Here is a 72,089-nt window from a genome sequence, read left to right on the forward strand (position 1 = left end):
ATTAGCTGACAATTCGCCCTCAAACTTTTTATGAAGAAGGATTATTCAAGCTTCCAAATCGATGGTAAAAACGTGTGTGCTCTACACACGTAATGGAGATGACTACATTGGAAAATGTTAAATGTTTAGTTTGCGTTTAGTCGATTCCCCCTCGTATAGTTGTAAGCTATTGTAAAGATAAATTGTAGGTTAGTCGGTCACGGCTAGTAAAAATGTAATAAATTCAAATCATTTTTTTTATATATTTTACTAGACTGGACCTACAGTTTAACGTGGGCTCCAAACCACGGTCCTCGGCATTAAACCTACCGACTGGCCAGTGACCAACAACAAATCATCCCAGAAGACATCCGGTTTTACCCAGACGGGTTATTGGCTTGACTCGGATGGTTATTCCTTGTTGGATTTTCCACTGTTGCCTATAAAGACATTTACAATTACAATCATGGAAATAAATTGGATTGATTTGTCACCTTGTGATTATTTTTGTTTACGCCCTTGAAAGAATGACTTGGAAGCAAAATATTTGAAGGCAATGAAGAAGTAGAGGAGTATATGCGCAATTAGCTGACAATTCGCCCTCAAACTTTTTATGAAGAAGGATTATTCAAGCTTCCAAATCGATGGTAAAAACGTGTGTGCTCTACACACGTAATTGAGATGACTACATTGGAAAATGTTAAATGTTTAGTTTGCGTTTAGTCGATCCCCCCTCGTATAGTTGTAAGCTATTGTAAAGATAAATTGTAGGTTAGTCGGTCACGGCTAGTAAAAATGTAATAAATTCAAATCATTTTTTTTATATATTTTACTAGACTGGACCTACAGTTTAACGTGGGCTCCAAACCACGGTCCTCGGCATTAAACCTACCGACTGGCCAGTGACCAACAACAAATCATCCCAGAAGACATCCGGTTTTACCCAGACGGGTTATTGGCATGACTCGGATGGTTATTCCTTGTTGGATTTTCCACTGTTGCCTATAAAGACATTTACAATTACAATCATGGAAATAAATTGGATTGATTTGTCACCTTGTGATTATTTTTGTTTACACCCTTGAAAGAATGACTTGGAAGCAAAATATTTGAAGGCATTGAAGAAGTAGAGGAGTATATGCGCAATTAGCTGACAATTCGCCCTCAAACTTTTTATGAAGAAGGATTATTCAAGCTTCCAAATCGATGGTAAAAACGTGTGTGCTCTACACACGTAATGGAGATGACTACATTGGAAAATGTTAAATGTTTAGTTTGCGTTTAGTCGATCCCCCCTCGTATAGTTGTAAGCTATTGTAAAGATAAATTGTAGGTTAGTCGGTCACGGCTAGTAAAAATGTAATAAATTGAAATCTTATTTTTTTTTTAATATATTTTACTAGACTGGACCTACAGTTTAACGTGGGCTCCGAACCACGGTCCTCGGCATTAAACCTACCGACTGGCCAGTGACCAACAACAAATCATCCCAGAAGACATCCGGTCTTACCCAGACGGGTTATTGGCATGACTCGGATGGTTATTCCTTGTTGGATTTTCCACTGTTGCCTATAAAGACATTTACAATTACAATCACAAGCATACATCCATTCCCCAGCAGGATTCGAACCTGCCACTATCGCAACAGTAGAAGGGCCGTCCTGTCGCTATGACCACTGCGCTAACGAAGCCGGCAAATCAATAATTTAATATTATTCTGTAATAAAATGATAATTTAATAATATTTTAACTATTATTTGTTGATACAATATTAAATGTTACATGTTAAAAATACAAATAAATCTTTGTCATACGACAAGAGAGCAGATCATCAGAAGTTCAGGCATCACGTAAAACTATGAGATTATAGATGAGATAGAAGATTATAGTAGAGGAGAAAACTTGGGTATAGAAAAAAGATATTTTAGAAGTTGTATAGAGATATATAAAAAGGAAGTTATTAGGCTCCGGTTATTATATGGCCAGGCTATCTAAATTTATGCATAACATATAAAAAACAAGGCATATAGGTTAGTAAGCCGATGTACAGTAAATGCAGCTGGGTTAAACCTCTAATTTGTAGAAGAATAGTCCCAGATGAGATAAAATTTATAAAAGTTCATGAAAGCGACGTAAATATCATAGAGTGCTACCTGACAGAAGTGCTAGAAGCTTGTGTATCTCTTCAATTATAAAGGTAAGAGAAAGAAGTTAAAAACGTTGTATCAAAGTCTAGTGTTGGGTTAGTCGCAAAACAATATGGGAAAAGGTTTATATCCACACAAGAGATTCAGCTCCGTCAAATTAGAGATTAAACAATTCATGGCCTATAGGAAAGCGTTAATATTAGATATGTCAATTTAATTAATAAACATTATCTCAAGAATGAACATGATCGAGTTTAAGGTTATTTTTTGACCTGACAAGACATAATTCGTTGTAATTTGTCGAAAATAAAATTTATTTGGAGTTTTTTTACTTTGTACCATAGCAGCACTTCCCTAGATTAAGAGTCTGCAATGCTTAACATGGAAAAAGCACATAGTTGATAAACTAAAACAACTTGGACTTAAACTATCACAAATATTTTGCTTTATCAACTCAAATCCAAGTTATCATTGGATAAAAAAGCTATACGAATCAATACTTAAGCTTATTTAGTCATATGGAATCCAACTATGGGGTACTGCTACGAACTCTAATGTAGCCATCATACAACGGTTCCAAGACAAAGTATCGACGCTCCTTACTATGTCTCTAATGGAGTGAGACAACGCGATATCGCTCTAGAGCTCATAACGAGTGTAATTCAAATTGTTTGCGTCAAGTACTTTAAAAGAGTGTTACTGCACACCAATATGCACGCTAATGTGCGACGTGATAGTGAAGTGCGTAGACTAAAACGTTTAACACCATCTGATCTGTTTATAGGACAGATATAGATTTTAGAAAACAATTTAGAATTGGACTAATTAAGTTAATATTTTATATAGGAGGTCACTTAATGAAGTGATTTTGTACCTATCGTGTACATAATATAATCACAAAAAATGCTTATTGTCCACTGGACAAATTGTTGGACCACAACGTTTAAGAGTAATAACAAAAAAAAAGAATCTGCAGAGCACTTTGCAGCCTGCAATTTTTTAATTTTTTTGACTTTTTTTCCTTCTACGTATTATGTAACATTAATAAATAAAAACTGGTAAAAAATCAAAAGAAATATGTTTTTTTTTATTTCACTTGAAAAATAACTAAAATTCTTACCGCTGTAATACCGATAGCGACAAATAAAGACCAATACTGGAATACCACTTAAAATTTTAGTATTACTGATTTTTGCGGGTATTGTTCTATGATTTCTTTAGTTTGTTTGGAAGAGAGTCGTGTAATCCATCGCATCAGCTATATAAAGTGAATAGCGATTTCATGTTATTGGACTAGTTTTTATTTAATGAATCACTATATATATATATATATATATATATATATATATATATATATATATATATATACTCATTAACATGTTTGCCAATGGGACGTGCAATGTTTGATAAAAGATTTTTATTTTCGAAACGAAGCAATCCCCCTGAAAAGCATTCATGTGACTTTGTTTGAATGGCGCGCTTGCCAGAGCATCAAAAGGTTTTGCCTTTCAATGCAAAGGCCCAACGAGCTCGTTTGATCTTATATTATGTGGCGCAACGGCACAAATGAAAGCCTTCTCTCCTCGCCGATTTGCCATCTAATAGACCACAAAACCAAACAACAAACATCTCATCTCTTATTCTTGTCTCCCAATAATGCCCGCTTAATTTCTTTCGAGTGCTTGTACTTTCCGTTCGGTTCACCCCCTTTTTTTAATTATAAAATGGCGATTTCAAACTTTATTGCCCACCTCTTTTTTTTTTTCATTCGACCTCGGTATTGTCAGGTGCGAGATAACAGTTTAACATATATATATTTTTTTATATTTATTTATCTCAGTTTTATTAAAAACCAAAAAATTGTATATATTATATATTAGTCCTCACTATTATATTGTGATTCATTGACTGTATGTAGAATTTTTATTTCGCGAAGGAAATCAACAATTTTTTGTTTCTTATTACATATGCTTAGTGAAATCATCATTTCAAAGTAATTTATTACTTATGGTTCTGTAGTACTTTAATCAATACCCAAGCAGGACAAGGGATTAACTACTTGAGCTAAAGTTAAGAGTAACATTTACTCGTATACACTAAACAAGTTCGTGTGGAGCCGGCTTGGTGACGTATTGGTAAAGGCGATAGGACGGTCCTCCTACTGTTGCGATAGCCGCAGATTCGATTCCTGAATGATTGTTCTAGGCAAGAGTGTAAAATCCGACAAGGAAAATGATCCCAGTCACACCAGTAACCAGGCTGGGTAAAACTGGATGTCTTCTGGGATGTCTTCTGGGATGATTTCTAAAGTTGGCCACTCGCCAGTCGGTAGGCTTAATGCTGAGAACCGTGGTTGGGAGTCCACGTTAAACTTTAGGTCCAGTCCAGATAAACTCATAGTTGGTAAAAGGAGATTTTAAAATATATTAAAAAAAAAGTTCGTGTGGTTTGGTACACTTCGATATTCTGATTTCCGGTGGTATTGAAATGTTAGAACGGCGCTGAAATAATTATGTGGCTCTTGATGGAGATTACGTTAATGCATAAAGATTGATAATTGATATTGACAATTTTGAACAAAAAAAAACGCGTTTTCTTTGTTACGCCCGGGACTTTTCAGCCCATATTCTGATGTTGATTTATTAAATCTTAATAGAAATGAGATTTAATTAAACGCCATTTAAAAAAGATTAGTGAGTGTGTTAGTTCTTGAGAGGGTCTCCACGTATTTCAATATACAGACATTTGTTACTGTAATTAATGTTATATGTCAAATATATTTTTGATCTTATATTGAAAATAAAGCCAAAACAAGTTCTAGTAATATTAACATATCATTTTAAAGTTATTCTCATTACTCTATTATGGGAGAAACATAATTCATTTAATAAATTGTGGTTGAATGTCGACCACAGAGTAGAGATGTAGAGGCAAGGAAAATATATATCGATTTTTTAATATATAATTAATTGCTTATATGCGATAAAATATTACTTTTTGAAGGGAAAAAATACAGTTGAAGCAAAAACTTGGTTTGATGCCGAATTTCTGGATGCTGCCCCAGGAAAATCAACCATCAAGGATTGGTATACTAAGTTTAGATGTGGTGAAATAAGCACCGACGACGGTTAACGCAGTGGACACCCAAAAAAGGTTGTTACCGTCCAAAACATTTTAAAAATCCACAAAATGATTTTGAATGACCGTAAATTGAAATTGAATGAAACATCAGACACTCTAAAGATATCAACTGAACGTGTACATCATATCATTCACGAATATTTGGATATGAGAAAGCTCTGTGCAAAGTTGGTGCCGCGCGAGCTCACTTTTGACCAAAAACAACGACGAGTTTATGATTCGGAGCAGTGTTTGAAGATGATCAAGCATAATAAATCCGAGTTTTTGTGTGGATATGTGATAATGGATGAAACATGGCTCCATCGTTTCACTCCGAAGTCCAATCGATAGTCATCCGAGTGAACTCTATACGATGAATCCGCTCCAAAGCGTGGGAAAACGCAACAGTTGGCTGGCAAGGTTATGGCGTCTGCATTTTGGGATGCGCATGGAATAATTTTTATTGACTACCTTGAAAAAGGAAGGACAATCAACAGCGACTATTACATAGCGTTATTGGACCATTTGAAGGACGAAATCGCCGAAAAACGGCCGCATTTGAAGAAAAAGAAAGTGCTGATTCACCAAGACAATGGACCGTGTATTCTCCAGATCTGGCCCCCAGCGACTATTTCGTGCTCTCAGATCACAAAAGAATGCTCGCTGGGAAGAAATGTTCGTCGAATGAAGAGGTGATCGTCGAAACTGAGGCCTATTTTGAAGGACAAATCGTACTACAAAAATGGTATCGAAAAGTTGTAGGGTTGCTACAATCAGTGTATCACCCTTGAAAGGAATTATGTTGAATAAAAAAAAAATTTGCCAAAAAAATGTGTTTTACTATGGTAGGCCAGGGACTTTTCAATTGACCTGTTACATATCGATATATTGTCGGAATCCCTACCACAGGGTAATTACTAGTTATTATCATAAATCAATATTTTCATGATTCGTTATTACAGTCATCTTTACAGCCTATTTAAAAAAATCTTGTCTCTATTGTATGAAAACCGTTAAATTTGTATGAGAAATAAGAAACGCCAATATAATAAATCAACGTAAAATGAACTAAGGAAGCAAAACTGTAATTAACCAAGGATCCGCCTACCCTAAAATTCGAAAGTGAAACGCGCGGAAATTTTTATTTGTCACCAGTTAACGAGCACTTTCATAATGAGCTCACCAAAGGTATATTACGTCTACTATAAATAATAATTATTAGAGGTTGAGAGAGAGGGCAGGGCTCAGATGAGCGCGAGCAGTGCAGATGCATATTCTAATTACTCGGGGTGTAATTGATTTGGGTTTCCATCTCACGAGACCAGGATGGATCGGTCTCGCGAGACCTGATGCCGTCGTTACGACGACAAAGACATCATATTTGTTTAGTGGCGGGATCGTCGGGGATAGATGACATAAGCGGACGCTTGGGCGTTATACAAGGCTTCTAGAGATATTATTCCACTTGATAATGCTAACAATTTTATTTAATTCGATTAATCTAATGTTATTTATTGTTAACGCCGTTTTGTTTTGTAGCTAATGTTTGAAAAAATTAATATTAATTTCTAAATACCGTTTACAATGTGCTTTCATAGTGGAAGTGGAATACCGGCCACAATAGATAGTGCGAACCAAGGTATTTTTTTAACAGGTCAATTGAAAAGTCCCCGGCCTACCATAGTAAAACACATTTTCTGGCAAAAAATTCTAGTGACCCTCCAACTTTTCGATACCATTTTTGTAGTACGATTTGTCCTTTGCTTCAAAATAGGCATCAGTTTCGGCAGTCATCTCTTCATTCGAAGAAAAATTTCTTCCCAGCGAGCATTCTCTTGAGATCTGAGAACAGGAAATAGTCGCTGGGGGCCAGATCTGGAGAATACGGTGGATGAGGAAGCAATCCGAAGCCCAATTCATGTATTTTTGCCATAGTTTTCACTGACTTGTGACACAGTACATTGTCTTGATGAAGCAGCACTTTCTTTTTCTTCAAATGCGGCCGTTTTCGGCGATTTAGTCCTTGAAACCGTCCAATAACGCTATGTAATAGTCGCTGTTGATGGTCCTTGCTTTTTCAAGGTAGTCAATGAAAATTATTCCATGCGCATCCCAAAATACAGATGCCATAACCTTGCCAGCTGACTATTACGTTTTCCCACACTTTGGAAGGGGTTCATCGTGTGCAGTCCACTCGGATGACTGTCGATTGAACTTCGAGTAAAATGATTGAGGCATGTTTACGCTTGGTCATCTTCAAACACTGGTCCGAATCATCAACTCGTGGCTGTTTTTAGTCAAAAGTGAGCTCGCGCGGCACCCACTTTGCATAAAGCTTTCTCATACCCAAATATTCGTGAATAATATGATGTACACGTTCAGTTGATATCTTTAGAGTTTCTGCAATTTAATTCAATTTTAATTCATGGTAATTCAAAATCATTTTGTCGATTTTTTAAATGTTTTCGTCGGTAACAACCTCTTTTGGGCGTCTACTGCGTTCACCGTTTGCGGTGCTCATTTCACCACCTCTAAACTTAGCATACCAATCCTTGATGGTTGATTTTCTTGGGACAATGTCCGGAAACTCTGCATCAAACCAAGTTTTTGCTTCAACTGTATTTTTTTTCCTTCAAAAAGCAATATTTTATCAATACGCAAAATGCCTTTTTATCCATTTTTTTCACAATAACAAAAGTTGCTTCACTCAAAATGCTATAATTCACAAACTAATGTTCATAGAGTATATATAGAGGTTTTACTTAAATAGGCGAGACCGAGGAAATGTTTTGCGTGGCCCCTTCAATGAGACCACCCTCTGAGACCACTTTTTTTATTGATTGATTTGAATTGGCCTACAAAGGCATTTAATTGGCTCATTTCGATAATGCGATTATTCGTTTCAGTTTGTTTACGACGCCATTTTTGTGTGTCTAGCATAAAATGCACTAAGCACTTTTGTGTCTTAAATATAATTACTATTATTTGATTATAATGTATCTTCATCCTCAAAAGTGTTGTGTATCCAGTGTATGCGCCGAAATAAAAAACCAGGCGTAGTTTTCCTTGGAGGAAACAACCCTAGTTAGCTAGATTAAGGATGTGAGTGTGACTTAGCATTGCTTTTACTTGGTACGTATACAATTATTTATATAAATTATTTATGTTTATATATATTATTATTTGCAGGAATACAACAGAGGAAATCATGAAAATATTACACACATTTTAAACACAAAATGTGTCCAAATGGAGTGATGGTAAAATGACATTGAAGGTAAATGTGATTATACTACATGAAAAGATTTTGTTACCCTTCAAAAAATTGTTTGTAAAGTGCCATCAATTAAAAACTTAATTATTTTGAAGCGGTTCATTTACTTGACACAAATGTATATTGGTTAAGATACTTTAAGGCTTCTTAATCTTTTCAACAAGGATGTTAATAAAATACTGTATTAATATAATACAATTTGTAGACCAACAAGATGAGCTTGAATTTATAGATAAAGGGTTATCATGCCTATTTTATTATATTGTTAATAATAGATGCTTAAGTGTCTTTTTAACTCCTCAATTTTACCATAATAAGAGCACAGAAATAATTTTGATTGCTAAGTATTGCTTTTTGGTATGTTTTCACCATTCTGACATATATTGACTGAACTGTTTTAATTATTTGTTCGATAATTTTCATCATAACATTGTAGTAATAATAATTATATCTTGTCTGAATACATATTTGTGTTGAACAAATAAATACAATATTAACAGTTACAGACTTTCAGCTCTGATACTATGCTTTCAGTATGAAGGAACAAGAAGATAGAAACTTTAATACATCTTATATGAATTGATAGCACTAAAGAAATATGAAATAGGGAAAAAGAGCTATAGACTTTTTCTATATATTTGCGACATTTAGATTGCAGCCATTTTTATATCCACATTTAATTATTATTTATTTATATATCTATATTTCATTATTTTTTATTTATATACATAATATATATTCATTATATACTTATATTTTAGTTTTTTTGATATTGTACAATATTTGTATTTATATGGAATTTTATATTAATAAATGGTTTTAAAAAGTTAGTTAGTATAAGTGACATGGAGATGTACATATTTACTGAATATTATTAACATGCAATGAATAATTTCATTTTAAAGAAAGTAGAATTACTTTTATATTTGAATGTTCTGTGGAGCTGTAAAAAGGAATGGAATAATAATCCCACAAATGTTTTATCGTATTTTAATATAAATACTAAATAAAAATTAAACATATACCTAATCATAGAAAAAAACTAATCCATGACATAATTAAAAATGATCGCACAATAACTACTAGAGCTTTTTTAAATAAAATAAATGCTTCATTTATTATTGAACGGAATTATATTTTAATCACTATTCAAATATATAATAATATGTTCAGCTCTTCTCCCGGGACGAGATTTCTTCGATTGTTAATAATTTTGCCAGATTTTCTATGTCTTCAGATTAAATACGTTCTTTGTTAGTATTTGTGTCTTGAATTTCCAGTTGTAGTGCTGTATTTGTATTTTTTGAAGTTAAAATATATCTCTTTCATTATCAGTATTCATCTCAGCATTTTTTTAAATGATATTTTAAAAGTCTCCTTTTACCAACTATGGGTTTATCTAGATTGGACCTACAGTTTAACGTGGGCTCCGAACCACGGTCCTCAGCATTAAGCCTACCGACTGGCGAGTGACCAACTTTAGAAATCATCCCAGAAGACATCCGGCCTGGTGGTTACTGGCGTTACTGCGATCATTTTCCTTGTCGGAGATTTTACACTCTTGCCTAGAACATTCACAAATTTTAAACAATCACAAACATAAATTTACGACCATGCCCCAGCAGGATTCGAACCCGCAGTTATCGCAACAGTAGGAGGACTGTCCTATCCCCTTTACCACTGCGCCACCAAGCCGGCTCTCAGCATTATTTGTAATAACAAATACTGATTCTTTAAATCGGGGATAGCAGATAGGATAAGTTGAGGATTCTCTTTCAAAATATTCTCCAAAATAAACATAGAATGTTTAGCTGAATGCATCATTCTACTGAAAGTGTATAAAATAATAAAAATAGATGGTAAAAAATATTTCTTACCTGCTGATAATATAAATCTTAACCAAAAAATGTCGCGACCATCATTATTTTCTGGTATTTTTTAACAGCCAAGAAAATAAATTGTTGAATATTAAAGAAGAGTTTTCCTATGAGAAAATGTATTTATTAGAAATATTTTGTATAAATGTTGAATATAATTTATCACCTCTTTACGGTTAATATTTTTTAAGAAATTTAACTGCTACTGTAAAAACTTTTTCAAATCTTTTGGAATCGATTCAATTTCTGGAACCTATCGAATCTAAATTTTGTTTTCAAGATATTTGGAAAGAAGTTTTGACAATCAAAAGACTTACAAAAATCGAGAAAGTTAAATCGAAACCAAAAAGTCAATCAAAAAAATATTACTTATTATTGCCATAAAAACAGTCAAAAGTATTTTACTATTTATCATTCTGAATTTTAATCTTTTTACCCTATTACATTAACAATCTTGAACAATATCGTTCCAAAATGCTGCTATATTAACATAACAATTTATTTATTCGAAATTATCATGATTTTAAATATATTATTCCATAAAATGTTTATAAACTGCAAATACATTTGTTCTATCCCTGAAGTGATAAACCATGAAAATTGCACAACCTGTTTGAGATGTGCAAACAATCAGAAGTCAAAGAGAGTTAAATCTGGCACATACGATCTATAATAAACGAGTTCGCACATTTAATTTCTTTTAAGCGATATGAGAAGCTTTATTGATCAAAGATTTTTTATTCTGTAAATTAGTTTTTTCATAGGAATTGTTATATTTCTATACTATTTTACTAATTTGAAAGTAATTCACGAATAAAACTACTCTTGCCCCTCAAAAAACTGTTAGAAATATAATTTTATTCGATTTCTGTGCCCTAAAAAGCTACGGAGTCGAAATACACCACTCTCTAGCTGCTTGCTTTGATTCAGAATAACAGGGATAACCCCAATCATTATGTACTCTAATATTATTTTATTCCGCTTATAAAGAACGCGATACCTATACGCACACAACATTCTGAAGTCCAAAGTATGTCTTATTCTAATTAATATCTCAGACGAGAGATATATAATTTAAGATAATTAAATCGATTTCCTAAAAAAATACTTGGCTTGTTTAGGATTTAAAGTTAAACTTACAGTGAATTAATTATAAGAAAAATTAATTAATATATATTTAATTTTCAATTCCATTATGGTAGCGCCATCTGTCGTTCGAGTAGCCACTCTCTGAAATCATTAATATCAGTAATATTAATTTTTGAACCAGGAATATAACTGATAATTCGATGTTTAAACAGTTAGTTCTACAATAGGACATGAATTGAAAGTTAGAAACAGGTAAAATAAAATCCAAGTTTTATATCTCTTCGGTGCGACTGAATCTTACTCCGGCTATTCGAAATATCTGATATGTAGATTTTTCCTTATCTCGTGGCCGCAAATAAATGAGATCGACCAAAATTGGGGTTATCCTATCAACTGAACAGCTCGATGTTCTAAGGATTCAGACTTATAGGAAGTATTAGATAGCATTAGAGGGGAAATATTATGCAGTTTTATAGGTTTAAAACGAATGCATAATTACATATTATACATCATATAGTAAACAAAACATAAATTTATTGAGAAATAATTGACAAGACAATTTCATTATGAAAAAATAAATAAATAATAGTATGAGCCCATGAGGTCTACAGACTGGTTATTGGACTGAGGTTTATGATTACATTTCAGTTTCTACACTCTTGTCTTAAAATAGTGACAAGCATCCATACATATAGTAGGAATTAAACCCACCGCATTTTGGTGACGGTAATTTTAAAGCGCCAGGAAAGAAAGCTCTGAAAGAGACATCTATTAATGGTGAATGACACTGAAATAACGCGCGATCTGCTAGTTTACAGTAAAGAATTTTGAAAATTAGGTTGGATGAAGAACTCCATAATAGATGGAGCCTACAGTATATTTAGGGAAACAATATGGAATTCATTTATATTTGTCACTTTTAGGACATCGACGCTGAAAATATATAAATTAGGAATAAGGAGAAAAAAATAAACAAATTGGCATAAAACTTTCATTGAAATAAGAATACTGAATGGAATGCAGCTTAATATGAGAACTACAGGCTAAAACTGAATATAGTTAAGGAAATAAACAATAACTCCTTCACAGAAAAAAATAATATGATAAAAATATAAGGACACCTTCTTTGTTGAAAAATTTATTGGCTTTATAAGAAAACTGACACTTGGATGTAAGGAACTTTACATTTTTAAAAATTATTTAACACAATATGAAAATACTAGTTTTTTTTTTCTTAAATTTTGATACAACTCTATTTACAAGGAGGTGTCTCTAAAAGCCCTAATAACAGTCATAGAAAAAATATTTTTCAAGTATACTTAGTAAAAAACGTTGGAAACGTGTGTATATTTTTGCACCAAAAAGAACTGGACCACATATTTGAAGCATTTACTGAAATATTAACAAATATACCTTTTCTATGAGCTGAAACTAATGCATGTTGAATGATTTATAACAAAATCGCATATTTTAAAACTACATACAAAACAAGTTTTGTTTATGTTAAATAATGAAATCAGTTTTTAAAAAAATGATTTCTAAAACTTTATAACATTCTTATATTAACTCTAAACAACAACACTTAAACGTTTTCTTTTTACTATGTAAAAAAACTGTACAACAGCTTTGCCCTATACATTATTTACAGATAAGTATAGTCTCACATCACTGACAAACATAAATTATTTAAATTTTTAGTGAGATCTCTTAAATACAAAAGCAAGTAATCAACACATGAATTGGTATCTATGGAATTAACATAAATATTGATGCTACTTGTTTTATGAAGAAATTTTCTTATATCTAACACTTTGTACTTAAATTCAGTTTTAGGTACTCAATAAGTACGATAATATAATATTGATTTTGTAATTGACAAAAATATATCATTTCTCAAAGATTACATATGAAAGATATTTCACTATGTTTTCATTTTATACCGAAATTAAAAACAATGATTACAACTTAATTATTTCATTTTCAATTTTTTATCAAGCACAAACAGTGTTAAACAATCTATATTCAAAATATACTGTTATATGTTATCATTAAGATGTTTTCCTAAAACATCCTATTTCCTATTTCCTCAATGTAATATTCTTCCCCCGTCAAATGCTTTTCAGAAATTGGTGTCAAGCAAAACACTGCTATAGGCCCATAATTTAAATGTTATTCCAATTAAAACAAAATAAACTAGTTAGTTTAAAGCATTAAAGTTCATAACAATTCATTAAATATCAAAAACAAAAACTGAAATTTTAACATTTTCTTTAAGTTTAATAAAATTTGAACGAATTTTTTTTTAATTAAATTATATTTAAAATATATTCTAAACCAAAATATTCTGAATAAAATAGTCTCTTAAATCAAAAATTATTGAAGTACAAAAAATAATAACGAAAAGGAAATAACATATACAGTGTATTGAAATAATGTTAAAAATGATGTATTTCCATCATTTGGGAACCTAGAATAAGATCATTTTCTTGCATAAGTAATCTTCATAAAATAGTAAACAAATAGCATCAGCAGGATCATAAGAAATAAAAGTATTATTGTGTAAACTGTAAAAATATATACACAAGAACTAAGAACATTCAGTAAAGGATATTCTAGTTTCTAATTTGACAAAAGACAAAATATACAAATTATATATTTAAAAAAGAAATGTCTTAAACATTTAAAATATAATTTAAAATGTTTACATTTCCTGGTTTTATAAAATGTACAATACAAATCTTAGAAAATTTACTTACACAATAAAAATCTTCACAGAGATTCTATAAATATAAATATATGTATATATATAAATATATGAATTATAAATATAAATCTATACAGTAATTTTATCAAAAACTTTACCACAAAGGAATAGAATTTAGAACACTTTTTTGGCAAAGTTTTGATTAAAAATCACTACATAATTTACTCTTATGTACAATAATAACATTTGTGTATTAAGTACAGACAGACTGATTAAAATATGCCAATTTTCATTCTCTGCGAATCAGCATGTTCTAACCAATCTGTAAATTAATATTAAATTTGTGGATCACATTTGGTCATTGATGTTAATATATCACCCAATATGTCATTGGAAGGCGGTGGTGGTGGTAATGGTTTTATTTTTAATTTAATAGGCTTTCTAGCTGACGAAACTTCTCCACTAGAACGTCGAACTTCTGATTTTTGCGGAGAATTGGCAATCGAGTTCGAATTACTAGATTTTAATGATAAAGACTCTGTATTAATTGATGTTAAAGAAGATGTAGACAGATCAGAAACAGAGGTTGATGACAAAATTTGCTTAACTTCTTTATTTGCATCTTCTTTGCAATCTACAGGTATAGCTGTCATAACCTTATTATGATTGTGCTTCTTATCATTTGAATGTTTAAGTTTGCTTGTTGATAAATTACTTTTGTGATGGTCGTGGTGTTTGTTCTTCTTCTCTTTATCTCTGTCTTTATTTTTATGAGAACTAGATGTATGTCTATGTCTATCTTTTGATCTGTACCTATCTTTATCCTTATCATGTTTATCTTTGTGCTTATGGTCTCTTATCTTGTCTTTATCTCGATCCTTGTATCTAACTTTGTCTTTATCTTTTATTTTAATTTCGTCTGAACTACCACTAGTTTTATGTTTTTCTCGCTCCTTTTCCTTTTCATTGTAATTTCTAACTTTCTCTCCAATTTTAATTTTAAATTTTTCAAAATCTATTTTTTGCTTGACTTTATCAATATTAGTATTCTTTTGAGGTGTTTGGGCAGCAGCTGATTTGGGCGTTTTTACTTTATTGTTATATGCTGGTATGTTATTTGAATTTTCTTTTGTCTCGGTTTCATCTAAATCATAATACATTCTTAACCGTACATGCCACGCTGAAAATAAATAACATCAAACATATAAATAATATACCTAAGATATATATAATTAAATGTACATAAATATGTTATAAATAAGTATATTAAAAATATATTTATAATTGTAATACCTTAATAATTGTTATAAAACTATGCAACATAAATAAAATATACCAAGGTAGGTAAAATGCAGAGATGCTGAGAAATTTGTATAGATTTTTGTCAATAAGGACAAATCCATTTTGAAATGGAATAAAACAATTGAAATAGTGTGATGTATTAACGAAATTCAGTTTATTATATATATTGTATGTCATTATTTATGGAATAAAACAATCGTTCAAATAGCCGCTGGAGAACTTTTCATTGCACAAATCCGAACGAATAATGGAATCAGTAGTGGATTCTGGGGGAATTGCCCACGAAAAGAATATGAATTTTATAGCAATTCTTAAACTTGCTATCAGCACATTTGAATAAAATGTAAGCAAATTGAAAATCAGTATATTCATATACTGTTATTTAAAAACTATGTTAAATCGCCATCTCTGTTCTTTCAGTTCTACAAAGAATACACTGTGTCATTCCATGTCAATCGTCAGGTATGTTCTAGGACTACCTCATGTTAAAAATAGTTATTACTGTACACAGATGATTCAATAACTGATTTTAAAGAATCTTCTAAAGATCTTAAATTTTGAAAAATTAGAGATTTAGATTACATTAGGAATAAATTTAAAATAACACTTGAACCATTTTTGTTCAGTACTTTGTTTTAAAGTACATAAAAATATTTAATGTAAAACTAACAAACCCAAAATATTTACCATTAACAGTGATATATTTATCCGAACAAAGTAAAGTACATAGAGTCACCTAAAATTATTAAGAACAAGCAAAAAGAAATGAAAAAGAAAAATGATATTGTTTTCCTTTAGCAAGGGGTGTACAGTAAGACCAGGAAATATGCGATAATTTTTTTAAAGTCACATGGATATATATAGTTGTAAATTAGGATGCTTTATTATCAGTCCAGTGCCTTCATTATTAATAATTGACTTGATACGTCGAATTTTTGATAAACTAATTGAGTAAATATTATTAATACACAAACATTTTCTAAGGGATTAATATACCAGTAAGTGTAGTGACCAATCTAGTATGTATATCAATATTACTATGATTTCCATACAGCTCCAAGATGTTTTACGATGTTTCGGGTCATTAATTTTTTGCGGTAGGCAATATATTCTATTTCTAATAAATCACTTTTAGTTAGACGGTAATAAAACCTTTTGATATATTTTGAGCATTTTAGCAGTACTTAGTTTATATCTATATACGTGCAAACTAAACCGTCATTTTGGAAAACATCTCCGAATGCACGCGTCTACCGGATGTTTAACGCTCCACTGGATGAATTTTCTGATGAATACATATGTAAATGAAAAAAGTCGCACGCGAAACAAGTTTAGTCCGAAAAAATTACGTTGTTTCAAAAAACGGTTTTATAACACGATGTGTACGTAACGTTCTATGATCGAATATCAAACTAAACAAAACATTTCAGGAGAAAGGGCAAGACATTTGCTCATTTCTCAACAGCCTCTAACCATCTCTAAAAACTTATGTTGTTTTGTCAGTTACTGTGGTTGCTATTGTCAGACAGACATCAAACAGAAATCTTAATATGAAAGATATAGACCTACAATTCTGCACAAAATTAAAGAAATAAAATAAGTTAAATAATACCCCTATGGTAATATCTCAAATACAGAATAATGTTAAATTATATCAATTACTTAATTATTTATTAACAGTAATATTAGATATATCAAAAATATTGAAATATTAAGAACATTAGTAATGTTATAAGAATTATTAAATTACAACTTAACTTACCTATACTAGTCACAGCTGTAACAGTTCGAAATTGGTGGATAATGTTCCGGGGCAAAAAATATATGTCATTATCATATAAATTTATCCTGGCATATTCAATACCTTCTCTTCTCAATTGATTTAATTTGGCGTCCTCGATCCACGTGACACACTGCAAGATGGTAAACCACGAATTAGTCATATAGATAGAATAAATGGTTCTAATTTTATATATATATATATATATATATATATATATATATATATATATATATATATATATATATATATATATATATTTATATTAAAACTATTATTCTAAAAAGTATGTTGAAATATGTTGGAATGCTCTTACCTGCGATATTGGAGGTTCATGCAAATCCAACTGCAGTTTTTCCGCTAAAATATCAAAATATTTTGCTGAAAAAGCTACCACATCTTTGGTAATCCTATTAATAGGCCCCTCGGATTTACTGCCGTGTATAGCTTTAAGAATACCAACAGCTGCTGTCGTTTTTCTATCTAAACCAGCACCAACATGGTCAGCATGAGCTCTGGTGCGATCCTCAAATAGGTGTTCTCTAGCTTCTGACATTCTTGGTAAATATTGTAAATTCCTTAGTTCATTTATACCAGTTCTAAAAATTACGATTACATAAACAGACAAATTTTATTAAAATATTCCATACCTTTTTCTTTTATTTGGTGTTCTATTATCGGCAGTTGGAACCAGCTGTTCTCCAGGCCTACACCAAATTATTGGTCCATCATTGCTTTCAGTGGGTCTCATTTGGTCCAATATTGATAATGGTCCCCAAGGCATTGTCTATTCAAATTATTGTTATTTATATAATAACAAAAAATAAGAAGTATCTTACCATTTTTAGGAAATAGTTATCTTCTAAAAGATCCAAAAGATCAGGAAAATAACCTCCTACTTCTTCATGAGCTGTACCAACAATACTAATTTGGTGAAGTGGTCCAAACCTGACAGTTCCTGACTCATAGTGCTGTACTACATTTCTGTTGTAAGCTGATAACGTTGTAGTTTCAATATCGGAGCTTTTACTCAAAAGACCATTTTTGACAGTCAAGCTTGGGTAATGTTCAGCCATATACTCTAGTATATCTGGTAAATAGGTTGCCGAACCATGAACAACTGCAATGACAAATCTCGCGTGCCCATTTGCATCTTCTTCAAAAACTAATTTAAACCACTCATTTGCCAATTCTTTTATCTCATTTGAACTAAGATGCTTAATTTCATCATGATACATTCTTAAAACTTGAGCTCCACCATTGGTGTGAGTTTCTATATGGAAATATTTTCGGTATCTTAGAGATGTCTAGAATAAAAATTATATATAATTCATAGTATTAAAGTCTGTAAAATTGAATAAATTTCTTTGAAAAAATGTCTTACATCTTCAGGAGGATAACTATAATTTCCATTTGTCAACAATCTTGGTTTTACATCCCTGTGTTTTGAGCTTGAACTGCTTGAATGTTTTCTACTTTTACTATATTTGCTGCTTTTTGAATCGTGCTTTTTACTACTGCTACTACTGCTATGCCTTCGATGTTGAATATCTGTTTTAGAATGTTTTTGTTCAATGCTGGTCTTGATTTTAAATTCTGAAAAATCTATTTTCCTTAGTTTAATGTGTAACGAATTTATATCTGCTGAATGTGATCTCTTCGTTCTTTTTAATGGGCTTGAAACTACATCTACAGAACGTGTTCTAAATTTTCTTGGGGAACACGAAAGTTCCGAAAAAGAACCAGACTCAATTGAACTTGACTTGTGTGTTGACCAATGTTTATTTGATTGTTCCTCAATTGCATACAAAAGTTCAACCCCTTTTTTTCCTTCTAGTAGAGTTTTATCCAACTGTTCAACAAACATTGAGCAATGTTTGTGTTTCAATTTGATAGATGGGTCTTCAAAATTAATAAGCTCCGATTTTACTTTAATGGTATTATTGTTGGTGCTAAAAAGGGGGGACTGCTCAGGATTATCTGTGCAATTTTTATCACAGCCTATGTTTAAGTCTGGTTTAGATAAGGCATGGGATTCTAGAATAACTTGTGAGTCGTTTAATTGATCATTTAACTCCTTCATCCTCTGATCAGGAGTTAAAAGAGCTTCTCCACCATTGTACTCTTTACTAATTTCTTCACACTCACTTTTAATATCACTACACTTTACAATTACATCACTATTGGTTTCTGGAAATAGTTTACTTTGACCGAATGTCACAGCCCTATTGCTTAACTTTTCACCTTCAGAACAATCAGGTAATTTTGTCTTTCCTTCAACAACAATGCCTTGTAAAAAATGATTTGATTCTGAATCTGCTGTAATGGAGGGAGTCTTTGGTGTTTCAAAAATAATGGGATTATGATTATAGGGATTATTTGCAATAATGTCCTTATTGTAACACTTCAACAAATTTTGACCATTACTTAATGACACAAATCCATCCGCTGGAGCTTCTCCTAAAAACAAATTATATGGTTAATTAATATCTAAGTAATATTTTTATATTATACATTACGAGAACGAAATGTAAACTATTATTTAGCAATGTTTAAAAAAATCGAACAGTATGTTTACAAATAAAAAGGACTTACTGCTAGCATTACTACCACTATTTGATAACTCCACTTCATCATTAAATGGTTCTTGTTGGTTATTACATTTACATTCAGAAACCATTAATTCACATAATGAACACTGCTTTTGAGTTTCAGAAACCGTGTCTTTTTTAAAAAACTTCTTGTTTTCGTCGTCTCCGTTTGTTTCGTCGTTGGACGCCATAATTCGATCTAGAAAGCCCGGGCACTTACTTCTTTTATTTTAGTAACCATAACAGATAGTTTACGCGTAACTTTTTTATAGACGTAAAATTATTTACATCATTACACGAACTACTTCGTAAAACTGCCAACTATATTTTTTTAACTTAAGGAAAAACACGACAAAACTACAGCAAATCGCAATCGCGGCGCCATGCTTAAACCGGCCAGTTTCTGTAGTGACCAGTAGCGTCCAGAATATTTACAATCCATTTCATAATATACTTGGTGTAATCATCTGGTTAATTACGGGGCTAATATTACATATTGTTTTTTTTCATACATTTACATACAAAGAAAAGCAATACTTGAAAATATTATTGTCTACAGAATTATTTCAAAAAAGTTAATAAGACAGTATATACGTACCAATAATACTAACGCCACTGTTGTGATATTTGTCAATTTAGAAAAATTTTTATTATTGGATTTTTTGATCTTTTATCGAAATTAACAGTTTATTTTTAATATAGACAATCGAAAAAATCCTTACATTAGTCGATTTGTCATTCTTTATATTACTTTCTCAGAATTGTTAAAGTTTATTTTTTTACTAAATCGTGCCGATCGTCACGTATACATATGAGCGGGAAGTTTAAATCTGAAATATTTTAAAATCAATGGTGTTTACTGTAATAATACAAATTAAATTATTTAGAGTATTATATATGAACATTATTAGCTGACTTTATAGAAAATAACTATTGAGAAGCATGACTGTAATTGTTCTTAGTAGTTTTGCTGATTTGTTTACCAATACATGTCAATAATTAGCATTTTATTAAAGATATTAAACTAAATGTATATTAAATAACATTATTATTTATCAGTCAATAAATTTTTTAAGGAATAGAATACTTATTATTATTTAATATGTTCACATGAGCTGATATAATGACCCTTTTGTAGTAATGTAATTATAGAAATAATGTTTAGTAATATTGAAAGTGGCGGGTAAAAAGCAGAGTAATCATTCCAGCTTGAACATCATCGCGCATGCTTGTTTGTCCAGTTTGTCGTGCGCGGGACGATGCCAAACCAAATTCCTCGTGTGCCGGCCATATTGTGTTTAATGAGTGCGTGAACTACAACAGGCCCAGGAAGCCAAAACGAAATCTTCCAACATCTATAAGTTGTGAAGACTTTTATATCTTTTAACCATCATGGAAAACTCCTACGGGATCGGTGTAACCAACAGGTACGAACTTTTTTTAGACGATGAATCCGATCCTTTGGAAACTTTGTTCCAAAAGGAACAAGAGAAGGAACAGAAGAAGAAAACTAAAGTAGCGGAGAAAGAAAATAAGACAAAATCGGAAGCGACGAAGGGAAAACCGGCAACCAGTATACAGAAAAAAACTATTAAGGAGAATACGACTCATAAAGCCCCAGATAATAAACGAGACGGTAAGTATGTCGAACCGACGGCCATTCCGCACGAAACAGTGCACATGTGATTGAACGCCGATTTCATGTAATTCGCGCAGTATTCAGTGTTTAGAAGTGCAGTTGTTTTTACAGATTTTAAGCCAAATCAAAGGGCAAGCGCTGAAGGTAAAACAGAACGGCCTTTTAACAAATTCAACAATGCTGAAAATCGCGAGGAAAGGAATAATAGGCGAAATCGTGAAGACAGACCGTTTAATGGACCTTCTGAAAACCGGTAAGCACAATTTGCATGCTTATTTTTATTTGCTTATAAAAGTGCATAGTGTACTTACATCTTATATTGGTGTTTCAATCAATTGCCTTAATACTTTTAATCAGTGGATTATATAAGATAAATGATATTTTCTATGTATTGGTTAAATAAATAAGTGAAATTATTTTTTATATCTATCTCTGATTATAGTTTTTATTTTATACTGGTATTTAATTTCTACAACAATAATTTGGATTATTATTTATAGTGACCAGTAATAGCTGGCTTTGTTTATATATTTGTTTATAGTTGTGATAATAAGCCCATATCTACCAAAGCTGCAATGATACTGTGTCGATCTTTTCCTATCCTATCTAAAAAATTTAAATGAAAGCTTAACATAAACACCTATTACAACTAGAAAAAAAAATCTGTAATGTGTAATGGAAATACCAATGGCGTATTCAATTTAGAAAATTTTTTATATATACAATTAGTGTACCACTGGTATTTATATACATACATATAAGTGTTTGTTTTGAAGTTAGAATGATTGTTTGCATGTTGTACATACTTACAGTGATCGTGAAAATCGTCCCAGGCGTGAGAATGCCGAATTCGACACTCGTACCCGTGAACGTGGGGAAAGAAGAGAGGGACGTCCAATTGGTAACCGACCTGGCGGACCAAGAGGACCAAGAAAAACTTTTGATGATCGACGCGGAAAACGAGAATTTGATAGACAGTCTGGATCGGACAAAACGTAAGTATTTCTAATATATGCTGACAGTTAAAAATAAGTAACCAATATTTTACCTTGATTGCCATAAAACTTTACAATTCTGCTTAAATATTTCTTAAGATAGTATGCATACTTGCATACATACATGCTAGTCTACAAAGAGAATTACAATTTTTATCTGTTAGCATATCTTTTTAATATAATCAATATTTGCTATAATAATAATGTTGGTGATGATACCTTAATTAATGCAGCCATGGTTACAGAGGAGTTAAGCCAGTAGAAAAAAGGGATGGTGCCGGAGCTCATAATTGGGGATCTACCAAAGATATTATTGAGTAAGATTATATAAAATGGTACCATAAATTGAATATTATATTTGTATACATTTTAGAGCTGTAGCTGATAGATCTAATGAAGCAGATCAGAGTTGGGGAGAAACTGAAAAATCTGTCAATGAAGTGAATGATACTGAGAAAAAGTTAGTATTCTTGTTTTTTTTTAATTTCATTTTTATACTGATTTTATGTGTTAGAGAGGAAATTGTTAGTGATGGAGCCCCATTGGAAGATGAACCTAAAGAACTGACCCTTGATGAATGGAAGGCTCAGCTCGCTGGACGTGCTAAACCTGTTTATAACATACGGAAAGCTGGTGAAGGAGAGGATCCAAGTCAATGGAAAAAAATGTTTGAACTGAAAAAAAAGGAAAAGGAAGAGGTTGGCGGTATGTCTTATTTTAAAAAATTCATGTCTAAAAGTATTTCATTTATAGGACTCTGAAGAAGAAGAATATGATGCATCGGAATATCCACAAAGAGTAGGCCGACAAAAGCACATACTGGATATCGACATACAATTTTATGACAATAAGCGCCCAGGAGGTGGCAGGGGAAGAGGGCAAGGTAGAGGGGGTCGCGGTGGGCGTGGCGGTCGAGGTCCGCCTCGTGAAGGAGAGAGGAGATCCCGTGATGACCAGGTTTGTTTATTTATTTATTATTTCTTTTAAATATTAAGGACGTCCACGATACGCCAATGTGATTAATATCAATTCTTTCAACATATAAATTTTCATTTGATGCAATATTGATTAGAAGCGCACCTGGAAACATTTATTAAATTTCATCTGCCTATAATGACGGTTTGTCGACAAATGTTTTGCTAGTTCTAACATATGTTGCATTAGTGTGGATGAGCTTTCATATCTCAGTTTTATATTTTTTACCAGGTAATAACTGTTAAAGTTTGATTTGGGTGTAAATGATATTAGGGAACACTCCTTATTCACGAGTATATTAATTAGTAGTAAGTGTAGAGTGTATTATCTATCTGGGGACACTTAGAAATTATATATATATATATTTTTTTTACTTAATTATAACAATATACTTTTTATTTTTAGGTTGAAGACAAAAACTCTCCTAAAGCTCCGAAGGTGTATGATGAAAGAGATTTCCCATCTCTTGGTTAAGCTACCAATAAAGTCAGTTACTGTTGATGGCACCACTCCATCACCTACCATTTTAGTAACAAAGAAGTATCAACTCATTAAAATTGATCTTTTTTGTTACTACTTTGGTAATAAATTTAGAATTATCTCGCAAGTTTTCTTTTCTTTTTTTTTGTTTTTCCAGAATTGATTTGAAGTACACTCTCGTATTTTATGTGTGTTCGAATAAAATTAAGCAAATTGCTTAAGTTTAGTGGTTAACTGTTATTAGGATATTTAATATAATGGAGTGTATATTTGAAAATGTATACAAGACATTTATCCAATCGAAAAGTCGAGGAAGGTTTTTGCATATTGTGCAAGAAACTGCACACATTTACCTTCTTCATTGTACATGACGCCTCTTAAAACATTTTAGTGGATTTCAGAATTTCGTGATTTTGTTTTCTTTTTTCCTCAATAACATATACAATTTGAACTTTTTTTACTGAAGTATATACATTTCAGTTTAATTGTGTGGTGTAGAATGTACAAGTGAATTTACTTTATTAAATGAATTTGTATGTAAATTTGTACTTCATGCAGAATATCAGAACCTTCCTCAGATATGTGGCGAAATTTTAAGATTTTTGTTTTTTAAAAAATCATAACTTTCGTTTACGATTTCAGTGTAGACAGTACACCGAATCCTACATGGTTACTAGTCAGTTACATTCTGTATTGTTGACAGTTTCTACCTGGCTGCTCATGTGTCACTTTTGGTTTTCGCATTTCACCATTCTGTTAATCATTGAATATCATGCAGTTTATACATGTATTTTTAATAAAAATATAAAATTTATATTAATTGCTTTTAATACAACTTTTAATATGTATTTATAATATTCTTATTTTGACATGGTAACTATTTGCAACATGTTTGCCATCTTTATTAGTTCTTTTTAGCGATATCTATACTGTCAACATTGCCTTAAATACAAAAAAGCGATAACTAAGTTTCACATTCTCGTCCTATTCGTTTAATTATATATTGAATAAATTGGTTCTGATAAATAATTTTCATTTTCATTATCCTATACTAGGTGAGGTATTTGTATTAAGGTGTTGCAAACCTTGGCCTTAAATATATGTTTTAATTAGGATTTTGTAGAAGATAAGTTTTGTCTGAAGACTGCTAAAGGTGGCGTTAGGTATAGTTCCTTATATTTAAACTATTTCAAAATAAGATTTGCAAATATCACTCTGTATAATTTTCATTACATAGAGTGTATTTATTTAAAAAATTAAATTAAAGTTCCATAATGTCTCCCTTGCATCCTGATTTATATAAATATTTGGGTTTTGAAAATTATAATCAAGTACAATAGTAGTGAAATGCACTGAAATATTTTGAACTCTAATAATCAATACAATCATTTTACTGAAATATTTTATAATTGAGTTGTAGCAAATATATATATATGTATTAAATGACTGAAGTATCGGGTGTGAAATAAATAACACCTTTAACTTTGTTTATCAACTTGATTGAGTACTACAACATCATCGATTATAATAGATAGCCAAACAAAATTTCTAATGCATAGTTGTATTGTATAAAAGCATCTCGGCACATTTCCAAGTAAATGAAACTTACATCATTGACATAATCACGATATATTAACTTGTTGCAGGTTTATGTAAAAGTTAAAAGATTTTAAAGTATCACTTTGCCATAAAATTTAATGTAATTTTTTACAACTAATTTTTTGGATGTCTTCCCAAGAAAATATAATCAGCACCTGTAATAGTGTTTAATTAGATGTAGTACGTGGTCTCGGATATGTATATAAAATATATTTTCTACATAGATGGAGTACATGCGTTTTTAGTAAATAATCTTCAGTTGTGAAAAATTTGACCCCAAATATATCCAATGATATTTTACGCATTAATATTTATGCTAATTTGCTTTAATGTTTATAGTTTTTTTATTATTTTTTTGTTGTTTTGTTTTGAAACCCAGCGACAGGATTTAACGCGACTTCATGCTTCGGTTTTGTAACTTTTTTTCAATAATATTTATAAGTGCCAAACACTTCAAAACAAAACTATACAATATCAAAAAGCATAAAGTCGCATTTGCATTTGTTTAGTGAAAATATAAACTTATATTAATAAACAAAACTTGCAATACGATCAAATTTGTAACAGTTATGAATAAAACTGGGTTTTATTAACATAGTTAATGGTATTATTTTCCTAATTTCAGAAAAGTTGGACAATTCGTTTAGTTCGTAGAACTTAAAATTTCATTTTTTCTAAAAATATTCCAGCTATGTACTAATATTCGAATTATATTACAAGACGGCCACATTTCTAAGTATCTATTTATATACAGCATATGAATTAGCTAATTAAGTATTTACACTTTTTTTATTTACATTATTGAATTAGTACAATGTTGATATGGCTAATAATTTATAACAATGCGGATAGTGTAAATTTCGAATCTTCTATGTAACCATATATGTATCCGTAATATGGGATAATATCTAATATAATTCAATAGTTATATTTCATCTATAATACTTAAGCAATATAGATAAAGAATATCTACTTCAATCAGTTATTGTGTCATAATAAGCCACTATTAATTTTTAAGGAAAAATATCTAACGATAACCCTAAATATTAATTAGTTTGATCACTTTTTTTGTTGCCTCATAGAATATGGGTATGCGTGATTTATATAAGATCAATTGAACTTTATCGAAATCAGAACCATCTGATATATTTTGTTTACACGATTAATTAACTTAGTGAATTTTTTAATTGTATTTATTAATATTCCCAATATAAGGAAAACGATACAATTCAACTTGAACTAATATATTGTTTTAAATATCTTTGGTTTGTTTTATTTAATACTGTCTTATTGTCATAAGTAAATTCGGACTGAATGTCTGTTGTAAATTCAAGTAATGATATGATGATTATCAATTTTTTTAAAGTAAACATTAGATAAATAATGTTTCAGGTTTTCTTGTTATGGGAATATAGTAAATATAAATTAATCAAATATAGATGACGGTTTACAAAACTGATATAAAATATACACATTTGAAATTATAAATCTTAATGTGGATATCAGGGGGCCTGCCTAACATCCCATATTTAGAAGTTGTCAGGAAGGTATTGATTTGTTTCATTTTACCTTAACATACTTAAGAGTCCAATGATCCCAGTTTTAATAGTAGTATTTTATTATTACAAATTATTAACTATATTAATACGATTATTAATTTAAGATAATATTAAACTATAGATTGGTAAAAGCTAATCCCTGAATAAAAGCGTCCACGAATGTAACACTTAAAAAAATCTCGAGTAGTACTTGTAGTAAATGAAACAAAAGCTATCGATAGTCAAAATCATTTATGATTTTATAAAATTTGATAAATGCTTATGTGTAATCATTTACCAAAGTCATAAAGAATAAATAAATAAATATATATATATATATATATATATATATCTTGTATTCGTCTGTTTACTATTATTGTTTGTTTATATAAAATCAGTGTAATACCTTAGTACAAAGCTGCAACTGCCGATTATGGAGTTTGGCTATTCATTAAACTTGCTTGACTGGCCATATCATGTAACATTCGGCGCGCTTCTATGTGTCATCAATACTATCAGTATATTTTCTAATTCTTCTATTAGATAAACTGTAGTAAATGTTAAAATTTTCGAGGTAGTTGCAGATGCAATTAATTAATTTTGAATGCGATTTAAAATTATTACAACGTTATCCAATGTCTTGCCACTTATAAGACATAAATGCGTGACTGGGTGAACATTTAATGAAAGTTCAATCAATAAATGTTATAAATTTGACTGCTATTTATGTTGTTAAGAATAATATTATATTGGAATATTTATTTATTACAGTATTTATTCTTGGAATTTCTTCTATTTTCGGTCTCGTCGTGTGGTAAACTTTAAACATATTTTAACCGACAATACTCTTCATATTCATTCCAGGGTCCAATTTTTCTTCTCTAACTATGTGAAATTCTTAGTTTTTGTTATTTTATTCACGAAAACTACCAATTAAGTACCACAAGTGCAAAAATAAATTAATGTATATATATATATATATATATATATATATATATATATATTTATTTATTTATTTATTTATTTATTTGGAGAGAAAGGCAAGTAAAACGTTGATCATTTATGGTAGCGATCTTGATTATTTTGCTCCTGTGCATTTATCGGACCTAACATGCAATACAAAATAGGTTGTTCAATAGAGTTTCTGTACTGTAGATACAATAATAACTAATTGTTTCCATTTCATTGCATAATTACAGTGAAACAATGCACAATTGAAGTAATCTTGCTTATTGTTTTTTTACTTTGATTGGTTTAATACATTTATTATATTATTATTTAAAGCATTCTCTGTTGCCTAAAGTCGCAACTATATTGATGGATTTTTATACTTACAGTTCTAGTAATGGTTCCACAATGAAATAAGAATTGTATGAATGAATCGGCTTCTTAGTTTATTAGTGTGTGAAGGAGAGAAGTGACTATTTCTATTGTTATTAGCAACAGTTAAATTACGAAACAATCCTAAACGCATTTAGCAAATAAAACCATTCAATTATCAGATTTATAAAGTTTTTTTGTTATGTTCTACTTTCCGTTTTACCAACTAAATGTTTATTTGGACCACGCTTACTATTCAACGTGGAGTCGCCCTCTGTATTAAGCCTACGGATTGGTGAGTGACCAACTTAAAGGTTATCCCAGAAAACATGCAGAATCTCAGTTGCTCAGCCGTAAACAACGAAAATTTAGATCCACTAAAACTTTGTGATACCATGAAAATTTGAGTAATCCGAACATCAAATCTAATTATCGGACGAAGTTGCAAGCAACATTCAGAAATAATTTAATTATAATAGTAAGCTGTGAAGGCGAGTTAACAACCGCGTACATCCGTTTGATTAATTCTGTTGGTAATTTCTTCAGGAGAAGAGTTATATAACGCGATTAATGCAGCACTAGATATTCTAAATAAAATTGTTTTAGTTAACTTAAGAGTTTTTATTTTTAAACCCTATACGTTTCGTACCAAATAGTATATAGCGATTTCCCGTAATAGTTTTTTTCAACAAGTAAAACTTCCTCGCCTGTGTATGTGTAAGCTGATACTACACAGCTGTGGATGGTCGGATAAGATATCCCAGAAATATCAAGTATACTCCATCAAGCTTGATTGGAATAGAATGTTAATGGAAACATCTGAGTCATAAGAAACTACATAGTCACAGCTTCAAGTTATCGCCCGATGTACCAATTCGATATTCCTTCACGGGAACAACAATGCAGGAATCAGCATACTTATCAAGAAAAGGAACATTTGGTGATTGCATTAACAATGGTTCCGTAATTACTTAATGCGTTCCATGATATGGTTTAGTATAATATCGCAGTTAAAGTTGTAAAAACATCGAAGGTGGATTGAAGTCCCCTAGCTATGAACTATGAGAATTAGGAAGTATCCATCTTTAGGACACATCTCTAGTTAGTGGATTCGTCAGTTTTCAAAAGCGAATTGTAGTAGCTCAGCAGTAAACTATTAAAATTTGGAAACCATTCTCTACAGGACTATGGAAATTTGACAGTACAGTACAATCCAGAAGATCTTCAAAGGCAATCTAACAGACGAAGGTAAGCTGTCCAGACGGAACAACGACCACGTAAATAACTTTCGTCGTTTCTTCAGATCGAAGGGGTTGTTGGATAAATAAAAATAAAAGTTTTCGTTTAAAACCCTATACGCTTCATAATTTCTGAACTAAAAATAATGTTCCAACATTTCTAGAGAGCAAATTTCCTTGAACTCCCCTAATTATCCAAAATTATAATTCTTCTAAAACTTTATGTGTAGTTAATATACATGTTCCTCTAAACGTGCCCTATTATATACACTTTCGGCGATCTCGAATAGTTCAGCAAACGAATCGTCGACCAGAACAATTTAGAATTGTCTATTTCAATTCAACAACTAATTAAACAATTTATCGTGTTTTTCTCATACTTTTTGAAAATATTCCTGAGGAGCTATACGATCAATTTTTCTTTAGTCTTAAAAATATGTTTGATGCTAAAAAATCACCAGAGAAAGCACACACGAAACACATCAAGTTTCGGTCGCAAATATAAAAAATACAGACTATTATATGAAAAGGCGGATAAAAAAATGATTTTGTAACATGGCGGTTTATATTATGTTGTGACTATACATAAATATCTTACCCAATACATTGTATTGATCAGACAGGTTGCGCCTTTCTATTATCGCTTAGTCTGATTGATCCCACGTAATTTAACTGAGCAACACTTCAATGAATAGTGTATGAGTATATTAATGTGCCATTTTCCTGACATGGAACAAGACGCTGCCAGGAAGATGAAAAAAGTATTTTTTAAATATATATTTCAAAGTCTCCTTTTACCAATTATGGGTTTATCTGGATTGGACCTACAGTTTAACGTGAGCTCCGAACCACGGTCCTCAACATTAAAGCCTACCGACTGGCGAGTGACCAACTTTAGAAGACATCCGGTCTTACCCAGCCTGGTTACTGGCGTGACTGGGATCATTTTCCTTGTCGGATTTTACTTTACACTCTTCCGTAGAACATTCACAAATTTTAAACAATCACAAACATAATTTTACGACCATGCCCCAGCAGGATTCGAACCCGCGGCTATCGCAACGGTAGGAGGACTGTCCCATCGCCTTTACCACTGCGCCATCAAGCCGGCGAAAGAAGTATTGACAATATATTTAAACACTGAAAATAGTTATAATAAAAATGTCAAATTAAACGACATAATAATATTCTTGTAACAATTTTATTACAAATAACCATTATTTAAAAAAGTACAGTAGCATAAATTATTTCAATAACTTACATACATCAACAATGACAAATTATTTTAACCAATTAATTTTTTTGAAATTTTTTAGAGACTGACTTCAGAGACAACTTTCTCCACTCTGCTTATCTCATTTTGTGTACATAGTGATGAACAAAATAATACAATTCTCAAATAAATGGGTATTATTAATTGTTAATTATTATATAATCCTCCATTATATAACATTTAACATATAACATATAACAAAATCGTTATACAAATTCTTATAATTAACGTTGATATGGGCATTAATTATAATTTGTTTTATTTTTATAAACAAGATCAATGTCATAAAAAATTGTTCGATTTACATTACCACAGTAATGTCAATTGTTTATATTAGTTCATTGGATCTTGCAATTACCATGTACAGTTAGGTGCCACTGATTACTATTAGATAATGTTGGTCACTTAAATTGATATTCATGATTTTACTATAATTATAAGAAATATATCTACATTGTTCCATGAAAAGATCATAATCCATTTTCCCTACAAGACATATTTAACTATATTTACATCATTTACACACATTATATTGTTGCGTTTGCAACCAATATGTCTACAAACGCTTACTTTGTTAGGGTCGGTTTTGTTCTATTTATAATTGTTGATTTGCAAATGCTATTTAAGAGTAGCAGTTATTAAAAAGGTCGAAAATAAAACAAAGTGTAACCCTAATTATCGACCGAATATATTAAAATGAGGCATATCAACATAAACGGTTACGAAAACGGTCTTTATTTAAATTAATACAGAATACGATAATAGGATGAAACTATGTAAAAGTTAAATAAACTCAATTTAACAATCATAACTTATATATATATATACAGATCATAACTAACATTAACAAATAAAATAGCGAACGTATAACGGAAAATTTTATTTTAATTATAACCTTAATACAATAAAAATCTGAAATAAGAATATAAAAATTAACACTAGGAAGCGAGAAAATGGTAATTAAAAAAAAATGTATAATATATATATATAAAAACCAGAAATCAAGTACCACAACAATATGTCCACTTTTTCTTAAAACAATGCAGACTGTCGAAAGAAAATCTTAAGCACCTTAAAATATATATATATATTTGTAATCTACAAATAATACAGAGTCCTAATAGCTTCAGAAATGTCAGTAAAAAAATAACATAAGACAGTCGTAGATCATTCGTACATTTTTAAAAGAGACCCTTCCTAAGGACATCACAATAAAAATTAATCTATCGAAAGATGCAACTCAAAATTTTCTTTAAAAAATAAGGTATTTAATAGTCACACAATTTAAACAGGTAATTATTTAATCTCTGACATAAAAGCCGAGAATCGTTAAAATTATAAATTAAGGGCTGAAGAGCTTTAAATAAGGTTTCAAATAAAAATAATTACAGCCCATTCTCCACATTTTTCATTATATATATTTATATATAATATTTATATTTATACTACTTTACATAACACATTCATTCATTGAATTTAATTTTTTACATTTCATCCTGCAACTTCATTTTTTTCATTGTAGATGATTGGGAGTCTGGTAATCTTTTTGTGGCTTTATTCTGTACACCTGTATCTAAAAATAAATTATAATTAAATCTTAGGTATATTTAATATAATATTAGATGTTAAGTATATGAAGATATGTTGAAACTTGTGGTAATGTTAATGAAATAACAAATGTTATGAAATCTAATTCAAGATTTACAAAGAAAAACACACACAGAACAGTTTCACTTATATATGCTTATAATAAAATTAAACAAAATATTATTAATTTATAGGAAAACAATCAAATCAATCAATAAGCAAGATGCTGAAAAAGTAAATATGTAAACATTTTAAATAATCATGAAATTGTGTATGAACCAACTTAATTCTTTAATGCGTATGCTGTTATTTAATTGCATATAATATGCAACACTACAAGGGTTTTAAAAATTAAAAATAAAAAATATAACACATACCTTGCAGCCACCTAACTTGCGTAGCTGGACCATATCCTTTATCATTCTTTGCTGCTATACGAAATATGATAGCAGCTTTAGTTGAAGTATCGATATGCGCAGCCTGTAGAGACAAGTTGCTCACTACGCACTGGTTATTTGGACCGCAATATACTCGAATGAATGCCAATTGAGGAGGTGCATTACTACCACTCTTTTCCTACAACAAATAAAATTTTATATAATGACATCTACATAATATGATATACTATGTTTATTACTAACTTTTCCTTTAACTGCAAGATAGACAGAATATTCTAGAATTTCATGTGGATTGGATCCTGGAGGTTCCCATGATAGATGGGCACCATCATTGGCTTTAGCTATTTTGATTGCTGAAGGTGCACCTGGATATCCTGGTACACAGGTTTTAAATGCGGAAACCTACATAGAATATGATGATAATTACATATCACAAAATGACCAAATGATTTTAATTTCGAAACATGACAAACCACTATTATAACTTACCTCACTCCAATCGCCCCTCCCAACTGAGTTTATTCCAGCTACTCTATATTTATATGCGGTGCCTGGTTCCAAACTTATTCTTCGGAAGTTTGACAACTCAGGAAGATTATCTACTGTTAGATCATCAGTGTCCGATAAAAGAAAATAACTTTGTACATCATAACTTGTCCCTTTAATGAATCCCACTGTATACCATGTTCCCTAAAAGCAATAAATCTTCATTTATATCAAGAATTACACAAAATTATTTTGTGTCATATTTAATGTTAAAAATCTAATTCAACTACCTTGACGGGTTCTTGAGGTATAGCAGAGCCATTAAAATCAGTCTTGTTCATATCTTTGGAGGCATCTAATGCTGCTGATGCCAATGCTGCAAGAGGATCTTCACTTCCGGTTGGTTTATCGCTTTCTTCTTCATCACCCGGTCCTTCATCTTCTTCAGCTTCTTCATCATCTGGTTTTTCTGAATCAACGGCCTGATTAGATGCAAAGGTTGACGAATTAAAACCACTATCAGGCTCTTCATTTTTTAAATCCAAATCAAGAGATGTTTCGCTACCAGCATTTAATGATTCTAAGTTCTCATCTTGCTCTTCTTTAAACTGTAGGGAAGTTGACTCTTCTGCACTGATTTCACTTTTAATTTCAGCGGGACTAAAATCAACATCCATTTCTTCATCTCCATCTGCCGTGTCAACACTCCCATCAGGAATTTCATCTTTTGTCTTAGTAAGACCATTCATACTTTGTGTGGAATCAGCTTCTGCGGTGGTTGTTGGGGATTTGACATTATCTTCATCTTTACTACCTCCTTTCAAACCAATTTTTCTATATCTATAACCTAAGAACATATATAAATAGCATCATAAATAAATAATGTGGAATAATTTCTAAGATTTTGAAAAACTAACCTTTAGGTGGATATACTGCACCACCTTTCAGTGTTAGCTTATAAGGCAGACTTCCGCCCATTAAACCACTGATCTCAGAATGTTCAGAACCTTCTGTAGTCATGACATCTGAATCCGTAGCACTCTCATCAGGTACAATCATCTGATCCACCATATCAACATCTTTTGATTCTAATTGTTTATCTGGTTCGGGATCTATAAGTCCAGCTTCAGCAGCCAATGCAGCTAATGCAGCATCAGTAGTAGCTGGTCCTTCAAAGGATGTTGTCGCTATAACGCAAATATTTCACAACATACTATACACCATATAACTATTTTGAAAATACCTAAAGTAGCTGATGGTTGAGAAATCGTTTGCTTTGGCCTTTGAACAACCATTAATTTAGGTTGGTCAACATTATTAGTAATACTTGAGGTAGTGGGAAGACGTACAATCTTTCCTATTTGAGATGGTTGTACTACTGTTAAAGTTTTATTTGTTCCTGATGCCATCTGTACTGTCAGTTGTTTGCCGCCTATCATAACTTGCTTCTATATATAGAAAAACAATTATATACCACAAGGTAACACACGATATTAATATAAACTTACAGTATTTTTGGACAAAGTTTTAGGTGACCCAATAACTTGCATGGGCATGGAGATGGTAATAGGTTTTGTAAGTTTTACTCCTTGAAGACCTTGAATTGATGATGCTGTGACTATCGGATTGGTGTTGACGGTATTCGTTTTTACTAAAGACATATTCACTGCCTGAGCATTTGTAACAGTTTGCATATTTTTTAGACCACCGGTGGAGCTAACCACTAGAACTTGTTGGTTACTTATTGTTGGTATTTGACCTGCACCTTTTGATAAAACTAACTTTCCAGTAGCTTTATTCATTTGAATCATATTGGGGGGTATAGTTTTCAAAGTTGTTAATACTTTATTAGAATTGCTAGGCATTATTTTGACAATAGTATTTTTAGACTGTGTGTTAATAACTTGTCCAGGAGTTTTAGTTTGTACAATATTACCACTCTTAGGCAAGGTCGCTAATGTCATTCCTGTACTAGTTTTTACAAGGGTAACTACTTGCTGTTGAACTCCTGGCTTCTGAATAATATTTGTACCTTGCTTAACTAACACTTGTTTGCCTGTTTGTTGAGGTGATGCATTTTTGATAATTGCAGTACCTGATCCTTGAACCCTTACGGGATTGGCAAGTTTAATCTGAGCAGGTTGTGTTTGAGCTACAGTCATTTTTTGAGTTGCAGCAGCTGCAGCGGCTAATGCCTGAATACCAAACATTTGACCAGTAGTAGCTGTCTGATTTTGCTGTACCCCTTTTACTCCATCAACAGATGTTTGGGATGTAATAATTGCGTTACCCGTTTGTTGTGTAGGGCTTTGTGGAGTACTTGCAACAATAGCTTTTACCGGATTTCGGCCTAAAAAACAAACGTTTTATAATCACACAATATAAATGGACTAGAGTACATTAACTCTTTCTTATAGTCTGCCATATAAACCAGAACGGCCACTTAAAATATTCGTCAGGTAATTTTTTTTTTACTTTTTTATTATATATTTAACAGTTGATATAATTAAGTGATTATTACCTTTAACCTGAACTTTAGCAGGACTTAAAGCAGGAGTTATTGCAGTCTTAGCTTGTATTGGTACTCCCGGCGGACTACTAGGCACTGATTGCGCCTGTTTAGGAGAGCTAAGAATCTGAGCGGCATTTGCTTGAGACGACGCCTTGGGTGTTTGTGCTACCATTGGGGGTAGGTCATATTTTTGAATCTATTAAACGCATGATTGTAAATATAGGTATATTCATCAATAAAACAAAATGAATTACTTGTAAAACGTATGTATTAACTGAAGGTGAGCCTGTCCAATTCACTTCTAATGAATGAGTTCCTGCTTTAACCAAAGATACTCGACTTGGAGCTGGTGGCCTGTCTACCTCAAGATACCACAAATCTTTACAACAAACCTGATTCTTCCAGGCTTTCCTAATAAATACAGCAATAATAATTACGAATTACTTTGAAAAATATTTATTACCTATATCCATCTCTGCCTGACCAGATGTATAATCTTATACTAATGCCAACAGCACAATGACCTGCTCTAGCACAGGGTAAAACATTTTCATGTTCATTCATAATATTTAAATCCTCCCAGTGCATCGTTTCTAGGTTTAGGCATGCCATCGTACTTGTACACTTCCACTCTTTTTCATTTATAGCTAATTTACCTTCATCAGCGACAACGGGAACCCAACCACCAAAAACAAACATACGATGACCAATAAGTGTTGACGTGTGCAGTGATCTAAAAATATATATGAATGAAAAACTAGAAATAATACTATATATAGAGTATTATAGATCTAATATTTCAATGACCTATAAATACTAACCTAGGTAGAGGTGTAACCCCAGATACTAATGGTTTACTCCAAGTCATAACGTCAGTATCTAGAAACCATAAATCTCCTAATCTACAACCACTCATTCCTCCATAAATAACCAAAAAAGATTTATGTTTCTTTTTATCTACATATGCAACACCAGTATGAGATTCTCTAGGAGGTGGTGATGGACCGTGTGTTACTGGAATATCCCATTGCATTGGAGTACTGCGGATATCCAAAGTATATAAATCATTTAAATATCTAAAAACTATGTATTAGATAATGTTAAAAATTATTCAAAATAGTTAAACCTTGGGACATTATTTTTGGGATCTTCACTATCATTAGCAAGACCACCAAATAAGTATACTTTGCTATTTACAATTGTAAAACTATGTCCTAATCGAGGACAAGGAGGCGTTCCAGACTTTGGATTTTTTGGAGTAATTTTTTTCCATTCCCATTTTGAAGCCTGTAGGTATGCATAATATTTATATAGAAAAAGTGTTATAGTGCAAATATACCTGTAGTTCATATAGCTCATTGCTGTATTTGCCATATTCTACCATTCCTCCAAAAACTAAAAGCCTAGTACCTTCCACGACAAATCCATAAGCTGCACATCCTGGAGGTACATCTCCTTTAGTTACTGGTACAAACCACTGATTTGTAGCTATAAAAATAAATTGTAATAACTAACGCGGTTAAATATTATAATTATGTACGAAAAGGCAACATAAGATATTTCTATATAAATTTTGAACTTGCCGCCATAGCATACAGAAAAGTGATTGGTTATAGGTTAACTGTTATCTAGAAAGTTATTTTAAAGGAATATAATAGTTTAATCACAAATATAGATATTCTAGATACTGGCAATGTTAAACAACAGAAATAATAATTCAAAATTGGTGTATGTATTCAGTAATTTACAAAGCTAAGCGATTTGTGCCCCTATAATGTCGCTGTGTACTCCGCCATATTTGTTTCTCAATTAAACAAATCAAAGAAAAATGACATTTGAATGTCGTCAAATAAAGTGTTAGATCTATTGCAGCAATAATAACAGAAATGTGTGGTACAAAGAACCGTTCGGGAATAGTTGAGCTTTTTATTTTTACATTATTCAAAACAAAACAAATTCGCGCGCCATATTTACCAATGCACTACTCAGTATTAAGCATTACCTGTATTGTAAACATGGAGTTCATCCACGATTCCTTCATTACCGCCACCAAAAACAACCATTAAATCCTTAATTGCAACAGCACGATGCCCATGGCGAGGTCTGGGTTGAGGCCCAGTGGGATTAGCCACCAATTTCCACTGTAACGCCTTACCCGCCATTACGTATCACATTGCAGTCCACTTGGACATATAAGAAACCAATTGGGTATTCACTTTAGGAATCAAACTTCAAACAAAACACTCAAATTTCATACTCTATCAATTAAACGAATACACTTTATTTTCTTTAAAAAACATTGACTTTGAACACTACGATACTTCAAATGTTGAATTACTTCTTTTGCCGACATAAGCCGCAAACGTTAGAAAGATGCTTTCCATCTACCGATAATAGCAATTCCAAATTTACCTATATGCTCTACAGCGCCATCTTACGGCGAAATCGGTAATATTAAAAAAATATTTTTATTTCAGTTATACTATATAGAGGTCAGTCTACCGATAAAATAAATTTGGTTTAGAAAACAGAAAATATATATATATCTCTTTAATATATGATGTTATTAAATCAGATATTTATAAATTTGCTTCGATTTCCAATATTTGTATGCAAAATTTATTATATATTTGCTATATGTTATATATAAATCAAGTAACATGTATCATATATAAAATTTGTTTGGTTTGTAATTCACTAATTTAGTACAACGACAGTATTTTTACTTTTACTACAATTTTTTAACTGAATGATTGTTTTAGAGTTTTAAAACTGACCAGAATGTTCAAATTATATTCAAACAGCGTTACTTGTAATAAGGTATATTCATTATATAAGCACCTTTTAAACTCATATGTGTCCGATTTTTATTTGGAAGATCATTGGCACACAAAACTACCCGCTAGTTGGAGATTATTTTTGGAAAAATTGGATGTACATCATATAGCTAGATTACTGGAATGCCAAAAGTTAAACAGTATAGTGTCACCATTAAGTATATTATGTTTACAAGAAATATTACAAAATCATTCTGTTTTACGTCATCCAACTATAAAAACTGAATTGCTTTTACATAATCCATGCTTTATGAAATTGATGTGGAAAAATGTTAAATTGAAGAAGCGACATGAGATCGAAATTATTTCAAATATGTGTTATCAAATTGCAAAGAAAACAAATTGTTTTAATATTATAGATGTAGGCTCTGGAGTAGGCCATTTAAGTCGAATGTTAGCATATGGTTATGGTTTCACTCTAGTTACGTTTGAAGCTAATAAGGAACTAAGCGAAATGGCAAAAAACTTAGATATAGAATTTGAAAAAAAATTAGAACAAAAGAAAATTACACATTTATGTCAAAAAAGAGTTATTCACGTTAATCATAAGGTTGAAAGTAACATTACTGCGGACATACTCATATCATTAATTTTAAGTTTTTCTAATAATCAAATATCTAATTTTAGATTTGGTATTGTTGGACTACACCCTTGTGGTAATTTAGGTTCAATATTATTGAAATTATTCAAAGAATGTCCAAATGCAGTGTTTATCAATATTGCTAGTTGCTGCTACATGAAACTCTCATTAAATTCCAGTGAATTCAAAGGCTATCCTCTCAGTAATTTTCATATAAAAAATAATTTTCATCTTGATTACATGTCATGTGAAACCGCTTGTCATGCAATTGAAAATTTTATAAATAAACTGAAGACAGAAAATCATTGTTATTTAAAAATACATGCTTTTAGAGCAGCCTTGGAAAGTCTCCTGGTAGAAAAGGATACAGCAATGAAGCATTGTGCAGTTGCCAACGTAAAATATGATGATAAATTAAATTTTGTAGATTATTGTAACAAAGCATTACGAAAAATTAATGTGCAATTGAGCGAATTTGATATAAAATATTTTCAAAGTATTGTAGAGCAAACATGGGATAAAGTTGTGAAGTTTTATTCGGTTAGATTGTTCTTTGCTCCAATAATCGAATCTATCATTCTATATGATAGATTATTGTATTTAAAGCAATCTTTTGATGACAGTGAGATATTACCCGTTTTTAATTGTGAAATATCACCCAGAAATCATGTACTCTCTGCCTTAAAACATATGTAAATTGTTATATATGAATTAAAATTTACTGTATTTTTTAAAAGTGTTTTATTTATAACAAACAATACAAAAATAATGGATCTATAATCGATCCATGAGATCAGTCTTTAACTAAATCTAAGTTTAATAGAGGTACAATTAGACGTAAGTATATACCTATTAAAGTCAAACATATTATTTACATTACATTCTTTAATGTAAAGTTATAACATAAAACAAATTATACTTTATAACGAATGCAAATATGTAATTTCATAAACTGTAAGATCTCATTCTAGAATATTTTGATCTAGATTTAAATATTCTTGAATATATTAAGATATATTTGGGATTATATGTTTTAATTTATTGCTTTTCAGACTTCCTATTAGTTTGAATTGGTGATCTTAATTTGACCTAATTATTTTTATATGATATATAGTAAAATATTAAACGAAATTAAATGTTGAATGATAGTTGTAAATGTAATATTTACTGATATTAATGATGTTATATTAGATCAAATTAGACACTCTGTATTAAAATGTATATTATATTATAGAACACTTTATGAACTATGTGAATGGCACTTCTTGAATTTTATATATTTTTTAAATATCTCTTCAAACTGTAAAATATTTCAAAAATCTTATCAACATTTTTAAACAAACTGTAGGGTAGTGCGATGCAAAATTATTTAGTTTTAGTATACAGACAACAGATAATGACTATTAAACATATAAACATAAATTAAAGGTTATAATTAAAATAATTAAGGCTAAATAACAATTATGAAGCACAGCCTTCAAGTATTTTTCTACGAAAAGCTTAAATTTGGTGAAAAATAGTAAAACAGCATATCATACTATTATATACTATATGTTTAAATAAAACACCAAACTTATGCTTTTATTTTAGATCATTCCATGTGTTCTGTCGTATTTATATCTGGGAGAACACAACCTAAATTTCTTAGCTTATAGTATTCACTTAAAGTTAAGAATTTCCTAATAATACTGAAGTACATATCATTAACAGTATTTAAGAAAGTTACAATATGATTAATAATATTGATATTAAATGGATGATTACGGTACAGAAACTGGTCATCTTCAATGTGTCTTATATTGATATCTTCGCCATAATCTTCCAATGTTTTTTGGGGGAGTTGATTTTCATTCTGTTGATATGAAAACTAGTTTAGACTATATATAATTACTCTTTGAGCAAAACTGTATTGTATGTTAAAAATTGTCTTAAAAAATTAATATTAGGACCTTGAATAAGTTCTTCTGTTTCTTATGGAAGTACCGCTCATATCTAGTTATAACCTTTTCCAACCATTCTGGCACCGTGGGGATTCTACGCGTGGAAAGTCTTTTACAATTATCTGAGAATCAATCAATTTTAAAATAACTTAAATAGAAAATATTCAAACCAAGAATAGAAAAGTGAATATGACTTGTGCGGTAGAACTGTCCATTTAAAAATTTCCATGTATGTTTTACGGGTTTTCCAACATGTGGCCGAGTGTTATGTTGAAAAGATACTTGGTTTTGATCGTATAGCGACGAATCTTTGAATCGATTGTGATCGGTAGCAACAGTTTCGTTTGGTTTAAGTAACTCAGCTGCTCCAGACATGACCGGACTTATCACATCACTTTTTACGTTTACGGTTATCATTGTGTATTTATTTTTCATCAACCTACACAATTATCATTATAGCCAATCCTAAATTGGGCAGTGTTTAGTTCTTAATCTATATGCTATTGTAGGTGCCACATTCTGAAATAGTGGCATTTTTTTTGGGGTAGATTGATGTGTCCTTCAATTAAAAGGTTGCCAGATAAATCTATGGAGAACACATCCAAACTACAATTCGTCACATCTTTATTATCTACATTCAGAATACCTACACTGATCTTTTCTAAAATTATTCTGAAGTCATATGCCTTCGTAATGAATAGTTCGCATTATGAAATGTGTTTAAAGCGTCAACTGTTATATTAGTGCTACAATCAGAGAACTAAAATAGATCTAAAATTATTCTTAAGTCATATGACTTCGTAATGAATAGTTCGCATTATGAAATGTGTTTAAAGCGTCAACTGTTTGTGAATTATTTATTACTACTGTTTGTGAATATTAGTGCTACAATCAGAGAACATCAGCCCCGTTAAGAAGTTTGTATGATCACATTGGATGCCATCTATATTGTTTAATAATTTAGCATATTTATATCCACTATTATACTGAAAAAAAAAAACATTGAAGGTGAAAATTGGTTCAGATGACAAGTTAATTCGACACATTGTTTCATTCTCGTACATAGCAGGTAGAGCTATAATAAAAATCACCGAAGAAGATTAATTTTTATATTCTACTATGAGTGAGAGACAGTATTTAGGTCTGCGATGAAGTCAATAAAATTAATAAGTATCATTTGTGTTTTGTTCACATGTTATACATCCGACACATCCCGACTTTAAACCTGGTACGGCAGTACAGTTCAGCGCCTACAGTACGATGACAGGACGGTCCTCGTACTGCTGCGATAGTTGAGGGTTCAATCATTTAGAATTATGATTTTCCATAGACATGAGTGTAAAATTCGACAACTAAAAACCGCCCTGGTTTTGCCAGGTTGAACATGATTTGGGAATTAATAGTACTTACTGGTGGATTGTTTGCAAATTTCAAGGCAATCCAGTTAGAGCAAGTACAGGAATTTAAGTAATTGGGATCAGTAATAGAGAAGTTGCAGGAGCTTCTGCTTCTCTAAGATGGTGCGCGTAGAATAGAGGAAGCATTACAGTCAATACTTCTATCGACCGCTTGTTTTGCCAAATCTTCTATATGGTTCCAAGACTTGTATAGGGTTATAGCCAGACATCTGCAAACTTGAGGTCTTTCAAAGGTGATCCTTAAGCCAAATTTTAAATGTTTCTATCAAATATCAAATACAATGATTTAGACACATCTGCCGAACAAAAGGCAGCGAAATCGACCTTTTCTATAGGAAATACAGCGAGCAGCGATCTGAACCAATAGGAGAGTTATTTACACGCAAGAATATTTGAATTTTAACGGCATCAGTGTAGGTTTAAAAGTCTCTCAGAATCTTGAATTAGGTTGGGTAAGACCAGATGTATTTTGGCTATAGTAGTCTTATTATACCCACTGGAGAGCTGATAAAAAAGCTTTATCATCGAAGCTTTTACATACCAAACCAGGCTCTGTATCAATAAAAATTCCATGTGCTTTAACTGCAAATCATGTCCAAATCATATAGTGATGTGAATATTTTTAGCGTAAAAATTAACATATTAAAATGTAACCATCGTTAACTACACGCACGCGACTACATTCAAAGTCCAAAATTTTTGAATGTACTTTTTACATACCTCTTTTTCTTCATACAGCAAACATATAATAGTTAAATAATATATATACTCCATTCCATTAAGATTTTCCCATGTTGTTTCTGGTTGTTCTATAGAAGGATCACAGGGAATTTGTAGTTCTTGCATGATCTTATAATCAGTTTCATTTTCAAGACAATGTTGAAGTATCCGAGTGATTGACAATACCCTATAACAATACAAAATTATTCATATGCACTGATCACAACAAAAACACTTACATTATTTTTCTTTCCATTTGATCCAAATACTGAATATAAAAACATTTCCAAGATTTCATTATATAATTTAAGGCACTTCCTCCACTTGGTCCAGGAATCATTGATAAGTAACTCAATGTCGCCGATGTTCGAATCATGCATATGAAAGCAAACATTATCCATGTAGGCACGATATTTTCAGCATGTTTGCAGTTACTGGTAATTACATTACGTAATATATTTTCAAAATGAGGCTCCAATAAATTAGTAAATTCAAATATACTTGATATAACTAACTTAGCACAAACATGGGGAAGTAATATAACATCTGGTTGTAACATTGCTTCAAGCAATTTTGGAAAAGCTCCAAGTGATTGCGGTCCTTTCGACGAATGTTGAAGAAATTTCAATGTATCTGTATGTTTGATTATTAAAGTTGTTAACAGTGTTGCTGCTGACTACAATAAAAATGACATTAAAATAATAAAGCCAAAACCCAATACTAAACAAACCTCCTCAACTTCAAATTCTGGCTCATCAGCTTTATTTAAAAGACGCATTCCTCCCATAAATAAGTAAAAACTTAGATAGTGATCTATTACTGGATTATAAAGAGCATATGTATTTAGTATATCCAAAGCTTTATCTATATAGTTTCTCAAGTGATTAGGCACAAAACGATTAATTACGTTATCCATATGTGTTAAAAACTTATCATGAATAACAATTCTGAAGCTGTCATTTTGTGCTAATTTAGCTACTACAAAATTAACTTCCTTCAGAATGTGCTGCTCAGATAGATGATTATTAACTGATTTTATTAATATATCTTCGATTACATCTAAGTTATTAGCTGCTATTTCTCGAAAAGCCTGAAATCATTAAATATATATAAAAAATAGAAATCACCGAGAATGATCTATAATACTTTGATGAAGTATCCTAAGGCATTGAGAGAATGATGTAATGGAAATTCATCTTCTTTTCGAGTAATTTCCACAAGGCAAGTAATGATCTCACTGGCATTATTTGAAATGACACACTGCTGTTCAGGAGTCATCTTCCCATAATATTTCAAAAAATTGCACAAAGCGCTGTATCATTAAAAAAATAAGACATTAAAATTATGTAAAAACATAGAATAGATTTTAGAATATAAATACTATCAACGCTTCTGTAGGGAATGCAATCTGGAGTCGAGATAAGTTTTCGTTAGATCTCGGCAATTTGGAGAACTCATTTTTTGAAAAATTCTACTGTTTGTACCCGGTGGATTAAAACGCGATGAAAAGTGCTTAATAGTGTTATGTGATCATATAAGATACAATATTAAAGATTTTTTATAATTATTTCCTTATTGTTTCTGCTGAACCCAATAATTACCCGTTTTTTGGAAACAAGCATAAAACAACATCTATTATCAAAATCCTTTTAAAAGTCTAGCTATGGGGGTGATTTTGTAAAGTTCCTTAAAAGGGTACTTGTGTGTGGTTGCGGTGTTCGACAAATGATACCTTATTTCAGTTTCTATGTACTTCAAGTGATCACCTTCTCAGAATGAACGCAGATTGGAAGTACGCTATTATAAGTAAACTGTAAATATTGACCCCTTGTTTCTCCACACTTATAGAGATCTATCTCTTTATGAGTGTCTTTAGCCTATTTGTGACTCACCATCCATGCAAACTTGGATGTCCATAGAATCTGTTCTAATTTCTCTTGAAGTCGTGTTGGTTTTGGCAATAAGTAAATTCAAATGGCTTGCAGCTAGTGAAGGAGGCTTTCCATTCAGTGTATAATATCTGCTTTAACCATGTTACTTCAATTTGAGGCACGCGGAAGAACTGGTTAATCAGGACTGATATATTATCGTTACTTTTCAATAATTTTGATAATTATATTGACAGTATTCTGACATACGAGTTATTTATCCCAGTATATTCTCTGAACTTGCCAAACTAGTATTTAATTGCTGCAGCCCAATTTCGCCTAATTTATATACTTTGGGAACGACTTCTTAGCATAAAATCAATATTTCATGATCAGGATTATATTCCCTACACTCCAGTATGTTAAAGTAACAATTTATGAAAAAACGTTTGGGTTTCTATTAAACAATATATGAAGTAATAAATCAATTTGAATTGAACAACTTACTCTGCTAGTGGATTAAAAAATTGCTTTGGCTCGTTAACTAGTTTTTCAAATACAGTTTGTAGCTGGTATTCTAACACACTTGGGGAACACTCTAAGCAAAATATACCACACATCCAAATAATTCTGGCAGTTAATATCATATTTAAAGATTTTGATGATTGAATCTAAAATAATATTAGTTTAGTGACAATTCATAATTATATATGCGTTATACCTTGGTCCAGTAATTAATATAGTTATGAGTAGGAAATACATATTCTTGATCTCTCAATGGAATTTTTTCCTTGATAAGAGATAAACCAAAAATCAACGCTTCAGATATTCTGGTCGTATAATATGATTTGTAATTCAAATCCTGCACTACAGTAGCGGCTTCCAATTCTGTTGTAAATCTTTGAAATACTTGATGTAACGTTCGAAAAAACATAGTATTTCCACTAGAACTTACTTCTTCTAATTTTTGTAGTGATGTCTAAAACAAATTCCATTTCAGACATAAAACATATTTATTTTAAAATATACTATAACTAGGAAATAAAAAACTTACAGTTAAAATTTGACAGCTAGCATGCCGCATCGAAAAATGGTGATCTTTTTCACTTTCTTCACTATACAAAGAAGGCTCCATTTCCCTATGACATGCCATGAAGACAAATATGCAATACAATAAATTATCAAAATCATCAAGTAAAACATTAAAATAAACCATATCAATCATTGAATGAATATAATGTAAAATAGAAGCTACCAGTTCTATAAAATTTGTTGGATCATCTGATTCAGACTCAGAAATATCCCTGGGGGGTTTTTCAGAGTTCTTTAGAACTCTCTTATAAACCTCACGGCAATGTGTTAAAATATTTGCAATAACAGGCAAACTTGGTGATATAAAAATGCTGGAATAATCATGGAATTCATCTATTCCACCATTTAAGAATCTCACTATTTCTCCTTTAAATTGAAAATCACATTGTGGAGAAAATGGCTCATTCAAAGCTGTTTTAAACTCATCAGATAGTTTAGTCCAACATTCTGATATAAAGTTCTCAGATGGTCTGATGTACTTCATCATCATAAACATTGGACGAATTACACTGCCTCTTGTGTCAGCTCTAATGTTGGTCTAAAATTATTGATGCAATGAATATTAAAAATATATAAAACGATAATAATTACCCTTTTAAAAACATCAAGCAATACATTAAACCAATGATGTTCAACTCTAAAATTAGTATCGCTTTCAAAAAAATGTCTATCAATTACTTGAGCCAGAACTAAAACAGCATTATTAACTGTTTCTGGGTTTTTACTTTGAGTCATTTCATTTAGTTGTAAAGTTAACACATCCCAAAATCCTATAGCTAATAAAATTGCTAAGTTATAGGAAACCATGATTTTTAAATTTGTATGAGGAATTTCAAGGTGATTTAGCAACATTAATGCTATCTTTTTTCCATGACCTTTTTCGAAGAAAAAGGAACACTCTCTTTTATGTAAAAAAATTTGCTCTAAATAATTTTTTAAAAAAACTGAAGCAAGATGCCTCTCTGCTAAAGCTTCATCATTACATCCAATAATTTCACATAGCGTAAGTGGGTACTCTAAAATATGAAATTAATAATATTACATTGAAATTGTCTTACCATTTCACAAGTACCTTCGATGACTTCTAATTTTCTTAACCTGTCATTGTTAGCTTTTTGTAGTTCACTATCAGGCTGTAAGGCACAACTTAAACAACAAGTAATGGCCTCAAATATAGGACTTTTGTTCATCTTATCTGATCCTTCAATCATCTGAAAACAATAAAGCCGGTATGTATGTTAACAATTCTAACCTAAAACTACAATGTACTTCTATTACTATTCACATATTTACTTAATAATTTTTATAATTATGATGAATACAATGCTAATATACCTTTAATACACAAAACACTTTACACAAATGAATTGATATTAAATTTTCAGGAAAACATTCAATTTCTCAAATTTTAAATTATAAACATCAACATTTAAAATGGCGCACATGCGTAATAAATACAGTGTTCGATTAATGAAAAAAGATATAGCCACCATGACATTTCGATTTGAGATGATGACGTCAAATGAAGTGTGAAATAAGGTTATGACAAAAACTGAAAATATGGAATTTTAAGAAGTCGTATAATATAAATAGATATAATTTTCTACAAATACTAATATTTTTAGTAACAGACCATAGCGTAAAGCGTAAATATCGACATGTGTGATATGTATATTAATTTATTCATATTATGGTCATTACAGAGCTGAACGAAGCGCATGTTCGACTCTGCGCGAAGATTCGGCAGAAATTTCTCCGTTGGCGATGATTAAAATCAGTTCGTGGGGCGTTCGGTTCTTCTCGGAAAGTTTCGGTCTCCAAGAATAATTTCAGGGTTTTTATCGTTTGGTTGGCAATCTTATATTCTTGTGTTCATAACCATACTTTTCACAATGGCACGCCAAAATAAAATGTCTTTATAAATCGTCAAAATAAATCATTGTTCGACGGTACATGTAGTGTTCTTTTCCTAAAAAGCAATGTTTATTGCTAAAATAATATGTATCGTCTAATCGTTCTTAAAAGGGTATCAAGTTACCGTAAGTGTGACCGGTAACGTAATAAACAAAGTTGTGATAAGGAAGAAAATACGAATAATATTGAAATTTAAGTCGTTTGAATGGTACAAATATAACATAAAACTCTTATATTTATACGGCTTTAGTATTCTATTTATAGATTCGTGAAGAGATTTCAAATATTTACAATTCTGTAACAATTACAAAATGATCCAAAATCAGTAGAAGATATATTCAGTCCTAAGAGAAAGGAATGTATATGTGTAAATTTCACTATGAGGTAGACATAATAAACCCTTAAATTAAGAATATTACCTTTATTTGGTGGGACAAAATGTATAAATGGAGGCAATTCATCCGTCAATGATAGGGACAGCAATTATATAAACAGATATGAATTTGAATTTATTGCATGATGTATTTTGTATACATTTTATTACTATTTTGAAGGTGAAATATTTGTTAACTGGGTTTAAATTATTTCAGATACAATGGCTAAGTAGTATGAAAAAATAAAAGCTGACAAGTGCAAGATGATTTGGATCGAAGAGTCACAGTCAGTCCTTATAAGAGGATATTATGCTAGTATCTTTTCACATTACAAAGTAAAAAATAAACTTGCTAACAAGCATATTTGAGACATATCTTGGAAGAAATGAAGGAGTAATACCTTGAAACTGCAGTGATAGATCTGCTGTCTAAAAATAATATAGGTAAGTGACTATTTTCTAAAATTACTGTGTTTAATGAGTTTTACTTTATATTATAGGTCGAACATATGGTAGTCTTTTTGGAATGAAGTTAAAAAGCAATTGTTGAGTATAGTGTGATTAATGGGTGCTTATTTTTACATGTTGATGTGTTGGCCACATTTTAAAATGTTCGCATTGTTCTATGAATTAAATTAAATTAGTATTAATGTGACATTATTGTATTTTTTGAATTGCTATATCTAGTATTTACACAACTTTCATATGTGCTCTGAACAATAATATATTGAAAAATAATATTTCAACAAGCCTTGGGAAACTTAATATTTTTATGTTGTTAATAATTATTTTATATGAGATTATTATTAAACATCTTTTCTCTCACCAGTTTTGAAATACTTTTTCCATATTATTTGACAAATTTTGTACTATGGAAAGTATCAGTAAATGTAATTCGTATCAATGAAAAATAAGAAAAGCAAATCATAATTTTGACACGTTATTTTTAATTACCATTTGCAAAATAAAAATATTTTGATTTTTCGTGTTTTAGATAAGGTTTTATATAATTGTATGTATTATTATTAACCATTAATAGATATTGAACACATATTTATCATTCAAAAACATATTTATAGTAATAATTAAATTACAAGGAAAAACAGGGTTATTTTATCGAAACCAAAACATATGCAATTTATAATCCCGCTAATTTTTCCCACGTTCACTCAAATTTCTTAGCCAATTCCTCGGCTCTCAGAACTGCATTGTTTTCGTCACCAAGCACGGAAAGTCGTTGCGCTGAACACTGGAACTAAGCAAAGTGCATGCGCATTACGACTTTGAAATTCGCCCCGAATTTTCAGGTATTCACCATAAAATAGCTTACAGAAGCAACTCGATGATACAATCCAGTGGTCACATTTCTGGAAGTTGCAAGTCAACTCACTGAAAAGCCAGGCAATCTTCTTCCTTAAGAGGCGTTTTATAATATATATATTATTTATATTATTTATATATATATTTTATGGTGGGTACAGACATTCGGGAAAATTTAGACAGAAAATTGAAAATGCGTATAAGAAGAAAAAATTTCGGCTAACATTTATGCCGAACAGGTTTCAAATTTGGCTCAATGTCGTAGTGCGCATGTACTTTGCTTAGTTTATTATGTTAACTCTATTTATATGAAAGGATTGCCCGTGAATGCGCTTTATTTGGGGTATGATAATCTTAGACGGCTTGGAGAACCGCTTTTGGGGGGATAGTTTTCGGGGTTACCGGATTGGAAACGTCTCTGACAAGGATCTGATGTGGGAATTTTTGAAGAGAGCTGAGATTGCCTATAATTTCTTGTATAAGGAGAAAATGAACCGTCTTTTTTCTGGTGTGTCAGTTTCCCAATGAATTTGGGTAAACCATAGCGCGTTCAGAATTTGCCTGAGAAGTTTACTTTGAATTACCTAAAGCTTTTCCAATAGTTCCGGCCTGACAAACGGATACCAAGTGTTATGCACATATATGCATATAACAGTGCATATCCATATAACATGACGGATCTGGTAAGCAACTTGTAAAGAAAAACTTTAATCATCGGAGACAATTTACTTTTTCTGCAGATGAGAGGGTTAGGCACTGTAGCGACACCGTAGCCTTTGGAGATTGCCTTATTTATCTGTGTTGACCATAGGAATCTACGGTCAAAGATGAGGCCGAGATATGTGGCTTTTCATCGCCACGGGATTGAGACCTTTTCCACTTTCATGTGGTAGGCGCGAACTGTGAAAGTTTGGGCGTTGATTTACAACTTCCAGAAATTTAATCATTAGACCGCGGCATTTAACTTTACGCTCAACTAGGTGTAACATCTCCAAATTTTTCAGAATAAGCTACTCAGAAGTATCATGAATGCCTTCTGGCTCGTTAGGATTCTAATTTCAAGATTTTATCTCCGAGATTTACTCAAGGTATGTATTCACTCTCCGTTTCTCGGATAATAATGTATTAATGACCTTGTCGATATTCTAGGTCATTTACCCATTCGACTCTTCGTGTGCTTTCTTCCATCGCAGTCGATATTATTCCGTCGAACTCTTATCTTCAATCGCTCTTAACGTTCTTAACAGTGTCCCGGTCATAGGCACCTTCCTTACTAACAGTAAGTAGCATCTCTGAGGATTTTAGGATCTGCTGATAAGGTGGAGTTTAATGGGTAGATTAGAGTCCTACATAACTTACTCAAATTCGCTATTTCCTGCAGGTCTCCCCGACTAGGTAACACGTAAGAGGATTCTCCAACCCGGTTTTTACTATTTTATTCCTTTTCCACTTCCGCACAACTTTGACCTAACCTAATATATTGTCTATCCTCCAGTCGACTATAAGAACAAACAAACAGTCAAAATCAACACACATTCAACAAACGAACATTACAGCATAGATATTTATCTGGAGATATTACTAGATGTTTGTGTGCCTCTTTTGTTGAATTTCTTTCCAATCCAATTATTTATTTCGTTGGATTTGATGGATTATTTCAGAGTTTGTTACCAGTTTTCAATGACCTCCGCAACATAAAGGACGATGTGGGCATGATCGAAGTCACGACCAGAAAAGGTAAGGGGGGAGAACCGACCAAGACAAAGGTAATTAAGCTAGACACCGGCAATAGTCCAAAAAGCTCTGGGAGTCCCTGGAGATTCTAAAGGGAGAGACGGGGGAGGAAGGGGGGATATCGATCCATCAATTAAGGATGATTCACTTGGACACTCCGAAAAATGGCGGAGTGCGTCTTTGCCCATGTCAAGATAAGGGTGGTGATATATACCCCAAGGCCACAAACAGCGGCAACAAAGAAGACCGAATGTAAGGGAGGGAGGAAATCAAACGTCCTCATCATTTCGGCTAAGGGCGTACAGTACAGAGATGCCCTTAAAACGATTAAAACTACTCTAGCGTCGTTAGATAAACGAGAGATGTTAATGAACATCAGGTGCACGAGAGAGGGCGATCTCCTCATTGCTACTGACAGAGACCCGGACGGAGTAAAGGAGTTATAAAAAGTACTCCAGGGCAGAAATCATGAGATGGAGGTAAAAACAGTTGGCCAAGGGGGAGAGAGAAGGGCGATCCTACATATGAGAGGACTAGACGAACTCAATACCGTATAGGAAGTCAGGAACGCCCGGGACGGTCTTCTGGGCGCAAACGACAGGCGAACCATCGGCACGCTGAGGCTAGTCAGGGCAAACACTCAAGCGGTGACGGTGGTCACCGATGAGACTCAGGCCCAGCAGCTCCTGGAGAGGAGGTTCATCAGCGTGGGGCTGGTGAGATGCCGGGTTGAAAGGAGAATCGACCTGGCGAGATGCGCGAGATGCTGGGGGTATGACCAATCCCAGAGAGAATGCAAGGGCAATGAGATGTGACAAGGAGGGGCACAGTGCCACTGTATGTATGGAGAGCGCTTTCTGTTTAGTCTGTGATGGGTCCGGGCATGGTGCTGGAAGTGGCAAATGCATGAAGTTTAGAGCGGCTCTGAGCAGAGCCAGGAGGGATAGGTGGACGCCGGAGGAGAGCGAAGTCCACAAAAAGAACGCTGGTTCACCAGTTAACTTTGGTTTAGGAGGAGGGCGGAGGCGATGCAATGACCCTCAAGGCAGTCCAAAACATGAAAATACTACAAATTAACATCGACAGAAGAAGGGCCGCTATAGATATAGACATAATCATGGGACAGTAACCTAACATCAAGCTACATAAATGAGGATTCATCGGAATGAGCAGCGGAACAAGTAAAACTTTAATAAAGTACAACAAAGGAGGAGGCTCTGTGTGCGCGAAATTTTTAGACTTGTGCGTTTGCTCGTTCTATATGTCTCCGTCTATGTCCACCGTAGATCTGAACGGGGTAAAAGAGGCGACAACGGCATATATAAGCGAAAAGAAGAAGGAACCTATTGGAATTAGGAGTAGAGTTTATCGAAATAGTGTGTCTTATTCAAAAATAATACACAATAAACCAAATTCAAATCACAAGTCAAAGGAAAGTCAGAAATTGAAGCAAGCTCCGAGAGTGAAGGAGACTGAAGAACGCCGACAGATGAAGAATTCCCGATCATGAAAAACAACAAGCCAAAAGACTAGCTGTAGATCAAAATAGGGGTGAGTCTGCTCATAACTCTTTGTATAATAGTAATATCGCAATAACTACTGCATCTTCTTCCACTTCTTCGCGAACTAACGCGACACAAATCGATGAACCGAAGGATCACACTACAACAAATACGAACGACAATATCAATTCGATTCAAAATAATGATATCCCCGTTCCAACCCCAGCTAGCTCCAAAAAAACAGAATTCCGCTAATTATACTTCGCGATATATACGCGTACTCGGAGGTGATTCACATCCTTACATTCCAGGGTATCCAATTCGGATCCACACAAACTAAATCCGAAGAGGTAGCATTCTTTCCCCGTACGCCTGATGACTACCGAATGATCATCAACATCCTAAATAACCGCTAATACGACTACCATACTTTTTGCCCGCCGGAGAAGCGACATTTCCGGACCATTATCAAGGGCGTTTTAGAGAACATATCCATTGACGAAGTTCGATCCGCGATTATGAAGCTCGGATTTAATCCCATCCACGTCGGACGGTGGAAAACGAAGGGGGAAAACCAATTGCCATCGAGCAAGTGGTCGTACCGCGAGAAGAGCGCCGTATCTTCGCGGTCGACCGTCTCGTGCATCAAGTGGTGCAAATACAAGCCCAACGCAGCAAGGACAGGCGCGTCCAATGCTTCAACTGCCAAGTCTTCGGTCACTCATCGGAAAATTGCAAAGCTACCCTGGCCTGCGCAGGTAAGCATGACTCAAGCACATGTTCTAAAGACAAAAATGCCCGCCAAAATGCGCCAATTGTGGCCAACCACACACTGCCAACTACTCGAGATGCAGATGCCGACCAACCCCTGAAGCATCTAAACCAAAAGGACCAATCCCTACTCCCACCTATGTGTGGGGAACTCAGGATAATAGTCGTCTGGCTGCTTCTTGTGCATCTTCACAGACTCGATCCATTTTCAACGCCATCAGTACCCAGCTTCTGGAAGAACTATTATCGGTCTGGAATGGAATGCATTTTCCGTGCGTGGTAAGAAGGAGGAACTTATCATCGCACTGTCGACGCACAATGTCGACATATTGCTTCTCCAGGAAACCTTTCTAAAACCCACCATCCGATTCAAGATTCCGAATTATTCGATTTATCGAAACGCATCGCAGATTCTGAGGGTCCATTCCTCCACGGACATCGCCTTTACAAATCCGGAAAAAGCCGAGCTCCTCGCTAATTCATTTGAGAACCAAATGAAATGCAATCCATCACTTGGCCCACCTCAATAGATATTGTCCATCATAAATGACACTATCCCCTCTCTAAAGAGGAAAGACTTCCAGTCAGTTCATCTTCTGAAGAGCATAGTCTCTCCCAGAGACCTTCAGCTCTCCATTAAACGTCTGTCTTCTAAAAAAGCTCCAGGCCCAGATGATATAACAGCAAACCATCTGAAAAACCTACTAGCAAGCAGCTATTAGAACTTGCTAACATTATTAATATCCATCCTGAGGTTAAAGCATTTCCCAAAGAACTGGAAACATGCGCTTGTCGCTGTCATTTCCAAAGAAGATGCCAAGTCAAATCCATCTGACTACAGGCCCATCCACAGTACCAACACAGATGTGGTACAGGTATGTCTATGAGAGAAAAAAAAACTGCAAAAGACTATTTGGTTCTAGCTGGTTATCTTGGAGTAAAAAAAGAACCTATCGCCGATTGAACGCGAAATCTCAGATGTTCGGGGAAGAATCTTCGAAGAATGGATCGCAGCTAATAACCTAGTCATACTCATCATGGAAAATACCCCCACATTCAAGAACGCAAACGGGTAATCCATCATTGATATTACAGTGGCAGCACGCAAGATAAGCCAGAGTATCGAAGACTGAAGAGTCAGAATGGATAGAGGGAGACCTGCGGCCTCCACCGCCCAATTACATATGAGATTGGTAAATCCACATGGAAAAATCAGACTTCCATGACAAAAGGGAAATGGATGGTAAGCCCGGAGAGGATACGGAGATTGAGAGAGACATGCGAGAGAGAGGGGATAGGGATGACAGAAGCAAATCCAAAAGGATTTACGAAGGCTCTAAAGGGAATATGCAACAGATTCCTTAAGAGTCACGGGCCTGTAAAAAAAACCTCAGCTATACTGGTGGATTAGTGAAGTTTGCTGAGAATATGCAACCATCTGAGGAGAGTACTGACTAGAGGAAATAGAAAAAACGGACAGAAAGAAAATAATACATATATGAAGACCTATAAGAACGCCAGGAAAGAACTAAAAAAGTCAAGCAGCATTACCGGTAGGTGACAAGGCTGGCTGCCAATGACTACTGGCACAAATTCTGGTCTTAAAAGACCCAGAAATGATAAAACAGATTGGAATAGAATGGAGTTTGATCGATATTATTTGGTATCATCTGTGGACGAGTATCTAGCGACTCCGTCGCCATTCATCATACACAGAAGTATCTTGTCGACCATCGGAGAGGTGAGAGAAGTGAAAAAGTTGAATTATGGGACGTTATTGGTTATAGTTGAGAATCGAGTTCAGGCTGAGAGAATTATGAGGCTGAAGAAACTCTTCAATGGTGATGTATCTGTCTCCCCGCATAAAACGTTAAATTTCTATAGGGGGTTATTACATCCAGGAACCTTATAGTATGTTCTTATGATGAAATTTTGGAGAACCTTTCCTTACAGGGGGTCACTTCGGTGAAGCGGCTGTCAGGAGAGATGTTGTGGTAAGGCAGACCAATAGCTACATAGTCACCTTTAGAAGAGAGTGCATTCCTGGTAGTATAAGAGCGAGATATTTGAATCTAAGCGTTAGACAGTATATACCCAGTCCACTCAGATGTTTTAACTGTCAGAGATTTGGCCACATGTCCAATAACTGTACATACCAAGCTACGTGTCCATCCTGTGGAAGAACAGCACATGCAGAAGACGCCTACTATCTGCGTTTGAGCTTTGGAATGCCGAGATCCCTTGGTCTTCTGTTGCAGCCTAAGTACATATACACTATTATTAATTTTCTGATTATGTCTCGCCTAATTGACCGGCTATGATCTCTGGAACTGTTTATTTTCTTTTTTATTTTATTGGTTTAGAATGTTAATTAAAATTTTATCATATCTTATATTAAAATTGTTAATTTAAGACTATATCTTAAGTTGTACGCCCTAAATAGCCCCTGAGGCTTGGGATAAATAAATAAATAAATAAATAAATAAAAAAGTCAATAGAAAAGAACAAAAGAGAGACGTGGGAGACTCTCTGCTATGATTTGGAAAACGATATTTGGAGCAAGCCATACCGGTTAGCTATACTTAGTAATGGGAAAGGGGCATACCGAGAGAGACGATAAAAGAACAATTACGTATATTATTTCCAAGAAGGGATGGGACCAAGTGGCGAGGAGTCGTCTTCGCATATTGGTTTGTGATACGTGGATAAATAGCGCGTAGACTAACTCGTAATATGAGTACTCTTAATGTTAATTATCCACCACATTCCTAAGTCTGAAATGATGAATGAAATACAAACAAAATCAAAACCTAACTTAGACAACTTGCACAAAATCTTCTTCTCAAGACAAAGAACTATGTCAACATTATCAATTTCTGCAGAAATGCGTAACGAACAAAATACCACTAGTAGGTCAAATGAAAAAAATAAACTGTAAAAGATACAATGATGGATATAATTTATTAGAAGAATAAAAAGAGAGAAAACTGGCAAAATGTCAAAATTCCCTTTAGGAGAATTAAGCAAGTGTCAAGAGGAAACTGTATCTGCAGTAACATATCACACCACACATATCATATATTAAAAAGTGAAAGAGCGTACAGAGTCGTAATATGCCACTTTTCCACTTTTCAAAAGACACCAAATGAATTGCAAAAGAGTTTATTGAAACGGAACAAGTGTTCAGGAAAGTAGACAATGTACTACACAGGATTACAAAGGGCCCTCTACTACCGTTTTATGTGGATTTAGAGCCAAAAAATAACAAGAATATATTTCACGTTAAATATGTAAACAATCTAATAGTTATAATAGAAGTTCCATACAAATAAAAGAGTAAGCAAATTCTGCAATGTAAAAGCTATGTGTCCACATTAAAATCCAATATTATAGACCTTTTAGGTGCGTCAAGTGCGTGGAAGAATATACTACAATAACTTGCTTAAAAAGGCCGGATACTTGCGATAACTGTTAAGAGAAACCATATGGCAGATATAAAGGCTGTAATATTTATAAGCAGTATAGAGAGGAAATATAAAAAATTTCACCTAAGGTTAAAGAATAACCAATAGACAACAGATAATAAACAGGCGCCAAACTCAAAAGTATGTTAGAAAAAGTAATAGAAAAGATGAGGGATAAGATACTAAATAGCATCCTTTTTTTTTGTTCTGGCCTAAAAATCAGGCGGTGGAATGCATGACGCATACCTGGTCGCGGAGACGTGCCCTGGAGTGACAAGTTGGACCGGGTTATGTGGGACTGCCTCTGGGCTTACCAATACACTAAACCGAAACCGCCTCACAGTTGACCCCTGTGGATCACTACTGCTACTGCATTAAATTTGGGGATATGGCACCCGCTGATGGGGCAGCCGTTATTGGGCACGAGGGCCCGACGATTCTATTGATTCGCGAACCTGAGTTAACACAACTGGGTACTGTTGTATGGGGCAAAAGATATGACTGTAGCGACGGATGAGGTCGTTTCAGCCTGGAAAAGGGGGGAGCTTGGCGGTGACGCGGTGCTAAGCTCCCAGCATGTCGACCAGCTCGCGAATAAGCGCGTTTTCAGAAGAACTTAAGCTGAGTTGTTGTTTGTGGAATGATTGAGATATGAAGTGCTTGATTTCTGGAGTGTCAGTTTCCTTATGAATTTGATTATTTCTGACAAACCATGGAGCGTTTAATATTCTCCTGAGGAGCTTATTTTGGAAAACTTGAAGCCGTTTGACCTGGTTGGGCGTAACAAACTTGAAGTAGACATTAGATCCGAAGCCTTGATCAAAGAGAAATTCACGTACCTCGTCAATGCAGAGTGATTCTGGGGTGTTTCTTATTATTACCCGGAATGCTCTCTCCTCCGGATGACAGAAGGAATGGTAAGGGTAATTCCTTTCCTCGAGCAGGGTAGTGAGTTTACGGTAATCGTCGCTTGTGGCGACGAATAAGAAAATACCCTCCTTTTTGTTTCGGGTTATAACATCTATTGATTGTGCCTTAGTAATTCTAATGAGCTCCATGAACCTCTTCTTGTCACGGAGTACTATAGGCGGATTTTTTTCCTTTGGGGGACTTTGAGAAACAGTCGTCGAAACGGTTGGCACTGTTTTTGCTGTGGAAGTTAAGACTTCTTTAGTGGCCTGGTTACTTACCTGCGCAGGCTGGGTTGGTCTTGTGGTAACTTGTTTCGGTACTGGCTGTGAGGCCGTCTTGGTGGTCGGCTTGTTTTACATTGGTTTGGTGGCAAATTTTGTAATCGAAGGCTGTACGTTAGCCTTGGCTTTCGATTGGTTAGATTTAGTGGCCGGCTTGGCTACCGGATTGGGTTGTGATTTGGGAGCCTGTTTTCCCTTGTTGCCGGCCTTCGGCAGCTGGCTTTCCTGAGGTGGAGTGACGGGCCCTCTTTTCCTTTTTCCCACCAAGGTGAAACCGTCGTCTGAGTCTTCAGTTTGGTCTGACTGTTGTGTCGGTTTAGCTGGTGTCTGGGTCTGGGTTTCTGTGGCAGCGGTAGTCTTTACTTCCATGGCATCTTTTTGATATTTCATAAATTCTGTTATCGTAGCTGTGAGAATTTCTATTTCTTCCTTGAGATCTTCGGAAGCCTTTTCGCTCTTTTCCAGCTTTTCCGTCTGTTTGTTCAGGGCATCTGTTTGTGCTTTTGCGAACGTTTTAACGTCAGCTATCTGCTTTCGCAGGTCTTCATTTTGTCTTCTTAAATCTATTATGAGCATTTCTCGGCTGTCTGCGATAGATGGTCTATTTGAGTTAGGAAAACTGGGATTATGCTCATGAGGCGACGTCGGCTCTGATGTACATGACGCCATTGCCTTATCTGTAAAAACGCCATTTTGGCGCTTACAGACCTTTTTTTTTAACGTAGGCAGTGGTGGAAACGTGATAACGGATCGACCGTCTTAGAGAAAGTTTCGGGTAATTCTCGGAAGCGCAGGTAGGTTCGGCGGACCGGACACGACTGTTCTCCTTGAGAGCTAGCACGGAACTGTTAATAGCATCCTACAGCTAGCCAGCAGAATTTCCAAAAAATTAATGTATATAGTCCATCACATATCAAGCATACACTAGGGCTCCCAACTTATTAACCTAGGAGAAAGCCAACTAACTACTCCGAGTAACAGAAATAATGAGACTTGAATGGCTCTTCGATAGCGAACCTACTTACTAACCAATCTGACAGAAAAAAGATTCCTGATCTAATTGATTTTTCTATTACAAGAAATGTTGACACGAAATTCACAATAATGAAAACATGTGTCAATTTAATGTCACAGGAGTAGACCCCAATTATCCTCAATATTAGTACAACGGCGACACTAAATGATCTTCCCACTCAAATATACCACAAAAGGAAAAACACAAATTTGAAAATATACCAGAGTATCATTGACACGGAAGTAAAGTTACATAAAAATATATTTACGGTTGAAAACATAGAAAAAGCCGCGGATATGACACACGGTGATTTGATTTTCTCATTTGTTATATTGCATTTTTTTAGCGTTTCTCATTATCTTGTATTTAACTTCCTGTTTGCCAAATTCCTCTTTATGTTCTTCGTTTTGTTTATTCTTGTGGCTATTATCTTGAGGAAATTTTTCCTCAATTCTCCATCCTTATAGTAAAGGGATCAAATGTATTGTAATACCTTAAATATATTGTTCTCTGTAGCTCAATAACACAATAGCACTGAATTGACTTTTCAATTTGTTCGTTTATTTCAATTGTTTAATTTTTTCTCATTAAATGACTGGACCTTCAATGCTTTTTTGTACTCTGATGAGATTTTTTTCCGGCACTTTCCATCCATAGAGCTCTATAATTCTGTAGCATTTTACATCGATATGGTTCATGCCTTAGTCGTTGTAGAAGTCACACTGTTATTACTTGGGCTTATACATATAATCATTTTCTTAAATATTTTCGGTTCGACACCACTACACATTTGCCCATGTGTGTTTTTCGTGTCCAGTTGAAGCGTTTTGATATTGTGGTAGGTTTGTCTCCTTCCTTTCTTTTGTAATTTGCTCGATATATTTGTTTTGTTATTTTAAGGCGAGCCAATAAAAAATCTAAGGCTATCTTAGTGAGTTATAAAATTCATGATATGTTTACATAATAAGAGTTTTGTTTACATTATTATAGGATTGGGCCGGTAATGTTGACTGCGGTTTCGGTTAGTAAATGACCCATTCGATGGGATTTCGGGGAGTTATATTAGATTCCTATATAATTAGAAACATCCTGGTAGAAACATCGAACTTAGGGGTACAAGTAGACCGGGTAAGATAACATTGTTTACTAGAACGTTGAGTTGAAGTTAGTTGAAGATTTTGGGTAAAAGCTGGCACTTCAGGGTATACGGTCACAGATTATTGGAATTTTGTCATAAAAATTAGGAAATCATTTTATAAAGGGTATATCATGGACATTTGTTGGACTAAGTTAAACATAACTGTCAGAATGAATTTGAGCTAGTTGATACACTGTGACAGTCAGACCCTACATATCTGATCTGTTATATTGTTTTAATAGTCAAAGGTTTGGTTATGTGCCCGCCTCCTATGACAGCAAAGAAGATTTTCGTCCTGCGAGAGAACCGATCATCAGGACACAGAGTGCAGCATCACCCTTATGTATCAGCTGTTGATCAAATGAATACCTTCCTAGAAGTAAAGGATGTTCTTTATGTAAAAGTGAATTGAAAACTCCCCTCATGGGGCTCTAATTCTATATTTGAGTTCGATGCCCCGGGTAGTAATTAGGATTTCTGTACCATGGAGCACTATTTCAGTGGACTTATCTTTCTTGAGCACTACTTGATATATTTACCCCATGAAACTTCAGTTAATCAGTTCCATTTACATTCACTCCATATAACCAAGTCTATATCCAAGTACTATAAACCTAATTAGTTTATCTATGCACATTTATGTTATGTTTGATTTCCATGTTAAATAAGAATTGTAACTGTAAACCTGTACACAGAAAGACTTAAAAATACAAACTAAAAACTCAAAAAGTTTTCACAGTAGTGGGTTCGTCTCCGGCAAGGACAACTCCGCCTAGTCTTCTCCACGTGTAGTAGTGAGCGGCTATAGTAAAAATGTCCAACTAGTCTGTTCGGCCTAGTAACAACAAAACTCCATCACAGCCTTTATTACTCTAAAAAATCATACAGCGTTCTCATCTCTCCAAAAGATGAAAAAATGAAGTCAGTTGAGACGCAAATTAGCGTCTTTAAAAAACAAGTGACGCTGTAACTAAACGAAATTAAGACTAACGAATCTGATAATTAATATAGTGGAGTGATAGTGGACGTATTCAGGCTAGAAACTAGCAACGCTTATGACAATAGCGAAATTTCAATCAAATTTCATTTTCATCTGTTTTCATTTCAAACAGTGACATCCTTGAAGGATGAATTCCCATTGGTCCAGTCCAGTCAGTCCAAAGTTGAATTTTTTCCAGAAGCATTCACATCTCTACCTATGTCAAAAACGAATTTATTATACGATATTATTAAACGATATTATTATTTATTATTCATTATTATAAGTTTAGGCCGTCAGTTTCTAAGGACCTTTTAGGACCTGTTACAACTACTATTAATATTTAATTAACTAACAGCTTCATTCATAGCTTAATTCAAGCATTAGGCACGTTCACACATATTATATATATTACAGTTACAGTATTAGATGTTATGGTACAGATTTATCATATTAGATGTGCTATGAAATTGTCCAAAAAGTGTGGTGAAACTTTCGTCAATAGTGAGAGTGATACGTTATACAAATTACGAACCGCAAAAAGACATCCTCAAAGGATGAATTCCCACCGCTCCAGTCCAGCCAGTCTAAGTTCAAGATCATGATAACTTCATACTCATTGTATGAATTGTTAATTAAAAATTGTATAAAAATAAGTTGAATATAAAATAAGATAATATTATAATAAGGGAGATGGCAAATTATTACCCAGATGACCACTAGGACGATCCCCAAAGAGGTGGAAAGACTGTTGGTGCTCAGCGTCACAAGAAGAATAAACTACTTGGACAAAATATGGGTTAAACAAACTTCCAGGCTTTCGAAAAGAAGATAAACAAGAAGAAGATGTATGTATGAAGTTGTATCTTTTATATGACTCCGACACTTGGACTGTTACATTCTGACATATGTAACTTTAGGTCTTTTAGATGCGATACTTAAGGCAAATTTTGTTTCAAGATCACATTAGTAATGAAGTCATCCATTACGACAATCAGTGCACAGTTGAGGAATACATTTAGATTCGCAGATTACAATGGTTTGATCATGTCTATCGGATAAAAGAATAATGAATTATTTGCAGACTTCTGTGGCGAAATGGTGTTTTTGAGTGGAAGAAACTGCTTTCCTTTGTCGTTGTCGAACTTGTAGATTCCTGTCACCCGTACCTTGGGTTTTTGCTATTACTCTGATCGGAACTCCATTACTACCTTTTCTCCATCCAGTATTCTAACAATTTTTATGATTTTTATGGGGTTACGGCGAACAATTGCTAGACAGATTTCTAGTATTACAATTTAATTATTTTAATTTTCTTATTTTATTCATTTTACTCATATCATTTTACTGGGATTTTGTCCATGAAGTTTAATTTGTATCCCCTTATATTATCATTATCATTATCAATCTTTATAAACACTGAGCAATAGTTCTAGATAGACTGCCGAGTGGGGTACTGCATCCAAACAGTGTCAAAGGTATAATGTTTAAACACATTTATGCTGTCTGCCTTTTCGAGAAGAGAAGCGTACTATCAGAGTAGAAAATCGCGATGACTTTTTAATAAACCATCTACTAGAAAATTAACGTAGACTAGTAATAAACGTATACAAATTTGATCATTTTTCATTGTTACCGTTTCTATAATCTTCAAACAAGTCCCTCGAGCTCATTGAAGCGATTTGAAAAACTTGCCACCTTACACAAATCCGAGAAGTTGTTTCTTTTAGTGAGTGTATTTTTTATATCAATACTTGTGTATCAAAGATATATCAGATATTAGCATAGCTAAACACAGCATAGCTCTGACCTGTTAAGGAAATATATTAACAAAATACGAAATTTCTAAGACCACAAGAGCAAAATTATGGTCGCGTATTCGTTTTGGGACATTGCAAGCTCACACATGAATATATTTCAAAAGGGGAACTCCCCATGTGATTTGGTCACAATCAAGTTCAATGAGTGACGACACCGGGGTCCAAGTTTCTCTTATTGCGTGGCGTGGCTTGAGGATTACAGAAGGAGGCAACGATGCTTATGGTCATTTTCATAGAGTTTCCTTTTTTTCAGAGATGGGAAACCTTAGTTTAATCGCTAGGGTTATGAGAAAGAAATCCTCAATAAAACCTAAATCTCAAGGTCAGGTTGAGACAAAGGCATGCATCGCTAAGTAGAAGATCAGTATCTATAAATCAATCTACAGCATAGTTCCCGCCCTGTAGTGGTCGATTTCCTTTCCCGAGACAGTCGTGGAAATAACACTAATACAATTTCCTTTCCTCCTTTCATATGGCCTAATCGCCCCAGACAGTATTAGAGTGTCGGAAGTCGGCCTATGATAACAATGATTATTTCACAATTTCAAATAAGAATAATATATTCGAAAATATTACCAGAGTCGCTCCGGAGACGGTTCCTTACTTCTATGCAATAAAAATGATGCATATACGACAAATGACATGCATAGTGCCAATTTTACCAACTGTAGCTAAGGTCGTGTTCCTAGAAAACCGAGGTTGGCCCAGCCCAGACAGACCAACCAATTTTAACGCCAAGCACAACCTCTGGGGTACTACAATTACCGCAGCCAGAGGGGAAGAAGCTCCTAAACTGAGAAATCTGTCAAGGACTGCAGTTAGCTTAGAGCTATTACAAGCTGTCAACTTTTTACATCTCGAGAAGCAAGAGAAACATGGATACGACTTTGAGTAGCAGAATCAAGATCAACGAATGACTCATTAATTCAACAGATATAACATTAAGTAATCATAAATATATCGAGTACACGATCAATGTGGATTCCAGTAAAAAGAAGGCCAAAAAGTGCGAGTGGGATTTAGAAACACCATTTACAGTACCATATTAAAAATAATTGTACTGGGTATCGTATTAACCGTAGAACAGGAAATTATTAAACAACAAACCATGGACCTTCAAAACATTTTGAAGACAATGAATAAAATAATAAAGAGGACGAAAATCTCTATTAAACATGTTAATATAACATTGTTAAATATATTTGTAAAATTCTAATAGTTTTATAGCTTTATGTCTTTATGGTCCGGTTATTCAACCTGATATAATTAGCATTCTTCTAAGATTTCGACGATTTCCTGACGTTATATCCGCAGACATAGCTAAGATGTACCGACAAGTTCTCCTGTATTTAACTCAGCCTTGTTTGCAGGATATTTTTTTGGCGATGAAGTAGAAGTGTTTTATTTACACAGTGTCATACGGTTAAGCCGCTGCCAATTTTCATAAGCATAGTTATTAAGTTAGTTTCTAGAATTAGCTATTAAGATGCATCGTACAATTGGCTGAGGATTGCAAACATGACCAACCAGAAATTTCAAATGCTATGTAGATGATTTTCTATATTCAGTTGACTCAGTGGAAAAGGGCATACGAATGTGGAAGGGTATGTCGTATGTTCTCCAGGGTGGGTACTTTAAATTAAGGAAATGGATTACTAACAAAGAGGAAATCATAAATGCCATTGAAATATAACACCATTGACTGAAAAATTATGACGCTCTAATATTAGCAAGGTTTTCACATAGTCTTGAGATCATTAACCATACATATTGATCGATGCATTTTTTGGTCCGATTCAACTATTATTTTAGTGTTGTAGGCTTGTTAAAGGCACCGCCCAATATATTAAAGAATCAGAATTCAGAATTTAATAAAGAAGCATGAATAGAGACATATTGTCACTAAGGAAAACCCTGTTGATCTTTTACCGAGAGGTGTTTCACCGCAACAATTGAAACATATGAATTTATGGTGGAACGGATCAGATTTTCTCGGGGAAGATGAAGATTTGTGGCCTGAGTTCATTGTTAAGACTGAAAGTTTGCCAGACTTGCGTTCCAACAAAAGATGGTTTGCCTTCATTTCTAGTGATTTCAATAAATTTCTATTTAAAAATATTCTGATTATAATACGAATAAATAACAACCACGGTTTGGATGTTAAGATTTAAAGAAAACTCAAGGAACAGGTTAAAGATTCAAGGGGGTGGTTGCTTGAAGGGTCCCTTTGTAATCAGTCATTTTATAGTGCTGTTTGGTTAAGCTTTCTCAAAAGGTTTCGTATGTGAATATTTCAATTTGCAAAATGGCAAAGGTCTAACTTCCAAGAGCGAATAATTAAGTTTGAATCCCTTTTTAGATGATGGCGACATTCTGCGCACCGGGGAAGGTTTCGAAATTCAAACTATAACAAAAGGCAATCGTAATATCCCCTAAACATCCATTGCTAAGTTAGTTTACGAATATGAACATAAGCGTCCGTCGGGAAAATTTTGGCCTATAGGCGGGCGAAATTTAATAAGTCTATTTTCAGAAATTGTGTAATATGCGGGCGTTTCCAACCTCGTACTATCCAACCCATAATGGGTAATTTGTCCAAAAAGTCGTTTTAATTCTGATTGGATTTTTGACATTGTGGATGCTTGAAAATGGCCATAAACATGGGCCCTTTTATAATAAGAAGCAAAAAAGGTCGCGGTGCAAAGTTACTCATATGTTATGGTTGCATATTTGTTTGTTTTGTCACTAAAGCGTTGCTTTTTGAATTGGTATCTGATTTGAGCACTGAGGCCTTTATAATTACCTTTAGGACATTTATCGCTGGATGTGGGAAACTTATTCATGTTTATTCGTATAATAAATCACATTTTATAGAGGCTAATCGGGAATTACACAAATTAGGTATTTATTTGCACGACAATTGTGATAATCTCTATGAGTTGTATGCCAATGAGGGTGTTCAGTGGCACTTCATACCAGCTCAATCACCGCATTTCGGAGGTTTGTAAGAGGCAGTCGTGATCTCTTGTAAGTATCACTAAAGGAGAGTCGCGAACTTCCTTATCCGAATCTACTCCCTGAATCTAGGATTTCTATTTATCAACGGATCCAAGAGATGAAGCAACATTGCTGGTGCTGTTATCATAAGGAGCACATCCCATTTAACGTACGCGGTATGTTAAAAATGTCGGAGAGAAAAATGAGTAAAATTGTTTATTAAATTTATAAATTTACAATAGTCATTTCCCAAAATACGGCTTTTAATATGCCATAATATCCGCATTTTTATAGCTTTATGGCGGTATTTTATTAGTATTTGATCCTGTTTGTGATTTTTTCTGGTGCATTTGGAACATTGAAAAACCCTTGAAATTGAAAACCGTGCAAATGACGCAAAATAGATTCAGCCAACATCAACATCCGAGATATAAGAATACAGGTGTTCTCTGATGATCAAACACACAAGTGGTGACAGTAATCCCGAAGGAAGGAGAGGCGAGAGTACTCCGGGATAAGACATTTCTAAACGTAGGGTTGGTGAGATGTTTCGTCAAGAGGAAAGTGGGCGTTAAAAAATGTGCAAAATATTTGGGGTGTAAAAATATAGTAACTAGAGCTCTCTTACGCGGCAGGACCGGACACGGGGTAGGAAGTAGGAGAGTGTTTTGAATTTGGACTCGCCCTGAATAGGGCTAGGAGGGATATGTGCGAAAGGAAAAAGAGTGAGGCATACAAATATAAAAAGTCCTTTGATAAAAATACATCAACTAAACATAAACCGGAGGGTGGCAGCGTATGTTATGCTGCTGCACAGTGCTGAGGCAGAAATTATTGTTATTATATTGGGCCAAGAACCCAACTAGAAGACAATATCTGTGATACTAACTGAGATACATTCATTATCTTTATTATTAGGTTATTCTTTAAAGCAGTCGGTGAACCTCCGTCGAGAGTAGATAGAGATAGAGTTCAAATTAAACAGGCAATGAAGCAGATGTTTCTAAAATGGAAACTAGTGGTACTAGCAAAAGGAAATAAAAGAATTAAATAAGTAAGTCAGCCCCAGAACGATAACGAACTTGCGATAACACTTTGCCAGTCCTCTTCTCCTTTAATGTGTAGCTTTAACCCTAACTTAATTAACTCACAAAATACTATCCATTTCACGACTCGTGAAATCTCTAAAATCGAAGTGCTCTCAATTAAATTACCCCAACAGACTAAAAATGTCCGCGTCCTACTAATAACTTTCCGGGACAAGCAGGTTTATTCAGAACTATTCCGAATCTTAAAAAATAAGGGTATCCAATTTGGATCTAGTCAAACGAAACCCGAAGGTGTTGCTTTTTACAGAGCGACACAAAGCACAACTCAACATGGCTCACAAAAGATAATAAATTCATTGACGCTCTTTCTCCTTAGATTGTTCTTTTTTCAATTTTTATCAATTATGTTTGGTGTGAGCTTTATGAACATGGTGTTTTAATTTAGTGTATCTTCGATTACCTCCTCCTCATTTGTAATTTTGTGCTAGTCTCAACAAAATTGTGTTTATTTTTGGTTATTTAGTTATATTGTTCAACTCAATTTGTCTGCTATAAGCTTTTTCAGTTCTCAATTCTCGCATTTGAGGAATTGGTTCTAGTATTTTCTTGGCTTTTCATTGGGATTTTGAAATTAATATTCTGGTTTCTCCTTGAGATGGTCGATTGTTGGGGATCTGGGCAAAGCTTCTTACTAAATAGTTGGTTAAGATTCGGAGATGTCATCAGGTTGAATATGAATTTATATGCCATCATCTACTATTCATATTAGTACGAGTATGTTTACAGCTCCTAGTTCTTGGAATTTTTCTAATTTTTTGGTAAGACGGGGGATGTATTTTGCATATAACCGAGTGGGAAGGTAACAGTGTGAGTGTTACAAATATTCATGAGCAAAGCATTAAGGAACATTGTTAACGCCATTTTGTTTTGTTGCCGATGCTTGAGAAAATTAATATTTATTTCTAAATACCGTTTACGATATGTGTTCATAGTGGAACTGAAATGCTGGTCACGATAGATAGTGCGAACCGAGGCATTTTTTACATATATAGAATTAGTATATTGTCACGTTTTCAGACTCATCACTCACGCAGAGTTTCAGAGTCTGTTGAGGACATTCTCATTATTCATATTTAATGAGACGTTGAAGAAGCAAGTAGAAAAATAACTGTAAATAATCATAATAATATAAGTATTAAAGTATACAGTTATTTTATTTAATCAAGACAGCGATAAGGATAACAGATATCCTAAGAGGTCAGACTCGTGAATCTCTGACGTCGAATATAACTTGTTCGTTAATCGCACGAACTAGTGCAGCAAATTCTGTACAATTTCTGAACCTGAGAATTTAGCTTGGCCTTACAAGCCGGATTTTGGGGTGGAGAAATTAACATGATTCTTCGAATCGAATTTTGAGATTCAGAAAGTCGTAGCCTTAAGTAAAGGTCCAATCCAAATAGTCCATAAACTGGAAGCGAAAAGGTAATTCTCTATGTGAAGCAGAACGGTAGAAATATCCATCACAATTATACTTGAGTGAGATCCGTTTAATTTGTATACGTAAAGGTTGTCAATTATGTCGTAAAATGATCGCCCCAATTCACGAAATTTGCGTGTCGATATATTACCGATTGATTTACTAATATTAAAATGGACAAGCTTAAAAGGCATAGAGGTTATGTAAAGGTTTTGTTGACTAATTTTTGTTAGTGTATTTGGAAAAATTTTAAATATAAATTATATCGAAGCCGAATTATTACAGAAGTTTGTTAAGATTCACCGAGAAGCAGAGTACGAAGAAAGGGGTGAATTAGAAATTAGATATCATTCCGTTATTAAGTTACCGAAGACATATTTAGAAGATAACAAAGATAAATATAATGTTAATGAAATCGTTGAGAAATCAATTAATATACAGCCACTAAAGCTTCCACAAATTAAATTAACTACATTCGATGTTTCTTTGCAAAACTGGCTTGAATATAGAGATATTTTTGGGTCTCTTATTAATAAAAATGAATCGTTATCTAAGATTCAACGTATTCATTATTTGATAGTATCTTTTCTCTATGAACTTTTGCAATTAATATCAAACATTGAGTTTATAATAGTGCATGGGATTTGTTAGTAAAACGATATAATAATAAAAAATTGTTAGTACATAATCACATTAAGAATGTAGTTAATATAGAAGCCATAAACAAAGAATCAGCTAGTGGCATACGTGCGATTGTGTATGATTTGACACATAGTATGCGTGCTTTAAATCAGTTGGGTTTCCTAACTACAATCTGGAATGTACCCATAGTTTATTCGTAAAGAACTAAATTAGACACATGCACCGCTAAGGAATGGGAGATATATAAGCCCTACAAGCCGGATTTTGGGTGAAAAAATTAACAAACATGGTCAATATTCCCCAGTAAGAGGTATGTCTAACTTTATCTTAATATGAGAATAGTGACGCAGGAAATATCAAAAGAGACACCCGATGTCAATGGAATGCAGTAATAAACATTGCAACTCAATATGCAGGACCACAAAAGGTCGTTGTAAACATAGTCTATTGGAATTTGGATAGTCTATTGGAATCTTACAGTTCAAGGTGTACGGCCACCAACGGCGAATTGCAATATCTTTAGGTATGGACTAGGTTACTTAGGTATGGACTATTAATGATTAGAGAATAAACAAGAAAATTGACCAATCGAACGGAATCACAGTCTAAATCCCAGATATTCCAACAACAGCTATCACACTCACCCAAGCTTTTTCTGACGATGAAAGGGAAGGATCTGAAAAAGCATCTATAAAGAAGTATTATTTATTAATGTTTCAATTACATTTACTAAGCCTTAAAAATACTGTATCCTATTATGAAATGAATCAATTACAATTCAGTTATATTAATAATCACATTATTTAACAATTAAATTATATAAAATTTTTAGTTTCGGTTTTTATTAAATTTTCAAACATCTCATTCACAATAATTTGCCACGAGTTCTACAGTTAGGATATTTGCGGGTTCGAAGCCTGCTGGGGCATTAAATGTATGTGACAGGCCCTGCATAAAATCGAGGTTTTGGGCCTAAAAATAATTATCCAAAATCTACAGTGGAGAATCAGTTTCATGAAATCAAATCCCTGAAGGAGCAGATCAAGGTTCTACTCAGTGATGTCACGGACGTGCAAAGCCCACTTCAGGACCCGCTCCACGTCTAAACAAGATTCAGTAACAATTATACCCCAACCTAAACAGAATTTCCTAACCCAGTAGCAGGATACGGGTTCCACTTTTTCTAAGAAATGGAAAATTAAAGTCCCTAATTACGTCCCGCGTACGTACCAGCCTACGCCCAAGCCGGCCAGCGAACCCAAGATGCTAGCTAAGGCGACTATCTACTCCAATCCGACTCAATTCGCTCGGAGGACTGCAACCAGGCGACCAGCGACCCAGAGGGTATCTAACCAGGTTACCATCGGTAAGTCCACCTTGATTTTTTTCACTTAGTAATCCTTCTCTTCCAGTCAACATATACCAAACCACGACATCCCTTGGAGCTTGCCACAAACTCAATCCAACAAGAAAGATAAAATTCCTCTTGTTGTTTTCCGGAACAAAAAAAAGTGAGAGTACTTGCATCATACAGGGATATCAATATAAAGTTTGTCATCGATCTCTACTCTCAATCAATGAAAGTGGAATAATAAAACGCCGTAACCATTAATGATATGACGAATAAATGAGGATATTGTACAAATAAACCACATAAAACAAAGGTTAATTAACACTAAGAGTTTACCTTAAGATTTTATTAAGAGTTTTATTAACACACAGAGCAGTTTTTTCTGATTTAATGGATAAATTAAATGTTAAAAAAACGGCTGAATTTTTCATAAAACCATGAAACAGAATGCAAATAGAAACTAAAATAATATATTGTCTATAAAATAGAATTAGTTCGGGAAACATGTGCTTGAGAGCAATGGTATTTATAGAATTCTTTTATTTTATAGGCAGAAAAAAGGAAACAATAAAATAGATAGTATAGCTAAAAAAACTAGCGCAAATGAAGAATATCAGCAAAATGAACTTGGAAACGCTAATTATTAATTAATATACAAAAATAGAATTGATAGGATAGCGAAAATAATCGCAAAATTGGCAAAAATAGAAGAAATCCTTCCTAGAGAAGTATATTCCTGGGAAGGAAGTTAATAGTACCAGTTCGCATACGCATAAAGAAATCAGAGGAATCGCCATTAAAAAGGTTAGTTACTAAATATAAAAAATGTAGCAATGAAGTTTCGATTGGAGAAATAGAAAAAAAGGTGCAGAAAATAAATGCAACGGCCTGGTGTAAACACAAGATCTGGGTTATTAGAAAAGCCAAAGGGAAGAAAAGAACCAAATCTCATTGAGGGGAAAAAACCTATCACTCCAGATCCTCAGACC

General features: G+C 33.2%; 5 protein-coding genes and 1 long non-coding RNA gene across 9 annotated transcripts; 3 read left to right on the top strand and 3 right to left on the bottom strand.

The window, feature by feature from the left end:
• Positions 1–12,463: 12,463 nt before the first annotated feature.
• On the bottom strand, positions 12,464–20,287 carry LOC143197205 (uncharacterized). The gene is made up of 7 exons (XM_076405445.1): positions 19,868–20,287; positions 18,657–19,732; positions 18,112–18,579; positions 17,923–18,059; positions 17,589–17,871; positions 17,255–17,405; positions 12,464–15,370 (listed from the first exon to the last, which is right to left on the bottom strand). The coding sequence occupies exons 1-7, from the start codon at positions 20,052–20,054 to the stop codon at positions 14,526–14,528; spliced, it is 3,147 nt and encodes a 1,048-aa protein (XP_076261560.1). The 5' UTR covers positions 20,055–20,287; the 3' UTR covers positions 12,464–14,525.
• A 181-nt stretch (positions 20,288–20,468) lies between these two features.
• Positions 20,469–26,148, top strand: vig (vasa intronic gene). 2 transcript variants are annotated; one of them, XM_076405446.1, is made up of 8 exons: positions 20,469–21,499; positions 21,614–21,755; positions 22,315–22,497; positions 22,731–22,814; positions 22,871–22,957; positions 23,012–23,195; positions 23,251–23,454; positions 23,878–26,148. In XM_076405446.1, exons 1-8 carry the CDS (start codon positions 21,256–21,258, stop codon positions 23,944–23,946), a joined length of 1,197 nt encoding a protein of 398 aa, XP_076261561.1. In that variant the 5' UTR covers positions 20,469–21,255; the 3' UTR covers positions 23,947–26,148. The 2 variants fall into 2 exon arrangements, with proteins under 2 accessions (XP_076261561.1, XP_076261563.1); XM_076405448.1 differs by having other exon boundaries at positions 21,132–21,499; positions 22,743–22,814.
• A 4,686-nt stretch (positions 26,149–30,834) lies between these two features.
• On the bottom strand, positions 30,835–38,385 carry Hcf (Host cell factor). Its single transcript, XM_076405449.1, has 15 exons — positions 37,906–38,385; positions 37,243–37,391; positions 37,030–37,190; positions 36,725–36,979; positions 36,367–36,636; positions 36,158–36,314; positions 35,913–36,099; positions 34,900–35,741; positions 34,635–34,839; positions 34,309–34,578; positions 33,682–34,238; positions 33,395–33,595; positions 33,149–33,307; positions 32,885–33,083; positions 30,835–32,493 (listed from the first exon to the last, which is right to left on the bottom strand). Exons 1-15 carry the CDS (start codon positions 38,063–38,065, stop codon positions 32,405–32,407), a joined length of 3,861 nt encoding a protein of 1,286 aa, XP_076261564.1. The 5' UTR covers positions 38,066–38,385; the 3' UTR covers positions 30,835–32,404.
• Positions 38,386–38,597: 212 nt separating this feature from the next.
• Positions 38,598–40,056, top strand: LOC143197518 (methyltransferase-like protein 25B). The gene has a single exon (XM_076406056.1). The coding sequence runs from the start codon at positions 38,685–38,687 to the stop codon at positions 40,014–40,016; it is 1,332 nt and encodes a 443-aa protein (XP_076262171.1). The 5' UTR covers positions 38,598–38,684; the 3' UTR covers positions 40,017–40,056.
• A 281-nt stretch (positions 40,057–40,337) lies between these two features.
• Positions 40,338–48,104, bottom strand: Ipo9 (Importin 9). 3 transcript variants are annotated; one of them, XM_076406053.1, is made up of 11 exons: positions 47,992–48,104; positions 47,431–47,569; positions 46,950–47,374; positions 46,321–46,896; positions 45,988–46,245; positions 45,774–45,937; positions 44,545–44,710; positions 44,129–44,488; positions 43,638–44,074; positions 43,399–43,585; positions 40,338–41,172 (listed from the first exon to the last, which is right to left on the bottom strand). In XM_076406053.1, the coding sequence occupies exons 1-11, from the start codon at positions 48,076–48,078 to the stop codon at positions 40,912–40,914; spliced, it is 3,060 nt and encodes a 1,019-aa protein (XP_076262168.1). In that variant the 5' UTR covers positions 48,079–48,104; the 3' UTR covers positions 40,338–40,911. The 3 variants fall into 3 exon arrangements, with proteins under 3 accessions (XP_076262168.1, XP_076262169.1, XP_076262170.1); XM_076406054.1 differs by lacking the exon at positions 47,992–48,104 and adding an exon at positions 47,694–47,827; XM_076406055.1 differs by lacking the exon at positions 47,992–48,104 and adding an exon at positions 47,694–47,812 and having other exon boundaries at positions 47,431–47,616.
• Positions 48,105–48,948: 844 nt separating this feature from the next.
• On the top strand, positions 48,949–49,300 carry LOC143197519 (uncharacterized). The gene is made up of 2 exons (XR_013006013.1): positions 48,949–49,089; positions 49,146–49,300. It is a non-coding gene; the product is annotated as an uncharacterized LOC143197519 (long non-coding RNA).
• The last annotated feature ends 22,789 nt before the right edge of the window (positions 49,301–72,089 follow it).

This window comes from Rhynchophorus ferrugineus, unplaced genomic scaffold, assembly GCF_030347505.1.
Source record: "Rhynchophorus ferrugineus isolate W39M unplaced genomic scaffold, kcgeb_rfMv2 rfM5, whole genome shotgun sequence".
In the NCBI taxonomy this organism is placed as follows: domain Eukaryota; kingdom Metazoa; phylum Arthropoda; class Insecta; order Coleoptera; family Curculionidae; genus Rhynchophorus; species Rhynchophorus ferrugineus.

Excerpts from the sequence above, each read along its gene's own strand:
- LOC143197205 (XM_076405445.1), bottom strand. The coding sequence starts at position 20,054 with ATGGCGTCCAACGACGAAACAAACGGAGACGACGAAAACAAGAAGTTT. Across the intron at positions 19,733-19,867 it reads TAGTGGTAGTAATGCTAGCA|GAGAAGCTCCAGCGGATGGA; the intron begins GTAAGTCCTTTT and ends ATTTGTTTTTAG. Across the intron at positions 17,406-17,588 it reads ATGAACCTCCAATATCGCAG|TGTGTCACGTGGATCGAGGA; the intron begins GTAAGAGCATTC and ends ACCATCTTGCAG.
- vig (XM_076405446.1), top strand. The coding sequence starts at position 21,256 with ATGGAAAACTCCTACGGGATCGGTGTAACCAACAGGTACGAACTTTTT. Across the intron at positions 21,500-21,613 it reads CCCAGATAATAAACGAGACG|ATTTTAAGCCAAATCAAAGG; the intron begins GTAAGTATGTCG and ends TTGTTTTTACAG. Across the intron at positions 22,815-22,870 it reads TCTACCAAAGATATTATTGA|AGCTGTAGCTGATAGATCTA; the intron begins GTAAGATTATAT and ends TATACATTTTAG.
- Hcf (XM_076405449.1), bottom strand. The coding sequence starts at position 38,065 with ATGGCGGGTAAGGCGTTACAGTGGAAATTGGTGGCTAATCCCACTGGG. Across the intron at positions 36,637-36,724 it reads GGGGTTACACCTCTACCTAG|ATCACTGCACACGTCAACAC; the intron begins GTTAGTATTTAT and ends ATATATTTTTAG. Across the intron at positions 34,579-34,634 it reads TCAACCATCAGCTACTTTAG|CGACAACATCCTTTGAAGGA; the intron begins GTATTTTCAAAA and ends TTTGCGTTATAG.
- LOC143197518 (XM_076406056.1), top strand. The coding sequence starts at position 38,685 with ATGTTCAAATTATATTCAAACAGCGTTACTTGTAATAAGGTATATTCA.
- Ipo9 (XM_076406053.1), bottom strand. The coding sequence starts at position 48,078 with ATGCGCTTCGTTCAGCTCTGTAATGACCATAATATGAATAAATTAATA. Across the intron at positions 47,570-47,991 it reads TATTTACGCTTTACGCTATG|ATGATTGAAGGATCAGATAA; the intron begins GTCTGTTACTAA and ends TATTGTTTTCAG. Across the intron at positions 46,246-46,320 it reads CTAGCTGTCAAATTTTAACT|ACATCACTACAAAAATTAGA; the intron begins GTAAGTTTTTTA and ends AATTTGTTTTAG.